This window comes from Thunnus thynnus, chromosome 3 (assembly GCF_963924715.1).
Source record: "Thunnus thynnus chromosome 3, fThuThy2.1, whole genome shotgun sequence".
Classification (NCBI taxonomy): domain Eukaryota; kingdom Metazoa; phylum Chordata; class Actinopteri; order Scombriformes; family Scombridae; genus Thunnus; species Thunnus thynnus.
This window is the reverse complement of record NC_089519.1, coordinates 11,541,013-11,612,901: the sequence shown is the minus strand read 5'-3', so window position 1 is coordinate 11,612,901 and position 71,889 is coordinate 11,541,013. Positions and strand designations below refer to the sequence as shown.

Below are 71,889 nucleotides of genomic sequence, written 5' to 3'. Positions count from 1 at the left end.
GAGACCTTCTGTGCAAATAGACATCACAGACTGTATCACAGACTGTTACTCTGAGTATGTGTGTGTGTGTGTGTGTGTAACAAAAAGACTGAAAAACGTGAAAAGTCACTGATCCAATATGGGGTGCAAAACAAAGTTCGCTGTTGACAGAAAGAGATGAAAATTTGTGTGAGAGAGAGGGAGACAGAAAGCTAGCAACAGAAGAGGTGTGACGTTTGAGTCATGTACTTGGATCTCTTCGCAGCCGAGAACATTTGGAAGGCTTAAGTGCGCACACACACACACACACACACACACACACACACGTGCGAACGCAATCTTATTGGCAGTGTTTGGCATCACTGGTACGCCTTGAGAAAGGCCCACTGGGAGACAGACGTTCCTCATCACATCACAAAAGCCAGATCCACGCACTTGCATGCCTACACATACACACACCTACAAATATGCATACAAAAGATACACTTTCTTACATGAACAAGCAGCACAGACTCCCTACATTTTCTCAACTAGGTGGCCCCAAAATGTCATGCTTGCTTTAAATGACACAAGCATTTGCAATTCAGTGTGTATTTTAGCGTTTCTGCGGAATGTGTTATATCATAAACTTTGCTGGGATCCTGCCCACCCAAAAATATATATATATTTTTACATAATTCTACCCTTTTACAGAAATATTGATGTACACAATAAAAACACTCAAAACAGAGTGCTGAGTGAATCAAACACACGCATATGCAAACATGTACCAGCACAAATACACATCAAACAGATGGACACACATGCTTACAGATGTCTCGGGTGAATTCTGACATCATCTGTCAGGTTAAAGTGAGATGATAGAGAGATCATGGGAGGAGAAGGAGGAGGGAGAGAGAAAACAACAGTGGAGTGAAGAGGAATTAAGAGGGACAGAGGACATAAGATGGGGAACATAGACAAACTGAAGGGTGGAAAGAGGAGTGTGAAGGCTAAGCTGCAAAAACAAAAGAGAGAAAACACTCAGCTGTAATTGTGGGTAGACGCAGCAGTTGCCATCAGTAATAGTTTGCACATTTTACTTTTCAATCGATCAACTACGGGAAAGGTAGTTATCACCTGTTAAATCTAACCTTTCCTTCTTTTCTTCATTTTGCACTTCCAAGCTCTCTTCACACCCCAACTTATTGTTTTCCCTCTCAGTATCACCGTAAACTCAATTAATGTAGTGAATGTAATATGGTTAGTATCTCTCCAAGGAAACAGCAGGCTGAAAAGTAAGAGAGTAACCAAGCACTTTGGTTGTAAAGATCAGAACAATCTTTCAGAACATGGTCAAATCAAAGTCATGTCACAGGACATTGGAAAGAAGCATAGGTGCCTACAGTGAAGAAGAAATGACCAGTATGGTACACTTGAAAAAAAAAAATCAGATATGCTTGGTAATTACTGTCTTCCAAAGAAACTCAACAGCATGTGTTTTTCAGAAAGTGCCCCTAAACATGTTTATGTTAAAGTGACAAAGACCGCTAGCAGCTGTAGAAGTTATGACTCTTGTCCATTGGGATCAAAGGAGGAAGTAGTGTAGGGAGTCAACTTTTCATTTGATGTAACCATGAACACACTCAGTTCCTGACTGTAACCACGTAATCATTAACCATCTTTTACTTCACTGTTCTAATTGTTCTGTATAATGGCTCTGGGGACGACAATGTTGGTATGTCTGTCGGTCCACTACATTGGATCAGACTGAAATATCTCAACTATTGGATGGATTGCCATGAAATTTTGTACAGACATTCATAATCCCCAGAGAATGAATCCTACTGACTTTGGTGATCCTCTCACTTTTCCTCTAGTGCCACCATAAGGTTGACATTTTTGGTATTTATTGACATGTCTGGACAACTATTGAATGGATTGCTAGGAGATAATTCTTGGTCATTCATTGTCCCCGGAGAATAAATTGTTAAAACTTTCATCCTCTGTCAAATTTCCATTTGTCCAGCACTTTGGTTAATGACCAAATACTTGCAAAACCAATGACATTCACCAGCTTCAGTTGTACTTTATGTTTAATGCAGACAGATCAGACAGGGAGAGTGCGGGCACAAGGGAAGATACGACCTGGCCCTGCGAGAGGGCTGAAGCAGTTGGCTGCATCGTGACATCATCGACGTGCAGCATACAGGTGGCGCTGGGTGGGGAACCCGGAAGTGAGCGGCCGTCCGGAGCGGTGGTGGAGGGGAGGCAGAGAGGAGTAGGAAGAACCTAGCTCTGTTGTCAGTTTGGCGAAATGGGATTTGTATCCGGAGTTCAGCCTGGCCTTCAGCTGGGGCTGAAGAAGTCTGGGCTCTGTTGTAGTAGGCGGCGTTGTGACGTCATCGGTGTGTGGTGTGTGTTGGCCTGGCGGCGGACAATGAACCCGGAAGAGCGGGAAGATTTGAGCTGCTGGCGAGAGGGTTGATGGAAGTAGAGTCTGCATAGAGTTGGAAAGTTTGTAAGTTTTATCATTGTTTCGTAGGAGTGGGACGACCGCCTCCTTGAGAGCTCACTGGAGGTGAGCAAACATCCGGTTGAAGATGTTAATCGCTTGGAAAAGAGCCGCGTCCGAGTGGGCCATTGCATGGATGTGTGTGGAGGAGAAGGGTTCCATGTGGATGTGGTGGTGAAGGAGATATCTCGTTGGTACTGCTGGATCTAGTCATGGGCGGTATGTTGCCGAGGAACGTGGATCACGCAGCACGGGCGAGAGGTAAGCGTTTGCGATGCAAGCGTGTTGTAGGTCGCATGAGAACTGAGACGAACGGGAGAGAAAGGGGTTAGACACACTTATATAGGTATGCACGGATGATTGAATTAGTGAGGCACAGGTGATTGAATTTAGTGAGAGAGAGGGGCGTGGTCTTGTTCCTGAACCTTTGTTATAATAATAACTCCATTATAATGAAAAACAGACAACATCTGTCCCACTGTCACCTTTTTAATAACATATGTCCCATGTGGTGTCGTCTTTTCAATGACGTACATCTGATTCTTCGTTGTAAAGCAAGGCAGAACTAACCACCTTTGCTCTACAAGATCTCAGTGGTTTAGAGTTATGGGTTGTTTAGTTCCCTTGTGTTAACACCTTGGAGAAATTAGAGATGACCTTGTGGTCAGTGGACACACTTAAGGGGATATATACCTCCCAGCTGGCCTGGGAACACTTAGGAATTCACCTTGATGAACTACAGGAAGAAAAAGGACATCAAGGTTGTCACATGGGGCATGACATGGATAGACAAATTCACTTTATAAAGTGATAAAGAACATTTCCTTGCAAGGTTTACATGTAGTGTTTTGGATTTGAACTCTGTATGACTATTTTATGATCTTGAGGAAGCAGTGGTTTGTCCCACTGTAAAATTTTTTGGCTAATGCTAATAACTGCCAGAGACTAAAAACCTCAGAAAAAATATTTCTAGAAATTCAGGGGGTAGGCATGTCTGATCTCTCTAACTCATCAAATCATGATACAGCAGCAATAAATCAGTCCTCCTACCCACAGTACCCACTCCTCTGTGTCCTACTTTCCCTCTGTGCTTGCCTAATTAAAACTGTAACAGACCAACTATATCACAAGCTTTAACCAAAACAAAATCACGGCCCTGTGCGGATCACTGCCCCCTTCTTTCTTTGTGTCTTCTAGTCCACGTTTTTCAGACTCACATGGAGCCTCTCCACATGTTTTCTCCTAGTCACAGCTCTTTCTCCTGACCAAATCCTGCAGCACTAAATTCAATTTTGTGTACATCTTCTTACTTCTTAATCTCTCTCTACAACTCCATCCTTCTTTTCTTCTTCTCTTTCTTTGCCTGCTCTGTCATCCTCAGAGATGCTCTGTTCTATTCTACTGGTAATGTCACTGTCACCTCAGTCAACAGTCATTCATACTCATCTTTCTATTGCACTGTTGTTTCTTCACATCTTGATTCTGCTGAATTAAAGTGGATCGTACGTGTGAATAAGAAAACGCAAAGTGGCTGGAAACTAAACTATTTAGGTTCATTGAATGATGAAACCATTAAAAAAATTGTGGAGTTGATACAGTTATTTGCAGGCTAAGCCTTTTATCCCAAAATAACAACCTAGGACTACCTAGTAACTATGATGCACCACTTTACTGGAGGGCCCACAAAAATAGTGACTACTGTTTAAGTAATTTTTTGTGCTGCTCAACATCTGGTTCAATGAGTCTGGAACAACTGGTTAGCACCAAACTGGTTGGTTAGTCCTCATCCTCAAAACTTTATCTCTTGTAATGTTAAAAGTGAAACATACTATTTGAAAATACAAACAATAAAGGATAAATCTGACCTCTGTCTAGCTGGTTCACATAAGCTTAACAGCCAAACAGGGTTATGTTAGAGCGAAATCTTAGTCTCATCTTACATTTTTCATATCTTATAATACTCGGCTAACTAGCTTTACACTGCAATACAATGCTGTATTTCCATGTCCTCTACATGGTTCATCAGCTGATGAGGCTGTTAAGTTTTATCCTCACTTATTTAGAATGATATAATGTATGTAGCCGTCCAGTGCATATTTATGACCGCTTTGGAGCTAACATTAGCTTAATTAGCTCGCTAGCAACAACTGTTAAAAGAGACAGTTGTCATTTCAGCTGCCAAAGTCAATGTTCAATGTTATAGTAAACTGCACATTTGAATGTTGGGTCCTCAATTATTCTGTGAGGTTCTCAGTATGGGGTTAATCATTCATACAGTACCTGTCACCATGCTCTAACTGCTCTGTATTTTTTTTTAAATCTTTCTGTTTTTCCTGTTTAGCTTATTTTTACCTTCAATTTTATTCAGTTAATTAAAAATCCTAAGAGTAACTGAAAATCTTGTTTTTGCTGACCTCCAGTGGTTTTTCCTTCTCATCTTGGGCGGCTTGTGGCATAGGCCACATAGGCAGTTGCCTGGGTCACCACATGAGTGTGCACACTTCTCACCATACCCAAACACAACAGTTAAGATTTTACATAGAAAACATAATTCAACACAATGTTAAAGATTAAACCAGATCCAGACCATTCTGCCTGTGACCCCTTAAAAAAAGCAGTGTCTAGTTGAGGCCCCATATCATGTTTTAAATGTCTAAGTTGTCCACCAAATTTGTCCACCCTTCTAAACTTTTCAGATGGTTTCATTTATATAATTGTTAGAGGCCCAAATAAAAAAAGAATTAAGATTAAAAAGATTTAAGTCCAAAAAATGAATACAATTTTGTGTCGCAGTAGTTTTTTTCTCTTCTTCCCCACCTCATTAATCATCTCACAATCCCTCATATTTACTGGGAACCACTGTACTAACTACAAAACTATATAAAGTAGCATGTACTTTTGATACTTAAAGTATGTTTTGCTTATAATACTTGTGTACCTTTACTTGATTAGGTTAGTATTTTAACAAGATCGGGTGATTTATTGGCCAGTCAAGATTATTCCACTGTTAGTGAAAAAATCTGCCCTGTCTGTAGGTTCAGGATCTTCCTTACTGCATTGGTCCTAAACTGGGAGACAATGTGTGAAAGAGCTAGGACTCCTACGCTGTTCATGTATGCTTCAATGTTAAAGTAAGCTCCTTGACCTTATAGTCATTATTCAATTTCTATTCCAATGCACTGGGGTTAAAACAATAAAAAACAAAAAAACAAGCAAACCATCAAAAAACATCACTGTGTATTACTTTCTGATTGCACTATAGATACTTTGATGGTGACTAATGCTCACCAGGAAAAAGGAGAAGCAGCAGAAAAACAACTTAACCAGAGGCATGGCGGGGGAACAGGGAACTGACGGACCAGGACAGAGGCCTCCACACTGTAGCCCACTCAGCACAAACTGAACAGCCTGAGCCCCCTAGGGTCTTGACTCAGTGCAGCACTCACTAACAAACAAAACAAGGACAGTTGTTTCCCTGCAGTGGAAGTGAGAGTACTGCTGCTACTCCTGTTCCTGGCTCTGATCCAGTTCTCTCTTCTTCTTTCCAGTCAGAAATTAGCAAAAAATAACTAAAGCCTTAAACAGCTGCCAAGTTCACTACTTCCTGAATCGCCTGGGGATACAGCTTTTTGTCTGAGTTTCAGAAAGACACTTGAACAATAGTATTTTTTTCTGCATTTCTTTTTTGCTTCAGTAGTATGGCTCCTGCTAAGCATCATTCAGCCCTCTTTACATGGTTATATTCAAAGTGCTTTACAATGTTTCTGCTGCTCACTCACCCGTTCGCACACACACACACACACACACACACACACACATACAGATAACGGCAAGCCACCAACCATCAGGAGTAATTTGGGGTTCAGTATCTTGCTCAAGGACACTTTGACATACGGACAGGATGAGTTGAAGATTGAACCACCAACCCTCCTGATTAGTGGATGACCTGCTCTACCTTCTGAGCCACAGCCACCCATAACAGTCACATACATGAAAATAGCACAGACCAGCAGGATACCGACACTATTTTTCCGTTTTGACAAACTGTTTTCAAACTCTTTAACGTTCTCTTATATAGATGTGGGTTGCTCAGTCAGATTTTGTTCATATAAATTATTGTGTATTTACATCTTATGTGGGAAGGTTTTATGGATGGCAGTGCACAGTTTGCATGGAATCAAATTTTACTGCATGAAGAATATGTGTCTTCTATAATGGCTTTAGCTGTGGGGGCCTTTTGAGTTTACTGAGTCACCACCTAAATTAGGTTAAAAATGAGCTATCACTCATACCACTGCAACACTAGGATAAACAAATATGGGAAAAATAAACATCTAAATGTGACTAGGGGATCACTATGGATGATCAAAGTGAGGCAAATCAGGCAGAGGCTTAAATGACATCACAGACTGACAGAAACTCTCCTGACAGAAATCTTTAGTCAGTTTGACCTTGGATTAAATAGACATAGAGGATGAAAAGCAGCATATATTTTCTCTGGCAAAGACCAACAGATAATGCAACAATGAAGTGACAGGAAACTCTCTGTATGCCATGTGGTACCACTCATGTCACTTTAGACTAAGCTGCATCATGAAACAGCCAATTAGTAGAGAGGCTTGAATGTCTGCATCGATCGAAATTTACTATATACCAAGGTATACTAACATTAGTTTTAGGGGAAAACTCACCTGCTTTCGCCTCAAGTAGTTGTAGGGTGATATTTGTTTTGTCAGTAGATGGCAGGAGTAGTTTTGGTATGTTATTGACTGGTGCAGTAATCCTTTATGGTAGAAGCAAGTTAGCCCAGTCATACCGCAGGACAATCAGGATAGCAGCAAAGGAAGCAATATTCATAAAAGACTGTCTTTTTGTTGTATTTACAGGTGAGAGAATTGCATAAGTGCTATGTACACATAATAAACTCATCTAGCACGTGGATGGAAATTGTCATCATTAAGTGTGTAACGTGTAATGTTTTTATAAATATGCTTATTTGCCATCTTGCTGATAGATTCTTTATGGTATCAATCTTCTCATCTAACTCTCAGTGAGAAAGAAAATAATTGCATTTCCCAAACTGTCAAACTATTCCATTCACAAGACTCACCTGAGGCCAATTAATTACTGCTCAAAACTCTGCAGTTCTGGGATCAATAGATATACAGTGAATGATAAATACCAGCAGAAAATATTTTAAACCTGCTGTGTGGAACTTTTACATATAAATGAACGTCTGTTACATTCAAGCCCTTGCCAAAAAAGTTCACACAATGCTGATTAAGCCTATCACCGCCAGATAAATCTTTGTATTTCACATTATACAGAGTTTTTAAATTTCATGTTGGGTGTTGTGTGACGCTCAAAACAATCTATCCATCCTTTTACAACTGCAACAGTTATGGCCAGTGGTGTACTGGCCATCAAGCATACTGGGACAAACCCTGGTGGGCCAGTGGACTGTCAAAAAATATGTTTTTGGGACGGTGGACCATCAAAATATATCTGTCTCTGAGTGCCTGTCATTCAGGGTGCACATGAGAGCATGCTGCTTGCCTGTGTCAGGCAATCAGGGCCGAGCACCCCCCTTTACTCTCAATGCCAGAAGGGAGAGACAAAAGTCCCGAACTCAAGCTTTAAGAAGCTGCACTGATTCATAGCAGATATAGTTAGCGACTGATAGATTTATAGCTAATTTACAAGATAATTTATGATGTTTTCATGATAAAGTGACTATCAGTATAATATACCGTATATCAGTTCCTGAACAACCTGATCTCACAGAAATATGTGAGATGGCCGCAACCTTTTTACACCACATTACATAGTGGTGGCACGTAAAGTGTTAAAATTATGTGCATTAAGAGGTTGTGATCGTTTCATGTATTTCTGTGAGATCAGGCTGCATTTGTCTGTGCTTTTCAAAACTGTCACAAATCACTGTTAAAAAATAATTATGTTTTATGGTGTGACAATGCTGTGGTTAAGGTCTAGTTTGGTTTGGGTACAAAAAATACTTGGTTAGGGTTAGGGAAAGATCATGGTTTGGATTAAAAATATCACTACTGATGATGATGATTAATAATAATGCAGCTCAAAATGCTTTACAACAAAAGAAATGACATGCACCAAGTGCTTCACATCAAAAAAGACATAAAATGAACATATAAACATGTAAATGTACAGATGATGGAAAATAACTCATTTGATAATGTTAATAAACATAAGATATAAAAAATTAAGTGAAAATACAATATATAGAATGCATATTTCAGTGGTGGTAATTTGAGACTTACAAAGTGAAAACAATAATGAAAAAAAGTATTTCGTTATGTGTACACAATCTGTAAATCGGTGCCTAGGTCTCTGAAGCCATAAGCATAACAAGACCTCCCTTTCCCCAATGGACACAGACTCACCACTGGACTTGATTAACTGAAATAAGCCTCTTTCAGCTTACCCCAGAATGTCTTCCCACGGGTTTAACCTCACTGTAGGTCTTATCCGTGTCAAGCAAAACCCAAAGCTTCCCTGGAAAAAAACATCCTTAGTGGTGCTATGAGGTTAAAAAACACACACACCAGTCTTTTTTCTCAAATCTACCAACCACTGACCTCAGCACCCATGTAACATAAGATGGAAAATAAACCCGCTTGATAATATTAAAAACAATATGAAATAAAATAAAGTGAAACTAGAATTACTACACTGTAATTACTTTCTGTAAAAATTTTGATGCTTTTTGGAGCCAAAACCAAGAACAGATATTAAGAGTAGGCTACTGTAAGATTTGACAGTAAAATACAGTATTTTCATTTTTGTTGCTGCATTAATGGAGGGACAGAAGCCACATGCAACCATCCACATCATATAATCATCGTTCATCCTCCTCTGTGGAGTCAAACCAAAAGGTCAGTAACATCTTAATGAGAAAATAGAAATACATTTGTGCATCTGGTTACCCAATTAGTGACTACCATATGTTTATTTTTTGCTTACATTCAATTGGTATAATCCTAGCAAGCACCTGACAGGCACAAGAGAGCATTTTTTCAGATAATGTTCTTCAGTTGAAAGTTTACCGATATTTAAACATTATTCTCCCTGCTGTTTGCAAGTCTAGTTTAAAAATTACTTTTGGATTACTGTTTTCTCTTGAACTACACATCAGTGAATACTAACGTTAGTCTGACCTAGTCTATACCTACACCTTGTTTATCCTACTTGCATTTCATAATTAATAATAGCCTTCTATCTAAAGCACGTGACAATTGACGTTTATTTAAATATGTACTCAAGTTGATTAAGATATGTTTGCTCCTGAGCCCCAAAAGACAGAATGGTTATATTGGTTATCTTAGCTCAACGCACGAGTGTTTCTGAGCTGCAGTTTGCTGCAAAGATACTGTAGTTTGTGGCCAAGCTGGGACATATTAGACGATTTGTTACATGTTGTTTTCAGGTACTTCATTGTGATTAACAAGAGGCCAGCCAGGGAAAGTCCACCAAATACACCATTCCATTTATTTTGTTTAGCTAGCTTGCCGAGCATACATTGAAAACATTGCATGACTCAACTCGACTTAATTTCTTTTGAGCAACACTTATCAAAAGTGTTGAGTGACTTACCATAAATCAGCCTTTAGGAGGTCGTGGTCATTCCATGTATTTCTGTGAGATCATGCTGTCTTATTTGATTCCATAGTGTTTGACAAAATCAGGCGGCATCATTCATGGGTAAAATATGTTTACTGATGTTTTGTTATTTCATTACCCAGTCATATTTATTTGCATAAATGAAAAGGTGTGTGCAGTATAGATCAAGAGGAATTAAATAAATCAGAATATCTTTGATAGAGTTGATGCTAATCATATCGTAGGACAAGGGAATGATTGGTAGGCAGATTGTGCTCTTAGTATGTTCAGTGTATTTAAAAAAGGAAATGAGAGATGACGATAGAGAGTGTGTGGGTGTATTTGTGTTTGTGATTCTGTGATATTGGGGGAAAATTTTGTAAAACTGTTCAAGGTGTGCCTTGTTAGTGAGTTCTAGTTTGAAATTTCTGAGAGATGTTGCTTCATGTTTATTATTGTTTGCCTGTGTTATTATTAAATTATGTTTCTGCTTCACCTGTGTAGGAGAGGGTTCATTAAGATGCACTGACAAAGTGTTTCTAAGCAGACAGTGCTGTTACTCATTTGCATGTAAATGAGAGAGAAAAACATTTTGGTCAAGTGCTTGTCAGACTGAAGGAGTGAGCTGAGATAGTTGAAGGTAACGATCCTGAAGTTCTCCTATTATCGAAGGTTTGTTGGTCCTTCCAGTTTTTGTCTCTTGCTCTTGTTTTAGCTTTTTTCATTCCTGTTTCCCCCCACTCCAACATTTGTGTCATTATCATATAACATGCATCACAACCAAAATGCGTCATTGCAGTTAAATATAGAATCCAACTGATCCCACCCTCATGTCACATTTGGCATGCTTGGTCTTGTCTGATGTACACCGATTCTTTTTGATCTCAACAGACCTTTTGAGAGTTCTCGGACTAGAAGTGAGTCATTCTCTGCCAGTTTCCCTGCCTCCTCCCAGCCTCTCGCCTTCTGCCGTCATCACTATGGTCACTTTTCATTGTGTGGAAATTATGATAAAATGACTGCATTACATTAGATACATCCCTTTGTAGTGCAGATGGATAAACTGTAGCTTTTGTGGCTCATTTTGCAGAGATCCATCTTAAGCCTCAAGCCAACATAGAAACAGGTGGTGTTTGCGTATATTCTTAATTGCGTTCATTCAAAGCCTTCTTATATTGTTTGCGTGTGTAACTCTTGAGCAAATTTTTGTTTAGTGGTGGATTAAGAACTTTCCTGAACCATAGTTCAGGTGAAAGGTTGAAAAGTTATCAATTATGAAGCACATATTGCATATAAGTGATTACTTATTACTCCAAAGCAAAACTAATTAGTTACGTTATGTTCTCTTACGCTGTCCAGCTATGTCAAGGTGCCTTTAAACAACTCCACAGTCTCCACACTGACATGTCTCCTCTTCTCGAGGTCTGTCCGTGATGTAGACTTACCAGTGGCTAATGTTAACAAGCTAACTAAGGACACATTGCATGTAAATAAGACAACTTTGGAGTTGCAGGTAGTCACATTTATCCTCATTTGGTAACCGCCTCCCCACACCTCCAGCTCCTTTGTAAAGCTAACAGTTTGTCAACTGAACGCAGAGAGACCAAACTGATATCTACCCTCCATCAAACACATGGTAAGACTGCTTTCCACACACCAACACCTAATTACAATTATTAATTAATTCTTACTAAGCCACTTCAAAGTAGCTTAATAAGATGTCAGAAAAACGTAGTAGTAAGTAAGTATAACTTAACCTGAAGACTATCGCCTGGCACTAGCTTTGTCTGCCTTTCATTGAAACCTATTGGCTGTTGCTAATAGGTGAGTATTACTGTAAGACTGACAGAGGCCAGTGAGTGGTCAGGGAGGAGTCTTTTCATTTCACTGGAAGCAACATCTCTTGAAACATTCATGTGGGAACTGATAAGAGGGTGTGACTGGCCTCCAAACAAACGTTGTGCTGTATGTTGGGGATCTTATCTGTAAGAAACCTTACTGTCAAACGCTCAAAAAGCAGAAAAGCCTCGGGGGTACATAACAAAAGGGAGCATTATTGCAGAGAGAAGTAGTCAGTGGTTGCACCTCAGCTACTAGTTATACCTGCTTATCTGCTAGCTGCATCACATATTTTTGAAAAGTTTGATATGGAGGAAAAAACACAGAAAGGGGATGACAGCAGACCAAAAGCTCAAAATGGATTTCAAACTATAGTTGTGCGTGAGTTTGAGCCTGCGGATAAACTGCAGGTACAGCGGATCTTTTCTGAAGGGCTGATGGAGATGATACCAGATACTGCCTTCAGAGGCTTGACCCATCACCCCGAGAGTCTGCTGCTCTATTCTGCTATGACAGGTAAGATAACCACATAAGTTACTTATTTCTGTGATTGTTTCTGCAGTTTATAAAAATGTGTTTGGTGGTATATACAAAAACCTTTCTTTGAAAGTTTCATGACTGCTGCAAAAAGGCATTTTTACTTTTCTGTTTATTATAATCCTTGTGCTTTCTCTCCTTATGTTGCCAAATTTTATAATATAGTCTTTTTCAATTTTCTTTCTTATTCAGTTTTACATGGTAGTTTTCTGTATTCAATTATATTTTCTCTTGTGAAAGCTATCTGCAGACCTTAATTGTCTTCTATACTGCAGTTATGAAGAAAGTTAAAAGTAGTTCAACTGCATATTTTGTTCATATTCACATATCCATCCATATCTTTCCTCTGGCAGCTGTATGTTTTGTCATCACCATGTGTTGGTGGGTGATAGGACTCCTCCCTGCCATGGTGCTGTGTGGGCGCTACTTCTATAGCAGACGTGTGATCCATGGTTACCTAGAGCAAGCCATGAGCAGAGACATGGGTGACATTGAAGAGTTTTACATGAAATCCCCAGGTATTTACTGGAATTTAATTTAATTTCCATATGCAGTATGTACAGAAAAATGATCTGCTTCCACTATTTTCAACTGACGTAGATTAATTCTGTGATTAAGCATGCCAATGGATAAGAATGGCTCTCCGAACATAAAGTTGGGGCGACCTTGCACAAGTAGAACTGCAAAAACCCAAAATGTAGACTGAGTCAGTTTGAGCAGGAGCAATACAGTATATGTTCATGGCCACTATTCCAGTTTTTTACATATCAAATGAAGATCACAAACTTATTGTAACAATAAGATTTTCTATTTTGTTAAATAACAATAGAATTACCTGGATTTAGAAGTTCGGGTTCACAGAGTAATCTTTCTGCACAATTTCTGAGTACAGATATAATCAGTTTTAGGCCTTAAATTACATGCAAGAGGGAAAATAATATTTTTTTTCTGATTAATATGAAAATTGTTGACCTAACATGTAAATAAAAACAAGCCTTTCATCTGCAGGCCTTGTTGGCCAAAAAAAGCGCTGGCAGATAAGTAGACCAAAACATAATTAAAGATTCCCTACAGACATATTTTAGGACATATAAAAATCATCTGCTTAGAATAATAAATTGTGTCTGACATGTTTTTCCACAAAAATCATTCAGTTACTGTGTTAAAAATCTTTAAAATGGCCTCTTTCCTTCTTCCTCATTAAAACTCCAAAATCTATAAATATCCAAATATGTTTAATTTCAAAAGTTTAACTGCTAGACATGAGATGTCTCCTTCCTCACTGTAAAATCCATTCTCAGTATTTGTGCACTGGAGGCTTCAAGTTTCTACATCAAACTTGTGTAAGTTGTAAATTCTGACTACATTTTCCCTCAAACTATGATGTTCATAGGTAGATGCCTTAGGAGCTCAGATTTTCGGTGAGCACAGAGAAGAGATTTCTCCCTTCAGCAGATGAATGTGAAAACAGCCTTCTAGTGTCAAACTCTGCACAAATATCATTCTGCACAATGAACGTCAAACATCCAACTGAATGAACAAGAAAAAATAATAAGAACTACTTTTGAGTGGAAGGGGAATTTAAAGATGTAAAATAAGATACAGTTTAGCTCTACTTTGTCCACAATTGTTGCACCCTTGGACAAAGAACCTTTTGAGTGATTGTCCATTGCATGATAAATACTTGGAAGATTAAGTCACACAAAGTCAGCACATTTACTGCTGAAACTCAAAAATTTATTGGGAAGACTCTCCAGAGGCATAATGTCTGAAAACTGCAGTACTGATCACTGTATGAAAGATACTAAAGTGCAGCAGGCGCTGTGATATATTTTTTTTCTTTCCTTAACACAATTTTCATGCAACATTGATCTGGAGGTTATTCTTATCACTAGGAAAAATGTAACAACTTCATGACAGAGGAAATACTATCCCCGCTGAAACAGGATGTTGTCCATGTTCCAAGATTGTTTGTTGTAATAATAAGAATGGGTTGGCTGGGGAGGCCAATTATCTTTTGTTACTTTGACTGTGTGAAAAAAAGAGAAATGAATTGTGTTTTAAAATGAATGATTTGCTTTTATTCACTGCATTTTCTCATCCTTTATTCGTCATGTTTGTGTTGTGTCCTTGCCCTCCACCTCAGACTCCCGTCTGTGGGTAGCAGTGCTGGAAGGCAAAGTGGTGGGTGTTGTAGCAGCAGTCAGTCAGCAGAAGCCAAGAGGTTCTGTCGAGCTACAGCGGATGTCAGTTGACCGCAGTTGTCGGCGGTGCGGAGTTGGCGTGGCGCTGGGACGTAAAGTTCTGGAGTTTGCTGTCACTCACAGATACTCCACTGTCATCCTGGGAACTACAGCATATACGCCCGCTGCTCACCAGCTCTACCAGCGTCTGGGCTTCCGCTGTGTGGGGGTCACAAATGGGTACGTCACACCTGGTGCAAGATGGTCCTTACTGGAACGAGTTTTCTACAGGGTCTGCCATCATCACTACAGCCTGGATGTGCAAAATATCACTTCAAATTGACAACACTGACCTTATAGTGGGAGTGCAGACAGCTGAACTGAAATGAATCTTTGAGACTGTCCTCACCAGAATCATCTGTCATTTGTTAATGTACTTAAAATGACATGCTTACATTTTCCATTCAAGCAACTTTTTGTTACCATGCAAATGATGACCATCCTCTCTCAGTAGCATGATGTCATAGCACTACTAAACCTGTTAGAAGGGAGGTGAAGGTGGCTGACTTTGAAGACCGGGATTCACCTCCATTTCCTGCCTAACAGTCTTTCTTTTTCAATATTTTTTTTATTCCACTGAGTATTGTCAACACAATCACGAGACATTAATGGCACAGACAGTTTCTTGGTGAGAAAATGCAGCATTCTTCAATAAAACAATAATACAATATGAAGGAAGAATCTGATGGCAGGTGGGACCAAAACAAGCACATGAAGAAGGAGAGGTAGGAAAAGGAGGGAAGAACAACAACAAAAAACAACAGATTATCCCAAAGAATGAATGAATTCTTCAATACTCCATGACATCTTAATTGAACACACAAGTAAAGAAGTACGCAGTACAAATAAATGAAATGAAAATGAATTCCTTCATCTTACCAAGATATCAATAATTTACTGTCAGTGTTTTACACTCAGGCGTTTTACAATGAATGAAATGGAAACAACAAAGGTGATGTTTAAGTCGAAAACAGTTTCTTTTAACTGTGACTATTAAAAGGCTCAAATTAATGCTTTTATGGGTTGTTTTGAAAGGACATTGACAAATTATCTTTCCCTGCTGATACTTGTTCTACATGACAATGTGCTTCATAAAGGTCACTTTGCAATGACAACAATATTTTGTTGTTTAAGGCTGATGACTTGTTGGAATTTTTCATTTGATATTCTATGTGCGGACAGAATGTGTGACTTTTTAAAGAGACAATACTTAATTTCAATGTCTTTTGAATTGTACAGTCTCAGTTATTATCCAGCTGACTATAGGTCAGTACTGACTATCCCATTTGAAATGCCTTGATATAAACTTAATATGAACATGTAATATACAAATATATATATGGTATTGTCTGTGGTTGTACTAGCAGGTATTTAAGTAATGAATCATTTAAAAATGGATCAATCTCATTTGCATGGCTTAGCCCTGTGGGTCTTTATATTTTTAGCCTTTTCTCTGGAGTCTGTCAGTGTAACATTCAAATGAACCAAATATATATATTTTTTAAAATCTCTGGGCGAACAACAATGCAGCTTTCTGCACACACCTTGGAGCGGTCATTTCTGTGCGTTCATGATTCTCTGGCTCTTTTTGAGATCTTAACTGATCGTGACAACCCAGCTGCTCAGACAAGATAATAGAAGGGTGCTGCAGTTGATCCCCGCTCTGTCAGCACTCCTCACTTCCTCTTATTTTCTTTTCAGTTGACTTACTAAATGGTAAGACATGTTGGCTCAGTGCTGTTGGAAGCTGCCATCAAAGATTTTTGTCAAATATTGTTAGGTTGATTTTATTTATCTGTCATAAAATAAATGAGCATTAATGAACATAAAATGAAATTAAACCGTTTACTTGTTATGTGTGCTAACTATTAGCACCCTAACAGCCATGGTTTAGTGCAGCATTTCTCAACCTTTTTTCAGTCATGGCACCCTTTAAAAATATGTAAAATCTCAAAACAGAGAGAGAGAGAGGGAGACAGAGATAAATGTGACTTACTATCAATGGGAAACCTGAGCCTGGGATGATACACACAACCGCCCTGTTCTGGCAGGAATGGATAAGAGGCAGACAGAGCTCCTGCTCCACAGCCCTCAGTTGCTCCCTGTACTTGTTCTTGATGTAAGTTCGGCTTGAAAAGCTCAGTTCGCACAAATATGTCGTGGAGAAGGGTAGCAGAATTGCAATGGCTCTACTTGAAACTACTGGGTACTCCCTCTCCAGTGATATCCAAAACATGTCCAAAGCCGTGTCTTGAAAATTCATGTTTAATGTGCGATCTTCCCTGATCTCTGCCAGTTGCTCCCGTGCCATCAGTGGCAAGTCTTTTGAGCTTTCCAGTGCACATAAATTCCAAGGGTCATGGAACCAGTCAAACTTCGCAAAAGGCTCAGATGGAAAATAATGGTTAAATCTCTACGCAAGAAGAGATAACGACAGAAAATGTGGTGCTGTTTGAATGTTCACTGCACAAGAGAAACATTTCAAGCCTACACTGTTCTACAAAGGTACACCAGAGTGTGAGAAGATTTTCTTTGCCTTGCATTTTAATGTTGAGTTCAGTTTGAGTTATGCGCCCATCATGTATCTGCAATCAATTCCACATATGCAGAATTCTTTTCTATCAGGATCATTCTGAGTTCTTCTTTCAACTCGTACAGTTAATTAACAGAAATTAACAATATTCACCGCTCTGTCCAGTACATCTGATTTTGGCAGCGTCTTTGCAACCAGTGCCTCTCCGTGAAGGAAGCAGTGAGTGCTTCACACGTTCGGGTTTTGCGCTCTGACCCTGCTGATGAAACCCTTGGCACTGCCCATCACATCATACGGTTCTTCCAGCTCAGTCCCCCCTCTTCAAGATACACAGTTGTCACATGATAAATCTCCTCTGCGGTTGTTTTGTTAGGCATTGCTTTGCAAAATAAAAAATCCTCTCTGATATGGTCCCCATCTACAAGGAAAACATTTGCCAATAGCCAATGATCATGCCCATTGACCTCTGTTGATTCATTGCATAATTTCGCAATGGATGTGATTTTTTCAAAAACCATGTCCTCAATGCCTGCAGACATGTCATTGATTTGCCTTCCAATGGTACAGTCCAACAGCGGAACCGTTGCAATTTCTTTTGCTGCTTGTGGGCCTAGCATTTTGTTAACAGCTGCTGTGCACGCTGGCAATATGGCCGTCTCAGCAGTCCTGTGTGGCTTCTTAACCTTCATCATCACTTGCTCTTGTAAGTTGTGTTGACTTTTCAAACAAATAAAATACTCTGCATCCTTGTTGGCTAGGGACAGATGAGTTGTTGTCAGGGGAAGTTTGCCTGGAACCATTGCTTGATTTGACAATTTCATACCACATACCAGGCACAGAGGAAGAGGGCATGATGGATCCCCAGTAAATTATTTCACATTGCTACAAACAAGTCCGAGGTCTGTGCACATCTAATGGATTAAATATAGGCATTTCTTATTTTGCTCTAGTAAATTCTGTTAAATTTAAGAACAAAAGTACAAAAGTGAAAATGAGTAGAGGGTCACAGCCTGCATGTGTGTTTCCTGACAATGTTCAGCTCGGTTGTGTCATATAACTGATTTGCTGTATCAACTACAGCATGTGACATTTACACAGGAACTCGACTAAGCATGAGTTGCTGAAATTTTGATAGGTTGCTGATCAAAGTTTTTCCCACATCCACACACTTGTGACAAGTAATGTGATTCTGATTTGTTCCTGCAGCGACCTAAATGTTTAAATTCAGAGCTAAAACGTAACCTTCAGCTGCACCTACACAAATGTTAAAGAAGGGTTCACAATTTTTCAAGTCTGTCTTAAAATAACAGTCAGGTGCCAAAATGAACACTGAAACAGATTTTTCTTGTCATAATCATTCCTCCTGTTCAACCAGACCATTAGAAGATGTAAGTGATGGGGGACAAAATCCGCAATCCTCCTTCTGTGCCAAAAAAAAAAAGAAAGTTTATCTGAAACTAATATGAAGCTTAATTCATCCTAATGTGTCAGCATGTGTCCTAATCTTTCAACGTTACAGTCTTTTTAGTGCCAGAGTTCCTCTTTTTGTTAGTATACTTCCACTGCAGCTCAACAGGGAAACACTCCCCGAGGAAACACAAAGAAGAAGAATTTGATGCTAAAAAGACTGTAAATGTGGCAGATATCCACTTGATATGATTAACTCAGACTGATGAAGCCTCATATAAGCTTCACATCAACTTTTAAATACAATTTTGCACAAAACAACTGTGTTGACACACTGTGGATTTTGGCCCCATTGCTTACATTGTAAGTGCATTATGAAGGGAATCTTTTAGTAGCCAGTATGAACAGGAGGAATAATTATAGTGTTCATATGGACACCTAACTGTTGTTTTAAGACACACTCGAAAAATTGTGAACCTGTCCTTTAAGAGCCATTAGTCAACATGGGAATAGAATAGGTCCAGAAAAGTGAGCTCAATAGAAATATGAGCACTGAGAGTACTGTATATGCAATGTGTAACAATAAGAGTGATGGGGGAGGACACTGCGTCATGCATAAAGTTGTATGAAGATATTCATTAAGTTCAGACGAATGTGAAAAAAACCCAAACAAATCTCCATACCAAATTAACACTCTACAGTCTCATATAATCTCTGTCTGGTGTTAAAAGTACACACAGTGTATTAATGATGATCACAGTATGAAGAAACAGAGTCTACACAAAGTGGATTTACTGGCATTCTGACTAATATTTAAGTAGAATCTAACATAGCTAGAAGAAAACTTGAGTAAACAACTTTCACAGTATGATGACATGAAAACTGCATGTTCAGCGTTTCTGTGTTTTGTGAAATCTGTTCATGTCAGCATATGGTTTGTGTTGTGAAATGGACACATACACAAGTTCCGCTGATCTATGCAGAATTCAGTTAGCACCAAACGAAAGCTTTATTTCCTATGATCTCAAACACAGCACCACAGATGGTTGTCATGCTCTTATGGCCTGAGAGGAGGTGTTTATTCAGATCAGACACAGAAATTTATTTCACAGATAAGTTTATCTTGTCTGGTTCAAAATATTGTTATGATGATTATAAAACTAATAAAAAAGAAAGCAATTTCGTAGTTGTTGTTTTAATGTGATTTAATGTGTGTAGTTGATTTTTCAGGTAGTTAATTCACAGGATTAGCCAAAACATTAATTTTTGTCTGGTTATTTTATTCATAGATGTTTTCTCAAATTAACTTCAAATTTACTACATCAAAAGTTAAAAAAATGTGATTTTTTCAATATTACCCAACCCAAGATAAAAATGATACAGCAACCATCAAAATATTGTTATGACGATTATAAAACTAATAAAAAAGAAAGCAATTTCGTAGCTTATAATAGCACCACAAACTGCACCACTAGTGTTGAGATCAATCTTGGAGGGCAAAGAGTGTCCTGAGTAACACTGAGAAACCTAATACTCCTTTTTCTGACTAACTCAGGATCAGTGAGGAAGATGGGAGGCTCTCACTCCGCCTACTGACCAACCCTCGATTTCTGTTCAGTTTTAAGAAAACCATACAGGTATTTATTGTAAACGTGGCATTTCATGACACATAACTACGATGGCCCTTGCACGGTGAAGTTACTGGAAGGCAATTTATAAATTAGACTTTACTTTCAAACTAAGTTCCTTGATATTTTCTGATATTTTCAGGCTGTATTTGTCATCATCTCTTCAAGGAGAGGTAAGATTTACTTTTTTTATATCTTACATTACTAATACACTTCTTGGACTGCAAAAAGCTTAACTAATTCCTGGCACATGAATTAAATTATTATAAGCTATTAGCAACAAAGAAGCACCATTTCAGCACCTTGAGGATGTATATAGATAATTTTAATCTTGGTTATATAAAAGCATTGTGATACATTTTGCATCTTCTTTATGCAAAGATATGAACTTACTGGAAAGCATGTAAAAGAGGAACATAAATGAGAGGGAAAGGATTGAAAGGGGAGAGATTTTGTAGTAACATTATTGAAAACTAAACCTGGTGCTAGTTCTTCTTTTTTGTTTTACCATTAAGACTCTCAGGAGCAGATGCAAAGATGACTGTCGAGTACAAATCCTTTACAGTGACAAACATGGATGTCAGTGACAGTAAAACCAGCTACAAGCAACTTTTAGAGGATGGCATGCCCAACCTTCGGTTGTCAGGTAACAAACCTTAATTTCAAATAATGTTGGGTGATATTTATACAATTTATACCATGAGACAGTCAACCCAAACTGTCAACAGTCAGTTCGCTTTCCCTTCACAGAACATTTTAGCCTCAGGTGTTCATGGTTTTGCCAACAACTTTTCTTTTTTAGTTCTGTCTCTTTGTTCAGTTTCTGATTTCTCAGAGATAAATGTAAATACATCACTGACATATTACCTCTTAAAGCTTATATGGCAAACATGTTAGCAAACAATTGCCTATTTACACAGCTAACACAGAGCAACATTTGGAGTCATGTGTCTGGAAACAGTTAAACCTTAAACCTTTGACCAGCACCAAACAGTAGACAACTGTTTGTTAAAACAGTGGAGGAATTGGTGGAGACGCAGACCTAAAAGAAGAGTAAATATTGGACTGCATTGAAATTGCACCAAAAACATGCTAATGTTGCTCCATGTCTGCTAGATATGTGCCTGCCACAACAACTACAGTATAAGGTGATAAGGTGTTGTGTTTATAGCTTGTTCTTGTTGCCCCCACGGTGGTTAAAAGCATCTACTATTATTGCTGTAACTCAGTTTTCTTACCATTAAAACAGTGAGAAATTTCAAGAAGCTACTCTAAAATGTGGTTAACAAAGCTTCCAAGCAGTGTACTGGAAAAAGTGAAAAATCACTGGGACTTAAGAAGCTAAGCCGAGGTATAGCTACTTCTAAATGACACAATATATTATGAGACCATAGGAATTTGACAGTTGATTGAGATTTTGCCATAGAATTTATATTTAGGCATTTATCTTATCAGTACCGTTGGACAATGTTGCAAATCACAAGCAAGACTGACTGATTGCTGTATTGGATAAACAAAGTTGTTGTTTTAATGTGATTTAATGTGTGTAGTTGATTTTTCAGGTAGTTAATTCACAGGATAAGCCAAAACATTAATTTCTGTCTGGTTATTTTATTCATAGATGTTTTCTCAAATTAACTTCAAATTTACTACATCAAAAGTTAAAAAAATGTGATTTTTTCAATATTACCCGACCCAAGATAAAAATGATACAGCAACCATCTTAATAGGTTTGACAGGTCCTCTGACTTGTTATATGTTTTACAAATTATATATGTGATTTCTGCTGGTATATGTAATATGTTGTGTATGTATATATATATATATATAGAATCATATGCATTTCTAAATAACAATTAGTCAGCACTTTCTCTTTTAATAGATGTCCTGTTTAGCATTTTGCAATACCATTTAATGTCAAAATACAGATGAAGCATAAAACCACAAGTTCCTGAGAACTCTTAATCAATTTCAAGTCTCTGTTTCTATTCTCGCTGTCATTCAGCTTACGCGTTGAGGAACAACCCTCTCAAGGTTGCAACAGTTTGCCTCGGACTGCTGTGTGTTGTCCTTCTGGTTGGGATCATAGGTCAGAGTGTCCACTGTGAGTCTACCTTTTTGTTTTCCCTGTCAAATATTCATGTTTCATAAAGTTTCCTGATGATGGTAAAATCATTGATTCATAATTTAATTTTCATCCTCTCTGGCAGACAAAAAAGTGGAACAAGACCATCAGAACAAAATAACAGACATGAATAAAGAGAAAGACAACGTACAGGAGAACCTGAGGACGGTGCAAAAAGAGAAAAGGAATCTTGAAGCCAACCGTAATCAGTTACAGCAAAGTTTAAACTTCTTAGCAAAAAGGAAAGATCAAATACAGACCAATAACAATTTACTGATCGAGGAAAAAAAGAAACTTAAACAAGATCAAAGCCAGTTACAGACCACTAATGCTGCTTTAAGCAAAGAGTTAGAGCAGCAAAAGGCAAGTAAAGTCCAGTTACAGACTAACAACGATGCCTTGACTAAAGCCAGAGACATGTTTAAACAACAACACGATACAGTGCTTAACAGCAAAAATGAGATACAGGGCCTTTATAACTCAGCGATCAAAGAAAGGGACAATTTACAGAACAAATTCAATAATGCAACCAGATCAAGAGAGCAGCTGCAATTGAGTTACAATGCTCTGATTAAGAATGTAGAGCATTTACAGGACAGATACAACTTCTCTTCCGGTGAGAAAGACAAGCTTGCAAGCAGACACCAAAACCTAACGATGGAAAAAGACACTCTCCAGGCTACTTACAACTTACTTGTAAATGCCACAGATGTGTTGCAGGCTTCTTACAATTCCTTGATACAAGAGAAAAAAGAGCTCGAAAGCAGCTGCAAAAATGTAACTGAGGAGCGAGACCTGCTGAAAATGAAAAACAACAATTTGACTGCTGAGAGAGACCAGCTGCAGAGGGAAGTTGAGAGACTGAACACAACGATTCAAGGTAAACTGATGGAAACAGACAAAAAAGAGCATATATTAAACTCATTTCATATTGGGAAAATGTCATCTCACCTGGAAAAATGCATGTGGCCTTTTTGTCAAAATGATCCTGGACACAGCTGAAAGCAATGCCTGAATTTTGTCTTGATTAGATTTGAGAGATTAACTCTCACTCATGGATGTATTCTCTCAGTACACTAGTAAAGACACAGTTTATTTGGCTTAAAATGCCATCTGATAAAAAACAAATCCAAACCTACAGAAAACTACCTAAAAATGTTCTCTCAGTGCTTGTGAGCATGTATGCTTGTCAGTGTTTGATTATTGATCGATAAATATCTTACAATTACAGATAAGAAGTGTCCCAGTGGCTGGAGGAAGTTTGAGTTAAGCTGCTACTACACTTCCATTGAAAAGAAAACCTGGAGCCAGAGCAGAGAGTACTGTAAAAGCAAAGGAGCAGATCTGGCAATCATAAAGAGCCAAGCAGAAATGGTATGTTTATCTGTGTGCATTTTTCTATAGGCATGTATGAGCAAGTTTCACTATATAAATTTTTATTGTAAAAATACAATGAATCAGCTTCTAGAGGGCTTTTTACTGAATATTTTATATCAAAAATGGACCAACTGACTATATGTAATGTGAGAGGGATCCCTCATAGTGACGAACCCACAAAGAATTAACAGCTCCCCTCAACTCCAACTCCACAAAGCATCTTACATTTTTCTGCTCATTGTTTTGGATTTACAACTCACAACTTCACTGTTTTGGTTCAGTTTTCCGCCCTCATCAAACCTGTTTGCTGCTGTAGCAGACAGCTGTTTTCCTGTTCCTGTCATTAAAACTGAAAATGTGAAAAACTGAAAAATCTCTGAAAATGTGGTCAACAAAGCTGACAAGCACTCTACTGGAAATAATTATAGGCTAATCAAAGTCAAAAGAAGCTGAGCTTTATCTACTTCTAAAAATGCATCGCACCAAAATGAAACTGTTCAATGAAAAAAAGGTGCTCAAATGGTCAATTTATAAGTAGCCTGTTTTGCAGATTTTACAAAATTAATCCTAAATACTACAAAACATACAATAGATTTTTGATGTAGTTGATGGTATTTTTCACCTATATATAAAAATAATTCATATATTGTCTTTTTATATTTTATACTTGAACTCTTAGTTTAAGCTACAGAGTGAAACCTTTATGTCATTTGAGCCATTTTTCATATCATATCATAAAATACTGATCAGTGCAGCTTTAAGTGTATCTCCTGCATTGAAAATAAATAATAAGATGACTGTTGCCAGCAGCGGGCAACGCTGAGCAAACAGTAAATTTGTGGGCTCTTCAGCCAAAACAATGACCTGAAATAGACTAAAATGCTGTGAAACTGCAGAGCAACACCTTTCATATTCCAGGTAGCAATTTCATCCATTGTTAATATAAAATATTGATTATTGCAGCTTTAAGCTATTTTCTCCACTATACTCCAACTGTATGTATGACGTGCTAATAAAGTAAAATGTTAAATTTGATTTTTATTTTTATGCTATTTTATGCGTGAGAAACCACTACAATAGCTTCAAGTTTGTGTCTCTTCCCTCATAGACCTTCATCAATAGCTTGTATGGAAGTGAGAAAGAAGTTTGGATTGGACTGACTGATGAAGGAGTAGAAGGGCAGTGGAAATGGGTGGACGGGACCCCACTGACCACAACGTAAGAGACAAGACTCATATTGCTTTATGACCAAAATAAAATCTCTTGACAATGTTGATTTAAACCACCCAAGGATAGAGCAATATTTTTTTAAAATTTGGATGTCTCTCTCTGGATTGCAGGTTTTGGGGTTCAGGCCAGCCCAACAGCTATAATGGAAGAGACCAGGACTGTGTGGAGTTCTGGCACAGGGCAACAAAACAGGGCGACTGGAATGATGAGAACTGTAACATCGCACAAAATTGGATCTGTGAGATATAGGTTTGATAACAGTTAAAAACATAGGTTTTTGTTACAAGGAATGTACTGACAAATTGAATTTAGCAGGCAGTCCAGCTTACGCTGGTGCAGATACAGGCTAATGTAGGTTGATAGCAGCAAACCATCCTGGTAAACAACCATGATTGTTTCAAAGGAAACTGAGATTTCCATTGATATGTGTACATACTGTTGAGACAATTATGCTAGTACTATGGCTGCTTTCTGCCTCAGATTATTAGATATCCACTAATTGGCATTTTTAAAGAATGACAACTGATTAATATACAGTGTACCTATACGTAAAAAGACATTCCCTGATTATATCAAACTAACTTGCTACTGTGATTGGTTGATTAACAAATGAATACATTTTCAAAGTTGTTAGTTGTGAGTTGTACTTGCTATAGGTTCCTGTTAAGTGATGGTGAGACTGGATGGAGCTTGATTTAAAATGTGTCCTCTAACCAGTAGGTCATTTTTTTCCTGCTTTTACAGTGGTAAAAATCACTCAACAACTTGAGAGAAGTTCACACAGTGAAAGAGAGAATTGTTAATTTACTGCTGATGGCTATTTTGTACTCAGTTATCGTTGCTTGTCATTTAACTAAGAGGGTAATACTGCACACCAATAGTGTCTCACACTGATTTATGTTGACACCAGCAATAAATATACTGCATTATTTTTGTAACATTAATAATCATTCAATTTATGCTTTTACTACTGAAATGTATGGGTCAAAATACTGTATATAAATATTGTGCTCTGCTTACAATTCGATGAAATGTATTATTTCTTATTTTATATTCTTATAAAGACGTTTTAGATATTCATTCATGTACATGCATATAATGAATTAATTACAAATTGTTCATCTTGTACAACTAATGTAATGACTCACATTCATAGATTTCATCTATATGTCTATATGTGTATATGTACCTTGAACACCTGCATGAAGCCATGAATATTAGAACAATTTCTGTTCCTATTTTTCTTTGAAAAGGGTTTAAACAATGAATGTGTGTTATGCTGCATCAATCAGGAGAATAGACAGATTAAGAGAGCATTATTATAGACATGGAGGCCAAAAGAAAGTTCTGACCAATTTTGAGTCAAATCTAACCAAAAGATTACACTCAGTATAATGAACACTACACTACACTGCAATCTTTTAACTAATACACCTACAACTCAAATATGATTCACCTGTGTTTTTGCGCTTGTGTTTAAGCTATTTCAGAGTTTGCTTAGTAGCAATATCTAGTAGAGAAATCTACTGTCTATATGACCCTTTTTAGACTTTTTGGAACTGACTAATGGCAAGGGAAAGCCAGATCTATTCCTAAGAAGACAGGGGTGTAATGTTTACACCTTACTAGTATGATGGCAATTGGCTTTGCTTATACATTTTGAGTTATAGTTGACATTAAGCAAATGCAGTATTATGTGTTTGCGCCACCAGAACTTCAAGTAGAACCAGATGACATTCAGCCAGCACCAGTCAACTTTGTTTCCTCTTGTCTATTGATGTCTCATCATTTCTTTCCATCTCTGAAACATTTTGGACACACTTGTCACAAAGGGGTTCAGTGACGACATTACTGCAGTTAGAACCATAGTTCATCTTTACTCTATGGAACTTTTATAGTTTCTTTCAGCTCATTGTTTTGGTTTTCCTGAACTCCACTCTCATCAAACTTGTATTCCAGATGCAACAGGCAGCTGTTTTAATCTAAAAACCTCTGATAAACACAGTATACTCTACCTACCCAGCACCAAACTGCAGACAGACAAAGTTAGTGACTGGCTGGTGAACATAGTGGAGCATTTAGCAACTAAAGAGTCATGTAGTTTTCTGGTTTGGTGTAGTGTAAAACAGAGCTACAAGGAGAGTAAATATTCATCAAGTTGCCTCAAATGAATGCTAGTGCTGCTCCATGTTTTCTGAATGAGTATAGCAACAATTTGCTTGCATGTTCACCATAACAGCTTGAGAAGATCATACTATGTCAAGTTGTTTTTTCATTTTGCTCTTCTCCCCCCAAATGAAAGAAAATAATTTATTAATCTTAACTCATAAACAATAGTGTATGGATATTAGCCATATCAGCAATGAAAGCAGTGACAGCAGTGATGGGTGTGTAACATACAGTATGTGCTGTGGAGGCAATGAATGATTCCAAAATGAAGATAGAACATTATACAGGGTGGATGCCGGCTGAAGGGAGAAGTAAACTTATGTATCAATTTCTATTGCCTAGAGGGCCCAGGTGAGCTGGCAGCTCTCCACAGTCGAACATTTGCCACCTGGATTAAACCTGGTAAGTCCACTACAGGGAGGGACATCACATAGTTCTTTCTACTGTTCTCAAAGTTCAAGAATGAACTTCCATGATCAAAGTTTCTTTGTGCTTTTTATGTCTGACCTTTTTTCTCAGACATTGTTTACTTAGCATTTCCTCTGTGTTACAACCCTCATTCCACTCATTGGACATAGTGCTGAGGAAGCTACATTGACCTGCATTTATCTCCATTGTGCCACAGAATCAAAGTTCTACATGTTTTAAGCCCATGAGAAGTACAATCATCTAAAACATTAAATAATACAACAATACAGTGTAACAATGAGGATGAGTCTGTCATATTGTTGCTTGAATCTTCTCCATCATTTGGCACAACAGTCTCATCGCCAGAGATCCTACTCATTCCTCTCCAATCCGCCTTCACATTTGCTGAAGAGTGTGTTCTCATTACTCTCTCTGTACTGTGAGTGTTCCCTTGATTTTCTTCCTTCTTAGATCATTTTGGAAAGACAAACAGTAACTAAATATTTCACCTAATGTGCAGCATGATTCATCAGAACAGTTGATTGTTTTAGCATATTTACAACAAACCTTACCTATTAACTGCAGTGTAATAAATTGGATTATCAACACATTTAGGTTAAGATGTTAAACAAGCAACTTGTAACAGGTTTCTACCCCTGATGTTTCGAAGAGATCTGAGCTGTTGTTTGCAGTTACTGTCCTCCCAACCAGCATGATCTACCCTGCACTCAGTATGTTGCCAATATACTTTTTACCAACCATAGTTTACCAAACCAAAGAGACTGTCATCATCAGTTTACATAGACAAGTCTGCAGTTTGCTGTGAGGAGCCTGCTGTAGACTGAAGAAAAGTCAAATCCACTGACTCTGGAAATGTTTGAGGAACAAATTGCAAGTTGCCGCGCAGTGTTTTGGCAATTTTTTATCTTGTTAGTTTTTTGTTCACAAATGCATTCATTTTGTCTGATAAAAAAAGTCCTCCTCTCTGCCCCATATTAACATACTGTATTTATAATTATATCATCTCCTGAGCTTTTTCAGCTTCAAGGCCCATAAAGGCATGCAAAATGCACACAGTGAAAATACCAAATATCTTTAGGAAAATGATTTTTCATACAGTTGATTAAATCAACTATTTTATCTGACAAACTTAACTATATAATTCCTTCACTTTGCTCCACAAAACTTGAAGCCCGTCTGCTCTGTGACTCTATTTCTGCCAATTTCTCTGGGACTGAGAGGCACACAGCAGATGCTAGTGTTAGACGGGGAAATTATTCCATTTATAACCTGCATGTCAGTGTCAATTTAATGAAACAGACTTGTAGAAATACAGTCAAATTACCCTGGAAAAAAGCATGATTATCATAAACCTTTATTTTAGAGAAAAAGAATGTGCAAACTTCATATTATATCGCACATTTTACCACTTTCCATATTGACATTGTAAACTTATATTAGATAGAGGCATATAGTAACTGTTCACAGCCGCATCAGTGCTCAAGTGCTGTGATGTCCAACATATACACTTACAGTGTAGCATCAGGTCATAGTTGTGGGTGTCGGCTGATTACTATCAGCTGGCTTTTAGGTCAGTGCTGATTCATCCCACGCTCAATACATATTTTGTCAAGGTCAGTTGGTTAAAAAATGAGTATAAAACATAATGGGCAGCATTTGGAAAAAAAGACTAAGACTAAGAGATTTAACGTCTTAAACTCCACCGGGTCGTCGGCAACCCGTTTAAGCCAGTTGTAAGCGGTAGCATCACGCAGTAATGAGTAAAAGTAATTGGCACAATTTGGCCAGTTGGAGATGATTGGAGAGGTTCGGGGACACCAGTGACACCACAAACTAAAAACTCCCTTGCTCCCATAAGGTTAGGCTTGGAGGTCTGGAATTTTATACAGGTTGACAAAATGTAGAAAGTATATGGTGTTCTGTATAGTACTGGCATAAAACCTGTCTTAATTATTGTTAGTAAAATATGACTCATAATAGACACAGACCAAAAACACTTTTTTGAGCCTTATTTGAACTGATGTAGTTTTGTTTATGTTTTAGCCACATGCTAAACAAACACATTTCCAGAAACTAGAAGATGTCACATGTCAAATGAAGCCTAATACATGCATCATGGCCTTACAGTTCTTCTGTTATAAGCTTTCCATTTGGGTGTGCCAAATAGGCAAAAATTCTATAAAAAGGGTGGATGTTAAGGGGTTAAAGAATTTTGGTGGCATTTTACTTTTTCAAAAAGTGATCTCTGGAGATAACCTATACCAGATTTGATGCTTGTGTCATCATTCGAAAGATTTTTCACTTATTGGCTTTGCTAGTACTTGGCCTAAGTACAGTACACATATGGATGCAGTCAAACAGACAACTGACGAACATCCACAGCTGGATTGGGAACATGTAATCTTCATCCCACAAACATACACACTTCCTTCTCTCTATGTGTCTCTGTATTCATCTTTCTGTCTATCTAGATAATCCACTACCCCACCCACTCAAACAGGTAGGTGGTGAGTTCTCAGTTTTGCTGCACTGCTGTGTGGGAGCAACTCCATGTGTACTGTACACCACTCTTCAGAAAGGTAAAAAGTCTCAGCGTCACATACTTTAATATACTTTAACTCACAAACACATATTGCTTGCATTACTGAGATCCTACAGTATATGATCCCAGTTTTACTAACATCAAGTGAGAAACATGTCTCATTTACTTGGAAATATAAGGATCCACTTGTGTTGTGCATTTAACCGCCTGTGTTAAAGTGCTACAGTGTGTTATACCCTAGTGTAATATGCCCTTGTAATCGAAAGGGAAAAGGGTATTTGCACCCACTTGTACATTTAAAACATGTGGACGTCATATAAACAGGTGAATTAGACTTCATTTTGACCTAAATATCAGATGGAGGCTCTTAATTATTTTGTGTATGATTAATTATTTTGTGTATTATGTTATGATAACTTGCATTCATCTTGCTGTATCTGCACGTGTCTATTTATGTTTAGCATGTCAAGAAATAGGCACTCTGGCCTGATTAGTATGCTGAGAGAAAACACCAGTGAGGCTGTTGTAAAGTGGGAAAAAATGATAAGAGGAGGTAATAACAGTGTTTTAGAGTAAAACTTCCATTTTTGCCATTGTCAACTTTTATGGTCAGAACTGTCTAATTGGACCTTGACTCTATGTGTGTGCTGTATACCACATCAGCGTACTGATTAGTAGGCAGGCAGCCTGACATTCAGTATTGTTAGTGACTGTCAGATAACCTCCTAGACTGTTTATACAGTTACCTTTGAGTCCCCTTAATTTTTAATATAATGATGAAATTACATTAATTTTGTATGTTACTTCCTATTTATCTTTAGTTTTAATTATTTAGTTGTATTTAAAATGTGCTATGAATACATTTGACTTGACTAAACTTTCAAGAAACTTTCCTTTTTAATAAAGCTTATAGTTAGGGCTGACCAGGTTTGCCTTGGACCAGCCCCTAGTTATGCTGCCATAGGCCTAGACTGTCGGGGGACTTCCAATGATGTACTGAGCTCCTCTTTCCTCCTCTCCTTCTCCATCTGTACACATTTATGTACCATTAATGCATGTTACTAACTTTGCTTCTTCCCTGGAGTTTTTATGCTGTGGTCCTGCTTGATGCCCACACCTAATAATATTATTATTAGTCATATTTTTATTATTATTATATTTGTTATTGTTATTACTGTTGTTGCTGTGCTTCTCTGTGTCTCTCTGTCACCTGTCCCCCTCCCTCTCTCTCTCTACCCAATCGGTCAAGGCATATTGCCGCCCACCTAGAGCCGGGTTCTGCTCGAGGTTTCTTCCCATGAAGGGGAGTTTTTTCTTGCTGCTGTCGCCGAGTGCTTGCCCATGGGAGAATTTGGTTCTCTGTAAATTAAAGAGTACGGTCTAGACTTGCTCTATGTGAAAGGTACCCTGAGATAACTTCTCTTGTGATTTGGTGCTATATAAATAAATTGAAATTAATTGAAAAAAAAACTAAGCAAATGTGCATAATATGTCCCCTTTAGTCCTTTAGTCCTTAAAGTACTATAAGCAAACACAGAAAAACTGTCTTTGTAGTCAGTCTAAGAAAAACACCATTTGTGAGTGGACAAACCTACAAATGAAATATGTGTGGATGGTTTATGAATGTAATGATTTTGAGATAGAATCAAAATTCATGTATTTTTGTTCTACAGCAGATGTTCATGTGATATTATTCAGTTAGCCACAAGTTATGCCACAAGAAGGTTTTATAACACATCATAAAGAGACTTTTTACAGTTCCCATATCTGTGTGACATACTATCATTTATGGAACTTGAACTTTAACCTGAACCTGAACTTGAACACACACACACACACACACACACACACACACACACACTAGTTACATATTATACATATGAGGGAGAGGTCAGTAACTTTGCAGTTAAGATTATAAATGATATTATGCAGCCGAAACCCTTCCTTTGCTTTCTCCGATCTCCCGCCACCAACATGTTCAACTACATGAGTTCCAGGAGACACTCTCTCAGGTATGATATTTAAACAATTTCTATTTCACTGTAGATATTAGATTTTCTGAAATATCCAATTCTCTATAAGCCATTACTGTAAACATTTACAATACAGATGATATTGTCTTTCTGTCTTCATATACAGTACCAGTCAAAAGTTTGGACACAAAGTGTCAAGTCAATTTTATTTATATAGCGCCAAATCACAAGTTATCTCAGGGGACCTTTCAGATAGAGCAAGTCTAGACCGTACTAGGCATTACACCATGAGAAAGAAATTGGCAACAGCAGCAAGGAAAAACTCCCCTTTAAAGGGCAAGAAACCTCAAACAGCGGGCTCTAGGCCATCTGTCTTAACTGGTGGGGTTTAGAGAGAAAGAGATAGGGGAGAGAGACATACAGAGGAGCAAAGCAACAACAATAATAACAATAACAACAATAATAATAATTGAAATATATTTAATAATAATAGTGGGTGTCAAGCTGGAACAAGGGGGCAGAAGGCGGCCCACAACCAAAGGTCACCTGCAAGACAAGGGGAAGATGCCAAGTTAGTAACATGCATTAATGGTACATGAATCCATACAGATGGAGAGGGGGAGGAGGAGAGACGAGCTCAGTGCATTATAGAAAGTCCTGTGGCAGTCTAGGCCTATAGCAGCATAACTAGGGGCTGGTCCAAGGCGAGCCTGGCAGGCCCTAACCATAAGCTTTATCAAAAAGGAAAAATTTTGAGCCTACTCTTAAATGTAGAGAGGGTGTTTGCCTCTTGGACCCAAACTGGAGGATGGTTCCACAGGAGAGGAGCCTGATAGTTGAAGGCTCTGCCCTCCCATTCTACTTTAAGAGACTGTAGGAACCACTAGTAATTCAATTCAATTTTTTAATTCAGTTTTATTTATACTGCACAAAGCCAGTTATCTCAGGGTTCTTTTCACATAGAGCAGATCTAGATTGTATTCTTTAATTTACAGAGACCCAACATTCCCCCATGAGCAAGCACTTGGCGACAGCGGCAAGGAAAAGCTCCCCGTTAAGCCTGCATTCTGGGAGCACAGAGTTCTAGTGGGGTAATAGGTTATTATGAGCTCTTTGATGGTGCCTGACCATTAAGGACTTTGTAGGTGAGGAGAAGGATTTTAAATTCTATTCTAGATTTCACAGGGAGCCAGTGCAGAGGAGCTGAAATGAGAGAAATATGATCTCTTTTTCTAGTTTTTGTCAGTGCACATGCAGCTGCGTTGTGGACCAGCTGGAGAGTCTCTGGAAACTCGTTAGGGGAGCCTGATTATAAGGAACTGAAATAATCCAGCTTAGAAGTAACAAATGCATGGACTAGTTTTTCTGCATCTCTTTGAGACAGGGTGTGCCTAATTTTTGCAATGTTATATAGGTGAAAAAAGGCAGTCCTTGAAATTTGTTTTATGTGGGACTTAAAGGACATATTCTAATCAAAGATAACTCCCAGGTGCCTTACGGTGGTGCTTGAGGCCAGGGTAATGCCATCTAGATTAGCTATATCATTAGATAATGTGTTTCTAAGGTGTTTAGGGCCAAGCACGATAACTTCAGTTTTGTCTGAGTTTAGTAGTAACTGATTGGTTTCATCTGGCTTCCTTAATAAATGTAATTGAGTATCGTCTGCATAACAATGAACATTTATTGAGTGTTTCCTAATAATATTACCTAAAGGAAGCTTATATAAGGTGAATAGTATTGGTCCAAGCACAGAACCTTGTGGAACTCCATGTCTAACTTTTTTGTATGGAGGATTCATCGTTAACATGTACAAACTGAAATTGATCTGATAAATGGGACTCAAACCAGCTTAATGAAGTTCCTTTAATGCCAATTAAATGTTCCAGTTTCTGTAAATAGGATATGATGGTCAGTGGTGTCAAATGAAGCACTAAGATCTAACAAGACAAGTACAGAGAGAAGTAATTTGTCCGATGCAGTTAGGAAGTAATTTGTAACTTTCATCAGTGCCGTCTCTGTGCTATGATGTGCTCTAAATCCTGACTGAAAATCCTCAAATAAACTATTGTTATGTAGAAAGTGACACAACTGATTGGCAACTGCTTTCTCAAGCATCATCCAGTTAAAAATGAAACAGTTAAACAATAAAATGCCAAGATCAAGAATAGGCTTTTAAAGAAGAGGTTTAATTACAGCCACTTTAAAGGACTGTGGTACATAGCTTGTTAATAAAGACAGGTTGATCATATCTAGTAAAGAAGTGCTAAATAAGGGTAAAACTTCCTTAAGCAGCCTAGTTGGGATGGGGCTAAGAGACAGGTTGATGGTTTAGATGAAGAAATCATTGAAGTTAGTTAGGGAAGGTCAATTTTGGAGAGAAACTGTCTAAATATATGTCAGGTTTTACAGCTGCTTCTAAGGATCCTGTTTTTGGGGATAAATCGGTGCCTGTTGAGGGCAGGAGGTGATGAATTTTGTCTCTCATAGTTAGAATTTTATCATTAAAGAAGCTCATGAAGTTGTTAATACTGAGAGCTATAGGAATACATGGATCAGTAGATTTATGACTCTTTGTCAGCCTGGCCAAAGTACTGAAAAGGAACCTAGGGCTGTTTTTATTCTCCTCTATTAATAATGAGTAATGGGCGGCTCTGGCATTACAGAGGGCCTTCCTATATATTTTAAGACTATCTTGCCACACTAAGCGAGATTATTCCAGTTTGGAGGAATGTCATTTGCTTTCAAATTTTCACAATGTTTGTTTTAATTTGTGGGTTTGGGAGTTATACCATGGAGGTAACCTCTTATGTTTTAATGTCTTCTTTTTTAAAGGGGTGATGGAGTCGAGTGTCATTTGCAGTGAGCTTGCGGCATTATCAACAAGATGATCAATGCAGAAGGGACTAAAGTTAACGTAAGAGTCCTCTGTTGTATTGAGACATGGCATTGAATTCAATGCTGATGGAATCGCCTCCTTAAATTTCAGATTGAATCAGGATAGACATTAGTGAAGACATTTTTGTCTAATGGTGTGTAATCCAGTAATAGGAATTCAAAAGTTATTAAGTAATGGTGTGATAAAATAGGATTCTTGGAGAAACTATTAAATGTTCAATTTCGATGCCATATGTCAGACTGAGGTTGAGGGTGTGGTTAAAACAGTGAGTGGGTTTATTTTTTAAGTTTGTAACCATGCTTTATTGAATCTGCCCACCCATGTCTCCTAAAAATTATGTTTATACTGTTAAATACTGCCAAAGAATTATGTTGGAAGGAGCATTATTGTTGCATAGATTAAAATCACTGACAACTTTTTTCCTGTCCGAACAGTCCTTTGTTCTTCCCTAGGAGTCAGGAGGTGGTTAGTGTGGATGGTGGTTGTACAATGTGCAGGACATTGACACCAGAGACCAGGTTTCTTGTCCTGAATCTCTGTGGATAGGTTTAGGCTACAGAAACACTTTGGTCACAGTTAGGGAAAGATTGTGGTTTAATTGTCACTGTTGACTTTTTCCATATTTAACCAAGACAACAATCTTTCCCTGACCTTCACTGAGTACTTTGAGTTGCCTAAACAAAACTGTAAATTTTCAATCATGTTTAAGTTGCCATGAGCAGATGAAATATGCTGTCTTTTTATTTGCAGATATTTTCATAAAACATTTTCATATAACGTTGATATTCTGCTGATTATACCTATGTACTTTTACTTCAGTAAAATTCTGAATGCAAGACTTTGTCTTTTAGTTGAGTATTTTTACAGTGTGCTACTTTACTTAAGTAAAAACAATTTAATACTTCTTCCACCTCTGTGTCTCCCAGCTATCTGTTCAAATACAGTAGCTTTGAACCAGTCCCCATGCCATAAACTAGCCAGGCTTAAAATGAATCATACACCCTTCAAGCCTAGCACATTCTGTACTTTTATACCGGTATAGTGGCACAGGCCAGTTTACAACAGGAATGTTCAGTCTGCTGTTGTACATGTGTTTCATTCTGTGTTCATCTCAGCCTTCACAGTGTGGAGCTGCCATACAAAGCCTACCGCTACACTGTGTTAACCTGGGAAAAATATTCAGTCATTTTCAGTCAGTCATTGTTCATTGTTATGAATCTTGAGGTGGTGGCTCATTTCCCAGCAAAGTCGTGATTCAATAACATTATTTAATAATTAATTACTGACCCAATTTTCATACTTAAATTGCACTGATGTCTGGCAATAATTGACCAATCTTCAATTTCGAGTGCTGACATTTCACCATACTGAAGCCAATTTTAGGTTTCCATACTTGATAACTGGCTTGTGAACACATCTGCAGGTTGATACTTATCTCTAATGGTTCATTGGCTGTATGGTGCAAAGGTGGATAAAGATGTAACATGTGACTGATTCCTTAATCAAAAGGGTGATGGATTCTATGGAGGAAGACAATGCAAGGTAAGAATCCATAATGTCACTTTTGAGCTTTAAGCATCTCAATTCATATCAATACTATTGTTAATTCATATACTTTCATTTATTTTTTCAACTGGTTGTGCAGATATTATTTAGATCACCTTAAAGTCAACTGAGATTTACACTTCAACTCTACTCTGTACAGACAATCATGCATTCACTCTGACTGAAGTGTATTTATAAGATATATTCAATGGCAGCTCTGATGAATATGGTTTTATCACACAATAGATCCATTTTCAGATCAGCAGAAGAATTTGACTGTTTTAATACTTTTCAGGGTGAATGTGAAAAATCTTGTGTGCGCATTTCATGAAAAAGAATTGTCTGGAATGTCTGCTGGCTCAAAGGACAAGGGCAAAAGGTAAGATCGGGGAATTTCAAATGATATCTAATAAAACAATCAAACAACACTTGCGTTGTGTTGTGGGAATTATTGCTTTTAACAATAGATAAATTCACAGAGAGCATCTGTTTTTTCAGAGTTTTATTGCAATAAACGGAGTTCACATTTGCAAATGCAAATCTTTCAGTTTGTCAGGCTGAGAGAGATGCCTGAATGAGTATCATGAGTACAATGATTATTTGTACATGAAGTTACATGCATCATAACACATCTCACATCCCGCATCGGTCACCCTTATCAGTTGTTTTGTGAATTAATACACAGACGCCCTTTGTCTATTCATAACTCTATCTGCACCTGCATCTGCTGAGTTTTAAAGCTGAAGGCTGAATCACAACTTTGCCTTTGTTAAGATCACTGAGAACTGGCAGTTCATCATGCTCACACAAGAGGAACAACGTCTCACTCTCTGCACTCTGCCATAAGACAGCATAGGCCTAATATAAGACAGTACATATAATCTTAAAACAATAAAAAAAGAGTAAAAATTCCCATAACACAAAGAAATCAATTGGAGAAGTGTATTTTAAAATGTATTAGTTACAATTAAATGTTTTTTTTGCTGAGCATCACTATTAACCAAAAGGAGATATTGAGGTATATATTGGTGTGGCTCCAGATATATGATTTCTACCTGCAATAAATTTGCTAGTGGACAGGGATCAAGTTGTATTTATGTGCCAAAAGGAGGGTTCAAATGTTCAAATTATGTAAATAAATGTTCATGTCAAATAGAAAGTGTTATTATGAAAACATTCCTTGAAATTACGAGTTGCCTTACAGACCGAAGCCACCGCAGTCAACGACCAGTGGACCTGTGAGTGTGAGGTCTGAGCAGTCCATTGAAGTCCCTCTTGTTTTCAAAGGCAAACAGTAAGATGATCTTAATCTACATACTATGACCTTACCGCTCACAAATTCATAATAAGATATTGAATATGGAGATTAGCTCTCTAAGCACACTGTGATCTGTAAACTGTCTTTCAAAGTTACTTAAGCCTAAACTTATGTACTTTTGCTCAAGGATAAATTTTGATGCAATACTTTTACTAACCACTGGTTTAAAGCAATAGTTCAGTATTTGGGGAAATATGGTTATTTGCTTTCTTGGCAAGAGCTAGATGAGAAGATTGATACCAATGTCTCCTGGCTGTGGCTCCATATACTGTGCAGACATGAGAATGATATCAATCTTCTTATTTAACTCTATTATTAGCTACCATACAAGTGGAAAAACTCCACAGGGCACCTTTAAAGTCCCAGTGAAATGGACGTAAGGGTAGCTTTGGATTAAAAAGGCGGATTTCTACCTTTAATCTGCTAGTGGATAGGGGCCAAATTGTATGTAAGTGCCAAAAGGAAGGTTTAAATGTTTAAATTATGTAAGTAAATGTTCATGTCAAATAGAAAGTGTTATTATGAAAACATTTCCTGAAATTGCAAGTTGCCTTCCAGATTGAAGCCACCAGAGTCAACCACCAGTGGATTTGAGAGCTTGAGGTCTGAGCAGTCCATTGAAGTCCCTCTTGTTTTCAAAGGCAAACAGTAAGATGACATTAATCTATATACTGTAACCTTACTTACAAAATGAGCTGTCTAAACACTCTGTAAACTATCTTTCCAAGTTATTTAAGTTATGTACTTTTGTTAAAGTAAAAGGTTTGATGCAATATTTACCACTGGTTTAAAGCGAGATTTCAGTATTTTGAGAAATACACTTATTTGCTTTCTTGAGGGCTTGAGAGCTAGATGAGAAGATCGATACCACTGGTATAGATCTCCTCATTCAACTCTATTATTAGCTACAGTACAAATAGGAAGAGTCCACAGGGTACCTTTAAAGTCCCAGTGAAATGGGCATTATGTCTTTGGATTAGGGAGACTGGTTTCTACCTGTAATAATCTCTTAATGGATTGGGGTCATATTTAAGTGAAGGAGGGTTTAACTGTTGAAATGACTGACTACATGTTCATGTCAGAAAGAAAGAAAATGTTCAAGTCAAATAAGATGTTATTATGAAAACTTCCCCTGAAATTATAAATTGCCTTCCAGATTGAAGCCACCAGAGTCAACCACCAGTGGATTTGAGAGCTTGAGGTCTGAGCGGTCCTATGGAGCCCCTCTTAATTTCAAAGATAAACAGTAAGATGACATTAATCTATATACTGTAACCTTACTTACAAAATGAACTGTCTAAACACTCTGTAAACTATCTTTCCAAGTTATTTAAGTTATGTACTTTTGTTAAAGTAAAAGGTTTGATGCAATATTTACCACTGGTTTAAAGCGAGATTTCAGTATTTTGAGAAATACACTTATTTGCTTTCTTGAGGGCTTGAGAGCTAGATGAGAAGATCGATACCACTGGTATAGATCTCCTCATTCAACTCTATTATTAGCTACAGTACAAATAGGAAGAGTCCACAGGGTACCTTTAAAGTCCCAGTGAAATGGGCATTATGTCTTTGGATTAGGGAGACTGGTTTCTACCTGTAATAATCTCTTAATGGATTGGGGTCATATTTAAGTGAAGGAGGGTTTAACTGTTGAAATGACTGACTACATGTTCATTTCAGAAAGAAAGAAAATGTTCAAGTCAAATAAGGTGTTATTATGAAAACTTCCCCTGAAATTATAAATTGCCTTCCAGATTGAAGCCACCAGAGTCAACCACCAGTGGATTTGAGAGCTTGAGGTCTGAGCAGTCCATTGAAGTCCCTCTTGTTTTCAAAGGCAAACAGTAAGATGACATTAATCTATATACTGTAACCTTACTTACAAAATGAGCTGTCTAAACACTCTGTAAACTATCTTTCCAAGTTATTTAAGTTATGTACTTTTGTTAAAGTAAAAGGTTTGATGCAATATTTACCACTGGTTTAAAGCGAGATTTCAGTATTTTGAGAAATACACTTATTTGCTTTCTTGAGGGCTTGAGAGCTAGATGAGAAGATCGATACCACTGGTATAGATCTCCTCATTCAACTCTATTATTAGCTACAGTACAAATAGGAAGAGTCCACAGGGTACCTTTAAAGTCCCAGTGAAATGGGCATTATGTCTTTGGATTAGGGAGACTGGTTTCTACCTGTAATAATCTCTTAATGGATTGGGGTCATATTTAAGTGAAGGAGGGTTTAACTGTTGAAATGACTGACTACATGTTCATGTCAGAAAGAAAGAAAATGTTCAAGTCAAATAAGATGTTATTATGAAAACTTCCCCTGAAATTATAAATTGCCTTCCAGATTGAAGCCACCAGAGTCAACCACCAGTGGATTTGAGAGCTTGAGGTCTGAGCGGTCCTATGGAGCCCCTCTTAATTTCAAAGATAAACAGTAAGATGACATTAATCTATATACTGTAACCTTACTTACAAAATGAACTGTCTAAACACTCTGTAAACTATCTTTCCAAGTTATTTAAGTTATGTACTTTTGTTAAAGTAAAAGGTTTGATGCAATATTTACCACTGGTTTAAAGCGAGATTTCAGTATTTTGAGAAATACACTTATTTGCTTTCTTGAGGGCTTGAGAGCTAGATGAGAAGATCGATACCACTGGTATAGATCTCCTCATTCAACTCTATTATTAGCTACAGTACAAATAGGAAGAGTCCACAGGGTACCTTTAAAGTCCCAGTGAAATGGGCATTATGTCTTTGGATTAGGGAGACTGGTTTCTACCTGTAATAATCTCTTAATGGATTGGGGTCATATTTAAGTGAAGGAGGGTTTAACTGTTGAAATGACTGACTACATGTTCATGTCAGAAAGAAAGAAAATGTTCAAGTCAAATAAGATGTTATTATGAAAACTTCCCCTGAAATTATAAATTGCCTTCCAGATTGAAGCCACCAGAGTCAACCACCAGTGGATTTGAGAGCTTGAGGTCTGAGCGGTCCTATGGAGCCCCTCTTAATTTCAAAGATAAACAGTAAGATGACATTAATGTATCTACTATTACCTTACTTCCAATCAATAATGAGGTTTTTAATATTGAGGTTGACTTTGTGATCTGTAAACTATCTTTCAAAGTTAATTGAGCCTAAACATATGTACTTTTGCTCACATGTAAGTTGTGATGCAATAGTTTTACTAACCAAGAGTTCAATGGGAAGTAGGCTTACTTGCTTTCTTGCTGAGAGTTAGATGAGAAGATCAATACCACTGTCATTTGTATGATACACATGTAGCTGGAGCTAGCAGGTGATTAGCTTTGCTTAGCACAAAGACTGGAAACCGGTTAGACACAGCTTGACTGGCTTTGTACAAAATCCACCTACCAGCATTTTCTGAAGCTCGGGCACAGTGATGTCTCTGACTGCACCCAACCAAGAAATAATGTGACACTTAAATCCCTGTAAAACTTTAATTTTGTTAAATAGACAGGCTAGCTGTTTCTTGCTGTTTGGCTTCTGTAATGTGATGGATTTCCGAGTGCAAATGAATGTAGAATATCAGATCCTTCAGATTTTATTAGATTGCTCAAAACTTTAGAGGAAAAGGAAAGAGAGGGATTCTGATATTAAAATACTCAAACACACAGGATACACACACACACACACACACACACACACACATATATATATATATATATATATGTGTGTGTGTGTGTGTGTATATTAATTTGATATCTGATTTGCAATAAAATACATTGTTCTTGTATAATTTTCAGGATCAAGATCTATCAATCTATCTATCAAATCTGAATATTAACACAACTCTAGTGTAGAAGCATTTTGCCAGAGCATAGATGTGGATGTCTTTTGTTTTTATTTATATATATATATGCAGTGAAATTATTTGCAGTAACGCTTTTTAAACAATTCACTGATTCTTTTCATTTCTTTCAGATCGAAGACATCAGATATATTGATCAGATATATTTTGATTATGAGACAGACTCTGCAAACGATATAAACCCTGATTCTAGAAACAAAATGCAAGAAAAATATTGGACTTTAATACAGTATGTTTAGTAGTAGCTTCATTTTTATCCCTACAGTTTTAATTTGACCCACTGACTTTCAATTGCATTAATATTTTACTCCTCAACTGATATTTTAACTGCTTTCATCTCTTATTCTTCAAATGATGTTTCTCCTTTTTTAAACCTTTGACTGACACTTCAAACTCTTTCAAGTCTCAGGTCTTTGTGTTTGAAGAACAACAACAACAAAGCTTCTTCCCCTAATTCCTGCAACCTCCACTGTTCATACAAAATATACTCCAACTGCTTTCAGTGCTTACACTTAAAGTGCTTTCAGCACATCCATTTTACAGTAACTACTTGAACTTATTTCAGTATTTGTATTCCTGTTTTTACTTCAGCTGCACTTTGAGCTCTTTTCACCGTTTCCTTTGTTTCAAATACTTCAATGGCAACATTTTGGCAGTGAACACATGTAAGGTTTGTTAGAAGCCTGTTTGTAGCCTCTTCTAGTTTGTATTCAGATATATGTATGAAAAATATTATATGCTACATTTTTGCCTCTAAGGTCTGAAAACCTTGTAATACTTTTGGAAAGTGAATCGAGATTTAGTGAATAGAAGCTGATGATTCCATTTTTTTTTTCAATTGACTTCCTTTCAGAAAAGGCAGCCCATATGGGATGCCCCAACCTTGGGGTGGACATGTGATTTGTCCTATTGACCCACCCAGGTAGTGTATGTTTCCAGCATATAAATATGTCTGATACCACACTATACATCTGTCTGTCTAATTAACTGGAGCATCTGAAAAAGCTGATACATACAGTATGTACTGTGTTATGTCTGTAATGATTTTCAGGTTTAAAGCTCAATGTCCTCCATCTGCTGTGTATCCAGTACTAAGAACTGATCATAGAGGCCCTGATGACGTTATCCATAGCAGGTAAAAATCACATCTTCAAATATTGCACTTACTTATGTCATAACATGATCACATTACTGTTGAATTCGTGTGCTGTAACAGAAAGCACAGTAGATTAATTAATTAAATAATTTTTTTTTTTCTTTGATACATTTAAGCAACTTTGGTGACATTTCCAAGTGCTGAGAGATAATGCGATACCAGACATTGTCAGTAGTGTTTTCATATAAACAATTTGTTGCCACACTTTGACAAAATCTGTCACATGCTGTCTGTCCTCCTCCTAGAGTTCAAAGAAACTATGACATTGAAGTAGAGTAATACAGAAAAGCTCACAGGGACTGCAAAAGCGACTTAAATGATAATATTAAGAGACACAAGTTATTTATTTGTTTGGCTTATAGTAAGGAAGGATTCAAAGCTGCATTAGTTGCATGAAATATTTGTAAATTGTAATCAGTACATTGTACTTGTATAATTTTTCAGGATGAAGGATAAACCTCATACATCTTCTGGATATGTGTCAGACATGTCTGACGTTTCACAGGATAAGTCGTATGATTTCAAAGGCAAACAGTAAGAAGCAAGACTCAGTTACGTTTTTAAAAACAGGCCAATTGTTTGTTCTACACTGTAAGAAATCTCAATCTGTGCTTCAGAATTTAAGTTTTAGATCATTTCTCTTCAGTGATCTGAAAGATGATTAATCCTCAACTCCCAGTTGCAACAGCTATTGTGATCTTCAACATGTATTTTTTCCTGCTATACTTTTACTGCTATACAGTCCAATATCCAGTCTGGAGTCACAGTGGTTTAAAGAGTGGAAGGATTTAAGACACAAACATGTTGAATTTGAAAATTTCACAACACAATCCTTGTAGTTACCATAAGGTGACATTACAGTAGCCTGTTGTTGCTTCTTAATACAGTTAGCCTTGGCTGGAGTAAATGATATCAAGTCCTTTTCGTTCTCAGTCGGGACTATCCAGGGACAGCAGAATCCCACATCTCGTCTGACACATCCAACTACTCTGGATCAAGGGATTCCCAATATGATGAGGAGATGGTTCTGCCTGATGACATGTGAGCCACTTTTTTAATTGCTACATTGTTATTGAGCTAAGAAAGGTGATGAAGAACATGATTGCCATGACATGGCACAAAAATAGAAATGACTTACTAATTACTTAAACATTTGTTACTATTCTTTGTGCACCCTCAAGTAAAGACCATGATTATCTTTCAGATATGATTTTCCACAACTATCCAAAATACATAGAAAACAATAAATTTAAAGACAAACACATTTGCCAACTGCTGCACTTTACTTTTCTGACCGAAAACAGAGAAGAAGAGGTGATTTGTGACATTTGCTGCCAAGCTCCAGCTATGAAGATCTGTCTGACCTGTAACATTTCCTACTGCGAGTATGATGTCCGGCAGCACTACACAGTGAGTGCTCTGCAGAGACACACACTCAGAGATGTGAGTGCTGAAGTCGAGGGTAAACGATGTCAGCACTACCAAGAGCCTCTAGATGTCTTCTGCAGGACTGATCTGATGCCGATCTGCAGCACATGTGCACAGGGAAGTCACAGAGGACACGACATCATCTTGCAGAAGATGCCACATGCAGCAAGACAGGTGCGAACCCCCCACAAAGAAATCTGAAAATTTGTAAATATTGGGAAAATATCTTGTAGTAGTGAAGTGCAGAATTTTTTTTCATACAATTCTATTACAGATGTCTAGAGCTGACGAAAACCAGGTCCCTGGACTACTTGATACAGGTGAGTAAATACTTCAGAGGCACAACAAGTGGTCCCTTATCATTATTATAATTATTATTACAGGCACACTGATGTATTTGAAGTTACAAAGGATGCACAACAGACATTATTAAAGGATCTTTGAAATAAATGTGCCATAGTGAAGCAGACCAATAAGGAAACAAATCTGTTTTTGGTGTGACACATTTATGACCAGCTGTAGTAGAGAAGACACATGTTCAAGCCCAGTAACTAAAATACAGCTGGGTAGTTGTAACCCCGAAAGCTGCTTCTCTGTAAACAAAGAATAAATCATTTTGTTCAGAAAATGTATTTCTACAAATGTGAGTGAGTTGGAAGAAGGTTTATCTAACAGAAAACCTGTGTGATTTATACATCTATTACACAGTGATAAATGGTAGACTTGGTCAAGCCCAGTAACTAAAATGTAGATGTGTAAGTGTATTATGGATTTATCATATTGAATGGATTTTTATGATATAACTGATCCAAATTAAATTAAGTGTCCTTATCAGTGTAATTATAAAGTTCAGTGGCTCCACTATCAGTTACATTCATTTACATTCATTCAGTCACAGAAAGCCACTGACTCAGATTTTAGTGCCACATCATCCCTGACCATAGCACAGAAATGAATGCGATGAGTTCCCCAAACAGGTATCCAAATGTTACATTTGGGAAAAAGAGAACACTGGTATCGGATCAGTTGTCAGTATTAGCAGATAAGTGAGTTGATCTGAGTTGATCAGAATCTGTATTTTGAGATAAGAATTCAGATCAATGCATACTGTATCCCTGAAAGCACAAATTCAATCCGTGCTTGTCCATTTACTATTATTGGTTTTCATTTGTTTGTTTTGTGTTCAGAGAATTTATTTCTTTAATATTTATTATTTCTTTTAATAAGTATTGTAAGAAGGCAAAACAGGCTTTCTTAACAGGAAGCCTTAAGACACAATGTGCCTCTCACACATCCATTCTATGAGCAGAAATTAATGTTATGTGCAGAACTTAATATTTAGCACCTAAGACATACAGTGTCTACATGTGCTCAACCTCTCACAACTAAATAGCCCTCTCCTGATTTAAAATCTGGTAAAGAAATGTGTGATGCTGTATTTGTGCGGTTTATAAATTTTTTCAAAGTGATTTAATTTTAATGACACCGAAACAGACACAAGGGCACAAAAGATTAAATCTAGGAAATGAACTGAATCCTTTTTCAACAGGTTGATTGAAAAAGATTTACAGTATTGTTTCTAAAATTCCCGACAAAGGAAGAGCATGCACTGTTGCCATGGAGAATTGATTAAGAAGCAATAAAGTCAGATATGAAAAAAAGCATTTTTCAATATGATCATGCCATGTTGTAGGATTTAAAATCACTGTACAAGTGGGCCAAATGATTTCTTGTAATGTCTTATGTTTGCCAGTGGTGCCCCCTCCTGGTAAGATCAAGTTCCTGTCAGTAAAGCCAAACTCTGTGATGCTGAGCTGGGGATGCCCAGCAGGACTAGAGGGACCTAAGAGCTTCAGAGTAGAGTGGAGATCTTCTAAGAGGGAGGAAGATTATATAATCATCAAAGATTTTCTTAGAATTGAAATAAACAACCTTCAACCAGGACAACAATATTTGTTCAGAGTGGCCACAGAGGACGAGGATGGCAAATTGAGTGAATGGGTCAAAGAATCTGTTTTCACAGGTAAGACATTTCATATTCCTCTCACTGCAGTGTGTTCACAGTTTACTTAATGAACAGAGCATTTTTATTTGAAAGAACTGCTTTTTTGCAGCGGTACCAGCTCCTCGACACTTAACAAAAGAGCATACAGAGGCCAGGGCTGTGTCCTTGAAATGGACCATGGGAGACAAAATGGAGCAAATTCCACATCGATTCCTTATAACTGTCACAAGTCCGGGGAAAGAGCCGCAGGGAATACACTCCGTAGACTGCTACAAGATGTTCTCTGACTTAGAGCCAGACACAGAGTATACCATCTCTGTCTCAACAGTGCTCAACAACCAGTACAGTAAGCCAGTCTCCACAACTATACAAACAGGTGAGAAGTTACATTGCCTGCTTAAAAAAAAAATCAATCAAACATATCAACCATACTATTTACTGTAGTTACAGCCAAAAGGAAATATTGGCACAAACACAACTGGTAGCCTTCTCTCTCTCTCTCTCTTTCCCTATATATATATATACATACAAATACTGTATATTTTATATGAAAAAATACTTGCTATATTAAAAGCAACTTTTCTATGATAAGTAAGGGTGGGATTTATTCAAGTAACTATGATAAGTGTATGATAAACGAACTGAGTAGAGATAAAACAAAGGGGTAAGCAAGTGATTTAGTGTTGAACTTCCATTAAGTCTGCTGTTAAACGCAGGTGGTGGGTTGGGTGGATGGTTAGATAAATAGATGGCAAAAAGTTAGACCTTGCTGCAGGAGACCACTGTTTGCTTCCTGCCTCCAACCACGTTTCAAGTAATCATTTTAACCCAAACCATGATCTTTCTCTAACCCTAACCAAGTGGTTTTTGTGCCTAAACCTAACCAGACCTTAAAAACAGCGTTGTCACGTCATTAAACATAATTATTTTTTAACAGTGATTTATAATGTTTGGTGCAGGCAAAAAAGATACTTTCAATTTAAATTTCACGAACTGCCGTGACACTGAACATTAAAAAATGTGTCTAATAATGACACAGATGGGTTTACATTGGACTTAGTTGAAAGCCTGGTGCGTCTCATACTGACGCTAAAGGATGCCTTGTGTGTCAGTATCAAACACTGAGGGGCGTGACATAGTGGTGTTATTTGACGACCTGGGAATGAGAACGAGTTGGAGTGGGCCATTTACACTCCTCTACTTCCTCCTCGTGATGACATTAGATTGTCATCAGACTTCAGATTGTCCGTTCTGTAGCCTTTGTTGCTAAGGTTGTTCCATGGATTGTTCACTCATGTAAGAAGTGATATGTATGGATATATCTGAGAAGTTTCCATTTTGAGAAAAGAATGAAGTGAAATCCTACTGCTACTGTCTGTTGGTGGAAGCTGGTGGAAGTCTGCCGAGGGGCATCTTCCCGAAGCTGTCCAATCAAAACAGAGGGGGCTCATTGGGAGGGGGTCCTTAAAGACACAGGATCTAAAACAGCCTGTTTCAGACAGAGGCTGAACTGAGAGCTGTATAAAGGTTCAGTATAAGAAAAATAAGGAGTTTTTTAAAACTGTAAATCATGCAAAGATATTCCAATAGCACCCCAGAATACAGATATAGACCTTGAAATGTGCACAATACTCTCCCTTTAAAAGTTTTTCTCCAAGCTCAAGCAAATATAACCCCTAATCATCAGGGGTTATCACAGGCTAGTGATCGCAGGCTGAGTAGAATCTCCGTATGATGAATGAATTGATCTTCATGTCTAAAACTGTGTGGTCTCTTCATGTTGATTCACAGATCCATGTCTCATGGAGGTGCTTTCAAAAATCGGACTTGAAGATCAGTATGACAACAAGCTCACACTAAGCACGGTCCTGGAGATGAATCAAAATGATACATCAGAGAACGATCTTGAAACTGCAAAGTCACTTCCCGAGGCCTTTTTGAAAAAACTTATGATGCTGAATGCAAATGCTAGAAGTGTCAAATGTGTGTCCCATGATGTGGACTCAGATAAGAGCAATGCCATCAATCCATTGGACCTGATAACAGCACTGTTTCTCTGTTCAGATAGCTTTCTGCACCAGAACATAGTTCTGAAAATGTCACTCTGCCAGTTTGCTGTACCGCTCTTGCTGCCCAACAATGAAACAGGAGAAATCACAATGATGCTGTGGGCTATGCGTGAAATTGTCCAAACCTTCAGACCCTCCAAAGAGGCATTCAGAAAGTTGAGTTGTGAAGAAAGACTTGTGCTCTCTGATATTCCTTTGGTGTCATTTGTCAGGCTGGGGAAGATGGTCTCATCCAAGTCTCAGATACTGAATGGACTGCTTAGCGACAATCAGCAGCAACATGACAGATTTTTTCATCGTCACATGGCATTTGGTGATGTCCCCAGGAGAATTTCAGACGGGCTGGTTGAAATCAGCTGGTATCTCCCATGCGGGAACAGGAACATAGACAAATTCACTGAGCCAGTGGCCATCACCAACCTCAGGGGAGACATCAGGGCTTTTGACAAGCAGTTCTCATTCCTCTGTCAGACATCTGCAGCTGTTTACATCTTCTGTGATGAATCAGAAGCGGATTCCTTCAACAGTTTGGAAGGAAGAGATGTGAAAGGAAAAGTCTTTTTGATTAGCAGCAAAAAGGGGAAAAACTTTACACTCAAAATAATGACTTTGAAACCAAGCTTAAAGACAACTAATCTGAGTCAGAAGAAAAAGACGGACACAGAGCTGATAAAAGCCATCCAGGAATCTATCTCTAAGATTCTAGAAAAATGTCCAGACAAAGTGCAGCTGGCAAATCTGGCCGACAGAGCTCACTGCAGTGGGATCCTGGTTGATGAGGATACTGATGAATGTCAGAGTGCCAGGAAGAATGCAAATAAAATCACCACGCATATCGCTAACATCCCCAAATTCAAAGACAAACAACTGCCTAGCCAGGGACACATCTGGAAAGCTCTTTCGTGGCTGGAAAATGAGTGGTGGAGACTGCGAAAAGTTGGCAATCAGAACATTGAGGACTACCGCAAATCACTGAAAACAAAAGAAAAAGACCTTAGAAGGAAACAACAAAGATTTGAGATGACAGCTGCAATGTCAGACTTCTTTCACGGGGTGGTCACCTCAGAAGTGCAACGTTACTATTTCCTCAAATGGCTTGAAATAGATTTGGACAATCTGTTCCGGCACCAGCTGTCAGCTCTGCGGGAGCGTTACAAAGAGCAATGCCAGAAATTTCCCCAAGAAAAAGAACAAATTGCAGAGATCGACAAGCAAATGTCTGCTTGTTCTTTACACCTGGAACACTTTTTCCGAGAGTGTGGGCAGCTATATGAATGTGCCAGTTACCTGCCAGAATACAGTCGTCAAAGAAAAACCATGGATCAACTACCTGCACTGTGTGCTCAGATGCTGCTGGATGGTTTCCCTGTGGAGCTTGTTGATGGAGATGCAGCAAACATCCCGATGAAGTGGATCAAGGAGGTCCTAACTGAACTTCACTACATTATGAATTCCAACAGTAAACTCAAGGTCATTACAGTCATCGGAGCTGAAAACTCAGGAAAATCAACTCTGCTCAACACCATGTTTGGGGTCAGGTTTTCCACTAGCAGAGGTTGCACCAGAGGAGCTTTCATCCAGCTGATCAATGTCAGTAAAGACGTCAGGAAGGAACTGGGGTGTGACTGCATCCTGATCATCGACACCGAGGGACTGAAACCACATCAGATGGCTCAAGATGATCATAGCCATGAGCGTGACAGGGAAGTGGCAAGCCTCGCTGTGGCGCTTAGTGACGCCACTATTGTCAGTGTTTGCATGGACAACTCCAGAGAGAAAGAGGTCTTGGAGATTGTGCAGCACGCTTTCACAAGGCTGAAGGATGTGGACAAGAAGCCACTGTGTCATTTTGTGCATATTAACATGTCTGACATGCCTCCTGCAGAGAGGAAGAAGAGAGATAAGGAGTTAGTGGAACAGCTCAATGAAATGATCCGGAGGGACACTAATTTGATGAAGGCCAACATCATGAAGATCTCAGATGTGATGGAGTTCAATCCAGACTTTTGCAGCTGGTATGTTCCTCCCCTTTGGGATGGGATACTGCCAATGGCTCCTTTCAGTGTTGACTACAGTGAGACTGTGCATGCTTTCAAAAAACAGCTGATAGGGGACCTCAAAAAGTGTCAAGAAAGAGGTGATCTGACAGATTTTGTCGGGAGGTTAGAAAGCTTCTGGAAAGCTCTATGAGAAATGTAGATTCATCTGAGGAAAAAGGCAGGAGAGTGATGTGAACACAGAAAGGGGGAAGCAGAATAATTTCATAACAGAAGTAAGTTTTGGTTTCATATAAATCAATAAATAATTCAGTAAAATGAAATCCAGGTCATTTGAAAATAGAAATAAGGGAAATGTGTCTGTTTTTTCAACTTCATATGAATGAACTGGACGGTAAAAAACTTTGTTATACTTCATTTCTTTTATTTACAGTGCAATTTTTTAAACATCTGGCCCATTGAACACTGTACAAATAAAACATTAAACATGTATATATGCTTGCAAAAAATATACTTTGAGACAGTCTGTCAGTCAGTTTCCACCTGAACAGGGAAAGAAGTATGGACATTCATTTGAAGTGTATAGATGTGTAGTAGACACCAAAAAACATCCTATTAGTGTTATCAAATCTGTATCAAAAAGATATTTGACATCTAAATCTTACAGCATCTGTAAAAATTTTAATTGCCTATGTAGAATTATATCAAAAGTGCACATCTGACAGGCCGCCTGAAGAAAAAGCTAAAATAATTGATATGTTGTGAATTCATGTGGTAGTTTGTACAATAAAGATGTATATAATATAATCTCAATTATTATTAAGAAAGCACTCACTTTTGCTATTTATACTACAACAATATCACAGTCACAATCATAATAGTTAAATCCAAATTTGGATTGAAGATTTTAGATGTGGCATTATTGATATTCTTATAATAAGTCCTCACATTTATATTAATGTTACATCTGACTTTAGATCCAAGTCCAAGTAATTTGGTAAACTAGATATTTAAAGGGTCAGTTCAATCAAACTATGTAAAAACATATTTGCTCACTTACCTCTAGTGGTATATAGCCATGTAGATGGATTTGTTTTCATTTGTCTGTGTTTTGAGCTATCAATCTCTGATTTGCTGTTCACTTTTAATTAAAAATGTAATTCTTCAATGCTATGAGCAGAACAAAACAAAGTCAATTTATCACCATTGTATTGGGTTGGGACAACTAAACCCAAACCTAGCATTAGGGTTAGGGTCAGGGTTATGGTGAATCCTAACCCCAACTACTTCAGGTGACTAGATACTGCTATGGGTATGAAAGAAACCCTTCAAGTTAATAATGTACTACAAACTTGCATATTGTTTCAGTTCATATGTAGTGTTGCTAGTGATTCTCAGCTTAAATTAATCAAATTTAATTTAATCTCTAAACTAACCACAGCTTTGATTTAAACCATCTCCTTGCTGAGCTGTCACTCTCTTCATAATCTCTCATCACATGTTACAGTAAATACACATTACATTTATTCAACGGTAACACATTGAAGGGATTGTCTTATACTCGAGAGATGATGGAAGTGACAGAAAATAAAATACAGAACAGACACCAAGAAGTCTTTGTACATGAAGAAGAATTACAAGAACATTAACAGTGTGCAGTCTGGTCCATGTTGTGTTCAGTGCAGCAGAAAACAGTTTGGTGAAGAGTCAGCGAGACATCATTCGCACAAACTCTGAGGGAAAAAAAAGTTATTGTCATTGGTTAAGAAAAAGGATAGCATCTCCTTTAAATGTATGTCTTCTGCCCTTAGCCAGACAATCCATCTAATATCCTTGTTTTCTTGGATGCTGAATGAATTCTTAAGAGCTCTCTGTCATGCCTGAAATAACCATTTGCATTATTTTTCAAGAATTGTACCCTAAAATGACCTAAAAGTAATTTCAGGTGCCTGTCTTTTCAGTTTAATTTTTGGAAAAACAAGGTAATCCTCTTTTCCATGTTCCTTGCTTCATTTACTCTTCTTTTTATTGCTCAGCTTCCTTAACTGAAGTTACAATCCCCTCTTCACTCACCTTCAAAGTCCACCTGTCCATCCCCGTTGAGGTCTACATCTCGCAGGATCTCATCGATCTCGCGGTGGTTGAGCTGTTCTCCCATCAGCTTCTTCATGGCTTCTCTCAGCTCCCCAAGGCTGATCTGACCATCGCCATCTGAGTCGAACTGGAAATAATGGATGGGGTAGAGAGAAAAGAAAGAAAAATACATAGAAAATAAGATGTGTAAGAAGTAAAAGTGAGGGAAAGGCATTTTCAGGGGGTCCCACATGCAATGTAGATGGGCTTTTTGGCTATAAATTCATATATGTTATTGGCTACATTCAAGTAGGGGGCTTGTAATTGATAGCAATGACCATAATGCAGACCTCTTTGAAGGCATCCCTCAGCTCTTTGACTCCAATCATGTCTGCAGTCTCAGCGAGCATCTTAGGACCCATCAACTCCACAAAGTCCTCAAAGTCCACTCTGCCGCCACCTAGAGGGCAAGGGCATTTGATTTGATACAAAATAAATTGTTACTTGATCTCTGTTTGGTGCTAAACAGGCAAGTTATTACAGTAAGAACCTTATTTTTGTGACCAATATATGTAATAACATCAAATGTAACACTTTTTTGCAATTCATAGTTCTATGGGAAGTTTAAGTTTTAATGTTATACTGAACCCCAAGAGTCATAAGTAATGGAAATATTGTACAGTGAGCACTCATACCATCAGCACCAGGTAAATACCACCAGGTTATATGATAGACCAAAACATGTCCTCTCCACAGCTTGTAGACATTCGCTTTACATGGTGACGGTAGGTCAATTCTGTAACTAAACATTATGTGTACTAAATTATTCAACATTATTTATATTCACCTTTGTCAGCGTACATATATCTATCTATCTATATATATATATATATATATATAGATAGATATAGATATATATATATATACATACACACACACACACACACACACACACACACACACACACACACACACACACACACATAGCAGGACTTACAGATCTGCTGGCTGAGTTCTATCAGCTCCATCTCTGTTGGCATGTATCCCATAGTCCTCATGCACTCGCCCAAGTCCTTACAGCTGATGAAGCCATCCTTGTCTTTGTCAAACTCCCTGAATGCCTCACGTAGTTCTGCAGGGAATACATGTGTGTGTGAGAGAGACAGATTGCCATCCGAATGTTTTTGAATTGATTATAGCATCTTTCAAACAGTAACCAGTAAAAACATACAATCATGGTGGGGGTGATGAGTTTGATACTGATGTGTCTATCACAACATTATGTCACATTGTAATTGGAACTTTACAATAACAATGTAAAAAAAATGTTGACTTTGCAATGCTAACTTGGTTAAAGACCAGTACCTGGATTTTCCAGTTAAATTGAGGAATTCTAATTTGTGAATTCTGTTCAATTAAATTGTCTCCAAAACTTTTAAAGCAATTCAACAATTATGTTTTTACTTATTTATTTATTTTATAGTAATAAAACAATACATTATCAAATTAAGAATTATTTTTGGAGGTGTGACCTAGACTTAAATTGACTATTAAATTAAATTCATTTAAATTCACTTTGGTTTTACACAGTTCTTCGATATAAAGCACACATCTCAGATTTCACAGTTAAACACAGGGATTGAAAAGAAGGCGGGTCAGTCAAGAGATGAATTTGGATTAGATATTTGATATTTCTGTACCTTCCATTTCCTCTGGTCGCAGATCTCTGTCCTGCAGTTGTATGGATAGAAGAGAGAACACACATAGAGAAATAGACAGCTAGTTAGTTTACACACACACGTTCAGTCTCACTCTGTGCATCTTGTTCTGTCTCACACATACAGTACAACAGTCACAATGACGAAACAAACATTTTAGTGCTTCAGCTTTTTGCAGTTCTGCTCACTCACTCCTCTCGCTTCTATGAAGCTTTTTTTGTTTCATGTTCATCTGCCTGAGCAGAGATTCTATTACAGGATTATTTGGTTTTTGATCGGACTGACCTTAATAACCCTTTTAGTCGGCCTGCTACACAAGCTCATGTCCAATCTCATCCTGCGCTTGCTGGTGCAGAAGCTTTAAAAATCTGCTGTGCATATGCTGCATAACAAGCATTGAAAGTGTACAGTATGATGTAAAAACACAATGTATAAGTATGCAGACTTCCTTTAGCCCTTCCCTCACTTTCCAAACACGCAGAAGTGGAGCACACACACCTGTACGCACACAACAAAGCTGATGAAAATGTTTATGTGTTGATAAAATTCTGAGAAACCAAAGAATCCCACCCATGTTTAAGTAAGTTTAAGTAAATTGGTGAAAAATATAATTAAACGAAACTTTGAGAAATTATAAAATAAATTATTATCTTCAAAAATCAATAAACCTATAGTAAAAGGTAGTTAGTGTTTGCTCTGATTTCAGCAGCAATTTTCGCTAAAAACACGCACAAAAAACAATTTTAAGTTTGATGGTGAATTGGCTCCCCAGTGTGATGGCATAGACGGAGGTGATGCTTGGGATAAGTCTGTTCACGACGTGTTCTGCAAGGCTGTGACATCAGCAGCAGGAATAATACAGGGCTGGATTAAAGGATGCAGGGGAGAGAACAGTGGCAGAGAGATTACAGAGCTAAATTGTATTACAAATCACAAAGGCTTATCGGTTTTTCATTTCCCTATCTGCCGCTGATTTATTTTCATCAGCATCTGCACTGTGGTCCAGCCAGCACTTGATTGAACGAACATTAACACACCTGCACATGCTCCACACATGAATATGTGGCAAACAGACACATATCATTTTGCTTGTTGTCACTTTTGCTAAAATTTGTGACTGTCAGGTTGAGCTAAGTTGAACCACAGAAGCAAATATTTTAGTTGCTGTTCCCAATTTGTTTGGTTTTGCTGCTTTCATTCGCAAACCACTACAATCACTGATCACCTCAGAAAATGTCTAAGAAAACAGTGACAGAGATTTAAAGTTTAAAGAAAAACATCAGAGAAGATTCCAGTAATTCATGATGTAGTAAAACTTAAATGCCACCCAAGAGGAAAGGGTGCAAAGGCAAACTAGGACCTTTATACATACAATTATGATGAGCTTTATTACTATCCCAGAGGAAATTTGGTTTGCAGTGTGTACACAAAATTCTCAATAGCAGTCCAAGACATAGTCATACTCTGCTGCTCAGCATCGATTCAATGTCTTATTTTTAGTTTGCCATTTTAGAGAACAAACGGGATTATGAGGGATTAATAACCAGTAAAGGCTATCAGTCTCACCCTATCCATCTCATAGACTAATCTATGGACTCCGTCGAGGAATCTCATCTCTTTCCTCAATCCGTGACTTTAAGTAAGATCAGGAAATTGTCCTACAAGTTCATGACGTCAGCATGTTAACATGCTCACAATGATGATGCTGACATGCTGATGTTTCGCTGGGATAATGTTTATGATGTTCACCATCTTAGTTGTGTGTGTTAGCATGCTAACATTTGCTAATTAGCACCAAACAGCTGAGCTTGATGGGGATAGATGACAATAGTTTTGTAGGTATTTGGTCATAAAACAAAGTAGTGGACAAATTAAAAATTTTGACCTGATGATGGCACTAGATGAAGTCAGTAGATCACCATAGTGACTACAATTCTCTCTCTGCAGGCCTTCAATGACTGTAGTAAATCTATCCAAAAGTTGCCAAGACTGACAGACTGACATTGTTCTCCCTTCAGCCATGCTGCTAGACTGTTATTTGTGACTCTGATCAAGGTAAAGTAACTAATGTTTGCCCCCAAAAGTCTAGACCCGTCATTGCAGGTCACTCTTGAAGGGAAAGAAGCTAACTGTGCGCTCACACATATGAATACAAAGAGGTATAGTGTTTCTTGCTGGTCTTTCACAGTAGCATTCGGGAATATTTGTGCATGTAATTCACATATTCAAGTTCTGACCTGTTGTAGTGTACAGTGGGTTTATCAGTTGATGAGAGCAACGAGACTGAACCAAAACAGTGAAGCTGCGAGCCAAGAAACAATAACAATGACTCTGTAGAGCTGAGGGAAACTGTAGAGTGGGGTGATAATTCCCTGTGGGTTTGTGCACTACGAGCGACATATTTCACATTACATGTAGTCATTTGATACCTTGTTAATATAAAACTATTAAAACAGCTTTAAAAGAGTCATTTTGAAATAAAGTTGGTCACCTTGAAACTGTTACACATGTGGAGTTAAACAAAGTGTCAGACTGTCAGTAAGAGACATTAACACTCCTGTTTAGCCATATGAAAAAATAGTGTCAGAACTTAACATTGCACACGGCCCCATAGCTTTCATCTTTTTGCAATGGAATTACATTTATTCATTCACCGAAAACACACCATTACAGTGGAAGAATATATAAATGACATCACATCATGCATGAATGATATTCAGAATAAAACAGTATATTGTTTTATTCAATTTGTCCTCTAGTCTCAACCCAAGGTCAGCCAATATCTCAGGAGCCTCCAGCACAGTAAAGCAACTGTGATCAGTGATTACACCTCTTTCCTAATGGCTCTTTTCAATTAGTGCTGCTGGCTGCAAACTCAGGAAATTACTCTTTTATTGATCTCTGCCACATCTCCTTTCTCTACATAAGACATTAATCTGAACTTGGAAGTGTGCCTGATATCTCCAGTGCTGTTAGAAAGAGAATTTATGATCTAAATTACAATCTGGACAAATTGTGAGGCCAGTTACTCTGCCGTTATAGTATAATCAGTTATACTATCAATTATTCTCTTTTTACAGCTCAGCACTCTTATAGGAAATACAATATGTGTAAGTGACCCTTTAAATGTTCTTTCTTTCTTTCTTTCTTTCTTTCTTTCTTTCTTTCTTTCTTTCTTTCTCATTGGTGGAGACGGGATGAGGAGGCTGTGATGATGTCACTGAACTAACAGATGACCTTAACGTCACCTCTCTTTGGACAGTGAGGGCACTATGAAAATGGATGGAGATGGATGAAGAGGTTTATGGAAGAGATTTTAGCTATGATAATTCCAACTGAACTGTGTGTGTGTGGTCAAACGAGTGTGTGCGTGAGAGTCATACATACAAGCTGGCTCTGTGCGAAGCCCTGTCTGAGGAAGATACAAGCAGGCCCCACTATGTTGTGCAGCATGTTGCAGTTCTTAACCAGAGCGCACAGCGGCTCTTCAAAATCCCGCTCGCTCCCTCCTTCCTCCTCCTCGTCTGTGTCCACCTCACCTGCACCAGCCAGACCCCCCAGCATGGCTGCAGCCAATGGGGTGCTGCTTCGTTCGACAGGTGACACCCCCTTAGAGGAGGGGAATGAGCCAGATCAGGAAACAGAGAACATTACTGCTTAAATTCCACTGACTGCAATGAAACTGGCTAATTCACGCTACCTACTGTTACGACAGTTATACATTAAGATTTACAATATGATACATTTATTTATGTATCATTATTGAACTGCAAATTGTTGCATCTGATAATTAGTTATGGAATTTTGTTCTGCTGAAATGCAACTGAGAAATTAAAACTTCCGCAGACTTCTAAGTTTAGATATTGATATCTAAATGTAACATGTTAAGAATGATCTTACATATTCAGTTTAATACACTGATAAATCTATTTTTCTTAGTTAAAAACAATTGAATTCTTCCTTACCGTATTCCTCTTACTGTTCTTTTTAGATGCCTTGTTGATGTTTCCCATCACCCTGCCCTCTTGTTACTTCTTCCTGTCTTCCCCCCTCCCTTTCCTCCTCGTTTGTCCCCTCACTTCTCCCCTGTTTCTCTTCTTCTTTTCCACTTTCTCTCCCTCTCTGCTCAATAGTCACATAAAATTCCAAAATTCAACAACATACTACATCCAGTGCATCCCACAGGGCATCGCCTTTCAACACCCAGTGAGGCGAAAGCAAACGTTTCCACTTGCACCACTACTACTGAAAGCAAATGAGGACTCCTCTCAGTGCACGTGCCACAATCCAAGATCCTATTGGTCCGGTGAGAGGCAAGGTAGGCTTCTGATGTTGCATTAAATCCTAAACTCCTATAGGTTGTTGGAGGCTGTCATGTTGAGCTTTGAGACGTGTAGTGTGATATGGAATAGTAGCAGGGTGCTGGAGATTGACGGGGTGGGGTTGGAGAGCTGGTTGATATCTGGGCTGAAACAACCTGCTGCCAGACTCTGGCTCTGATTACATGACTCGACCATTTTCTCTCTCTCTGCCTCTCTATCAAACAAACACACATACATTTTTTTTTTATTTATGTCACCCCCTCTCACCACGAGTGATCCCTTGAATTTGGACCAACTTAATCTAATCCATCCAACCCACTTTTGCCTCTCTCAAACATTGTGCTTATGGTCTCAAAATGACTAGTCTGGTACAACTCTGTGTGTGTGTGTGTGTGTGTGTGTGTGTGTGTGAGACAGAGAGAGAGAAAGGGGGAGGGGATGGGTAGAATTATGGATGGGGAGTTGGCTGTCTGTTTAATCCCTGGCATTTCAGATTAGAGGAAAAGAGTGATGTTGGCCTGGGGAGTAGGGGCTTGAAGTGGGAGACATAGAGGAGGAATATTTATCTTACTCAGTCCCTTTTGAAGTTCAAGAGAGGCAGATGTAGTGAAATGGTGAGACTGATGAAATAGAAGATACAACAGAGAGTGTAAACTCTCTACTCTTACAGTGAAAGTGAGGAAAAGGTCAAATTCCCAAAGCAGATCTCATCCACCTAAGAAATTTTTGAAAAGCCCTCAACCAAACACGGTAGAGAATTTTGAGTATTTAAAAAAGAAAAACACGTTTCATTTATTCATTAAACAGTTCAGTTATATTTTCTGTAAACTTTCCCTCCACAGTAGGTATTACAGTCTGGTAGCAGGTTATTCTGGTTAAGAATACAAAAGGTAATCTAAGTTTTTAATCTAAGTGGCATCAGATGCCACCAAAGAAAGGAAATTACAAATTGTACACCTAGTGGCTTCAATGTGACATAATTATTTGTATATCAACACATATATTTTTTAAAATCTTTGACACAAATCATTTAGGCAGAATTTTCTCAATTTGTACAAGACTTTCCTTTGTTGTTCATTAATTTTTCATTCTACTTTTCTTCTTTCTTTCCTGCTCTGCATCCTTTCCTTTCCCTTTCTTTTTTCCCTTCCTTCTATTCATCATTCCTTCTTTCCTATATTTCATTATAAAACTGCATGAAAATCCCAAAACTGGAGATGTGAGGTTCGTTACCCGACAGCAAAACTGAACACTATATATTATACACTCTATATATTACATAAATGTTGTGCTGATACTTCTTTCACTTCAGTAAAGAAATGCAATATCTTTTCATTATGTAGATACTGCAGAGCTGCAGTGCAATTGCTGCTACGAGGACTGTATAATCCTTTTCACACTTTCAAATAGATTAAAATTGCAGTTGTGATCAGGCTTTATTTCATGTGATTTCATGAACTGCAACTCCATACTTCCCTCTTATACATTGTCTGATGCTAAATTTAGTCCAGCAACTACAATATGGATGTTAAGACTGGGTATTTGTACATGCATTACTCATGTTGTGGGGACATAAATATGTTATCACAGTAACAATGTGTATTTCCCTCCATTTTGAGGACAAAAAGTCAAGTCATCATTACGTAAGCCATTACAGTTTTTCTTGATTGCTAAGACACATTTCTTGAAATTATGCTCCATTCCTCAGAACTCTAGACACAAATGCAAAACTGCACGCTCATCTTCACAAACTTCAAACTTCCATGTCAAAACCAAACTCTCCACTCAAAACCATTTAATCTTACATCTAAACCAATCTTTGCCTTAAGACATCACACAAAAACCATCAAATACACACACACAAAACAGCCATTACACACTGAAAAGATCCATTCAAAACACCACTGTAAGAAGCTGATAGTGCAATGAATAATGGTGCTTATAGTTTTCCCCCAGAACGTCTTTCCATGATGAACACAATATAGAGATACAACACATGAATACATTTTCAAAATGTTTAATTCCTCAATGTACTGTAGTAAATTAAACTGAAATTGAGTGAGAAAGTAAATGTACTGTAAAAATAGGTAACTGATAAAGACGAAAGAATACAATAAACATAAAAACATAGAGCACAGTAAAATCATTTCCATGTGTTTACCAATATAAACCAATGAAAAAAACAGTTTGTACATAAATAAAGAAATCACATCTACTCTGCGTCAAGTCTTTGTGGCCCATGGCCCTGTTATCTATCTATTCTGAGGTCCTGATTGGTGTGTGAACAATTTTGACTCGTAGTGTTTCTACCTGGAGAACTGTGTGTTAATTATTCAATGATATTGAATGCCAGCGCTTTCTAAATGAGCACATGAGTGAAAACAGGGCAATAGTGTTTAGAGTTTTGGGAAATGGGTCTGTCTTTTGGCAGATGATGTCATGGTTTGGGATATTTAGTAAGCAATTTAATAAGCAGTTATGGTGTGTAAGTGATTGAGAAAAACTGTAAAAGATGATGAAGACTTGGTTTAAGGTTAAGGTAAGGTTAGGGTTATATGTATAGGGTAATGGTTAGATTAGGATTTAGGGTAAGTCTCCAGGAAATGAGTGTAAATCAATATAATGTCCACTGAAGTGATGGAAACGCGACTGTATGCTTGTATGTACTGTGTGCATGTGCATGTGCGTGTGTGCGTGTGTGTGGAGGGGGTATATACAGCATGTGTGTGTGTTGTTCCCTGTTGTATGCTAGTCATGTGGTGCTGTATGTGTGCCAGAGATTAGCGCAGTACGTGTAAGGCCCAAGCTGAGTGCCTGCAGCTCTAATCCTCTGTGGTCAGTTTAGGAGAACTAACACATTTTTGGTGTTTTTCTACATTTCCCCATATCTTCCTATGAAGACCATTCACTTCACTGGATCTGTTTCCTCTGTTTAATCCCTTTATATTCTACTCTTGAAATTGTGTTTCTTTTTATTCTTTTTTTATTTCTTCTTCTTTTCATACCACAGCATCCTTTTCCGTGCAAATCTTTCTATATTTCTTCTCTGATCATTGAAGTTTTTTTTTTTTTTCTGGCTTCAGCATGCTAAGCTTGTGAGAAGAGAAAACACCTACACATTTTAATTCATCTGGTACATTAACAGGATTAAATATTCATCTATGAGCAGCTGTCCTACACTTTACACTGTCAATATATGACCAGAAGAGTGCAGCAAAGCTCAGCTTGTTGCTGATGCAAAGATGAACCTGTGCTTAGCCGTAACACTGAATGGCCAACACTAGATGTCAGCCTAATGCTTTGCTATTGAAGACATCAGTTCATTTTAGTTTTAGGAAATGTTTGAAATGATCAAGACAGCACACAAAGCAGAAAGTGCGAGGAGAACAGAGTGGAATTGTGAGAAGGGAGATGTTGAAAGGGAAAATCTTTCAAGCACCAATCACTGAATCTCCACCAGCTCCACATACTTGACCCTGTGGTCTGACCTTGCTATGGACTTTGGGGAATTAAAAAAAATTGAATTTCCACAGAGAATCTATTAAGTAGAGAGGACAGAGAGTGATGAGATGACTTGCGACAAAGGATTTGAATCTACAATGTCTCAGTTATATAATTGTATGTGCCTTAGCCCACTGATCCAGCTGGACGCCCACCAGATTAGCAAATGGAAGCTTCAGTCCTGTAATGGGCTTTTTCCTGCATTGTTTCCTATCTTACATTTCACAAACATGCATAAAATGCTTCAGATCAAGCGCAACAATGGCTTCAGTCTATGGTGGTTTTAAGTGGGAGATGTCTTGCACAAATGTAAAGAGTTACATACAAATAAAGTAGACACAGACACTTGCAGAAAAGCACATGGGCACAGAACAAGATAGTGGAATTGGTTTTGTCTTGCTCAGTGAAGAAGAGGGAAAAAAAGCACAAATACTCATCTCGACAAAAAAACTTGGCGTGAACAGAAAGCTTTTCAGTGATAAAATCCAAAACAGAGCAGTTGGGTGAAAATTCATGCCCCATCCCTCGACAACAGCAAGCAGACCAGATGCCTGAAAGACAAGGTTTGAAGATAGGCCAACAGAAAATCCAGTGCTGGTGCAGTAAACAACATGATGGACAGATTCCAAAAGTTGGGATTTTGCATGCAATGCTATGCTAACAGCTTTGGTGCGGGTCAAGTCAAACATTTTGGCTGAGATGGTATGTGTTCACATGTATTTGCATGCTTACATATGCACGCTGACATACGAACACACATTTATAACAGAGGCTTCAAATCAGCAAATATGACTCAACTATGATTACGTAGATGCATGTTGCAAACAACCAAAGTTTTACAAAAAATAGAGCAGTCTTGCAGTCATCAACATCATATTGTGATTAGCGGTATAGCAGTTTCAGCCTACATAGTATCAGTGTCATTAAACTGTGATTCTGAAATTTCTAGCCTGCATTTCCCACAAGGCTGGTACCATAATCCCAGTGCATTACAAGTGTAAAAGCACTCCTATGTGTATATTAAGCCTTTTCTAATGCCAGTGCTTTCATAGAAATATAAGAAGCTCATCCTCTCATTCAGTCTTTGTCTGTATACTCCACCGATTCACATCAAACAATGCCTTCTGAATGAACGTGAGCTAATCTCTTTAGCAAATGAGTTTATGTGGCATGTCTGCTAAGACAGATGTAAGATGAACCCAGTTGACTTAATATGACTTTGAGGTGTGCCACCAACATGGCCCACAGTCATCAACTGTATATAAATATGGATGTCATGACAGCTCCCCAAAAGTGAAGCCAAAACAACTTGATCACTCCCTGGTGGCTGGCTGCTGTACGCCCCCTCCATGTTACATGAGCCAAACTAAAAAAATCAAAATACACATCAAATAAATTTTTCCCAAAGATGTTTCTGTCAGTTTAGGTACACACTGATGTATGTCCAAGTGCTCATTTTTCTTATAAGTTTGTTTTTAATTAGTTATTTGATGATATAAAAAGGGGGTGTGATGACATGATTGACAGCTGTGACAGCTGCTCTTAAACCTCTGTCAGGGCGGCAGGACAGCTGATGCGGTGAACCCTGCAGGCTGTCATCCTGCCACCCGACCCTGCTGTGCAGATTCTGGCTCCAAATGACATAACACAAGCAAGATGGCAGCTCTCAGAAAGGAGATATTTTGGTTTCACTTTTGCATAGCGGTAGGAAGTGGAAATGCATTGTCCATATTTATACACAGTCAATGTCCACAGCAAACAGATGAAGGCTGAAATCATCCAACACATGCAAAACCCACACATTTATGAGGGACAACACAATGGCGCTGTCAACAGAATGATAGAAGAAAATAATAATATAATTGATGAGTCCAGACCTGACTCTTATATGTAAGGCCCTCAAACAACAAGTCCTGAAAGTTGACAAAATGACAAAATACGTTGTTATCTATGCTCTCTAGAATGACATATATATGCATCGTCATGGTTACAATATAGAGATAGAGATAAAGATATTTATTCTTGGGGTGGAGACCAAAACAGTTCTAAAAAAAGAAAAAAAAAAAGAGTGAATTTTGGCTTCTTGTCCACCAAGTGGCCAGAGCCACAACTCCAAATGAATGCTAAGGTTGATCTCTATCTCCTGGGTATGTAAATATGCCGTTGTTAGCAAACATGTTCTACATAGGAATTTAAAAAAGGTAAGAATTTCTTCTGCTGCCCCCGAGTTGCAAAAGAAAGAAAAAAAAAATCAATGAATGCAGCTTTAAGTCCAACCACTTAACACGTGAAACCTGGTGAGATGCATTTAAAGCCAATCTATCCATTAACTGACTGAAGCTGGTCCTGACCAAGCGGGTAGCTTGGGGTCTGAAGAGTGAAGCCAATGCGGAAGTTATTTAAACCTGCATTCTCTCTAATGGCCAGTAGGGGATGACTCCACTGGCTCCAAAAAAGAGGTCCGATTGTATGGAAGTCTATGAGAAAATGATCCTACTTCTAACTTTATTTATTACCTCAGTAAAGACTTGAGTTTATGGTCTCAATTGCTAGTTTGAAGTCTTTTTCAATGCATCATGATGTTCATTTTGTAAATTTCGGCCCCATTTAGAGTACAATAGACAATAAAGCAAGGTACGCTTTAAGGCATGGCTAAGTTGTGATTGACAAGTTGCTACCACAGCGACAATGTTGGTTAGGTAATGTAATCATGGCATAACTCCACATTCACAGAGTATAGGCATAGCTGTAGCTGTAGCTATTTCAGTGTGTTTTCAGTTCATGAAAGTCAACTGTAACACTTGTTACAGTGTTTGGTTGAACTAAAAGACCCACTAGGGAATCAGATGTTAAGTTTTTCTGGTAAATTTTGTTTTAATGGTTTTAAGCCTGTTTTTTGCTAGCAAAAATTAGCATTAGCATTATCACAGTTAACCGTAGGCTGTAAATGCACCCTGCTAACCAAGCTAGCAACTAGCATTAGGGTCAGCTCCACCCTCTTGTCCAAATATGGTTACTTCTCATCACTTCTGGCACCAAAAATCCAAGATGGCGACAGTCAAAATGCTAAACTCGAGGCTTCAAAACAGGAGTCCACAAACCAGTGGTTGACATCACGGTGACTACGTCCATTATTTTTATACATTCTATGGTTCTGACTCAACATCAGAATTGCTCAGTTCTATTTCACAAGAGGACACACTATTTAACATCACTTCACCAAATAGTCTGTGTATGTTTGTATAAGACCCAGAAACATACTGAGATTGAGGAGGAGATCAAGAACAGAGATAGAAAGAAAGAAGCAAAAACAGATAAGGACTATACATCTGTTATATACATTATTAAGTATTACTTAATGAAACCTCAATCAGTCTTGAACTTTGATCAACATCCCAGAGTAAGTGTGCTGACAGCAATATTCATATAAGGTAAGGTAAAAGTGCTGGTACAGTCAGTGGAGGATTTCAGTTTAACCCGATTTTAACCTGATTTTACAGACTGCAGCCACATATGGCTGTCTGGACTGTTCCACAGTCCCTGCTCTCATTCTCGCCCACTTATCCATTCCCAAAAGGAAGATAATTCCTTTTGCACCTGTCCAGATTTAGTTCATGCATTGTCATTTGACCTAAAAGTTTGATTTGAGTTTTCTCTAAGGTCCTAGAGGTCCAGTGGATTATAAATTCTCTGCAAAGAAAATAATAATAGATAGAAAATTACAAAAAGGCTGGAACTACCTGTTCTTTATCTCTATCCATGAGTATATGACAAAACTGTCGCTGCTCAAAGGGGTAAAGGTCCATCAACTAATTCTGTCTAATAAAGCTGCTCTTGTTTTCATAACACTGTTCTCATTTTCTACAAATACTGAGGTTTGCGAGTAAAAATTCAGCTCACTGTCTAAATCTATAATTTGATTAACAACTGTTAAATGTTTCCTTAAAGTTATTTTGAAAATCTCTAAAAGGCAGAATACTGTATTATTTCTATGGTTCAGAGCATGACGCACAGTATTTCAGTGGACAACTGACATCCTTTCAAGGGTTTCCTTTCAATTTTGTGGATGAAATTCTCTGTGAAATGTTTTACACTCCATTAAAGTTTGGTAAAAGCAGTTGATGAATAAATGCAAAAATGAACCCATTTTAAAGAGCTACTTAAGCCAATTTAATGTTGCAGTTCCATAAAGTTATGGGAGTTGTGAGACAGGTTAAAAAAAGAGTGGTCAAAATCGATGCAGCAGAGGCTGAATCCTGTTTAACGTCAGACTGTCTTTGCCTTACATGTATTATTTATTTTCAGTAATCAATTACGTCATTGGATGATTTTTCAAATATATGAATATTTGGATATTCTTGTTTTCACAATTAGATTTTTATACAATATTGACCTAACCTTGCTGTGATTTGTGTCTGATATGTTTTTTTCAACAAAAAAGTTAAATTACCTAGTTTACCTACCTAATTACATCTATTGCTTATCCTTCATTGAAAAATCTGAATCTATGAATATGCAAATATTTTTTGTTGGACTCAAGATGTCTCCTACTTCACTGTAAAGTCCATCCTCAGTGTTTGTGCACTGGAGGCTTCAAGTTTCCACATCACACTTGTGCAAGTTGTATACTAGAGCACAGTTGGCTCCAAACTAGTTGTGATGCCATAAAATTATGATTGTACCTGCCAGGTACATGTCTTAAAGTGAGATTTATGATCAGCACGGAGAAACTTTCTCCCCTCAGCAGACGAATGTACAGCCTTCTAGTGTCAAACTCTACATATACGTACATCATTCTGTAAATTGAATCTCAAACATCCAACTGAAGGAACAAGAAGAAAAACAGACAAAACAGGCGAGGAGGACTTTAAATTTACCTACTTTGATCTTTAATTGGCACTGTTCATGTTATTTTCTATTGTAGGATATTTATTTTTGTTCGAGTATGTCCTGCATTAAACATTTTGTTAAAAAGTTTAAAAGTTTAGTAAAAGTACGGTAAAATTATTCATTATAAAGACTGGCCCCTCACAGACAATTTATGTAACTGCTACTACTTAAATCACAGACAACAGATTTTCTTACTTGCAGGTTTTTTCTGGACCAGACTATAAAACTGATAAAACTTCAGACAAAACATTAAAGTATAAAAGTTCAAAAGTTCAAATCCTTTTTCCCAACACATTGTTTAAAGTTACACCCTTTGGCATCCTGTTATTTACAATTTATCCTGCTGCTGACTAGACTGTTCCAGAACAGGGGATATATTTTTCAATGACAGATGCACCTGGTAAATACAACACACCACCCACGTTGTTGACCTATATTGACACACTGACGCATCTTTACAATTACTATAATGAACAAATGCAAAGCGGTGTGTATACGTTGACTGTTCACTGAACGTGTCAGAAGTTGGAAAACTTTATGAAAACATTAGTGGTCAGGTGTACATGTCAGGGTCTGAAATAGCAAAAACAAGGTGAGAACAACCACACTCGTCCTACAACCTATAGTGATCGCCATGTTTGTTTACGATAAAAAACTTTCTTTTTCTTTTCGTCACACTGTGTTACACTATGTTATAATGCACAGGGATGTTTAATTTGCCTACTCAGTAGTAACCAACACTTTTATCTGTGAGTAAACTGGCTTATAAGCCATGTTTTGCATTTGATAGTAAGAAATAGAAGTTAAGCAGAGTAATTAAACTTGTATAATGCACGGATTAGCATGCAGGTCACTGTGTGGTGTGACTCAACTTTAAAACTCAAAATCTCTCACTGACGCTAACTGACTCTTTACAGTTTGATGCGCTGCATCTGTCGAACAAATCCATGTTTGTTAGCGTTAAGATAAGACCAAATTGTATTTTGTGCCTCAAGTTAACTCTTTCTCCTGTTGTACAAGTGATGCGCGTCTGTCTGTCTTGTCCTCTCACTCTTTAAAGCTCTAAATCCTGTTTACATCACAATCAATCTCTTCTCTCTTTCTTTATGACATCCATCCCTCTTCAGCCCTCATCCCAGCCCTCCCTTCCTTCAGTTTCTCATCATTCATTCCATCTGTTGCTGAGTGTATGGATGACTCATCTGAACAATGAGAACTGGAGGATAAAAAAGAAAAATACATGAGAGAAGAAAAATACACCAAGACCTCCTTTTTCCTTTCAGTGAGTCTTCCATTGTCTTGTGAATGCAAAGAAATTTATTAGAAAGTGACATTTTGTAAACCATGTGATATGAACTCCTGCTTTTACTGCCAGTGATAGACAAATGAGCAGATATTTACTGTAATACAGCTGAAAAGAGGTACAAGAGCTCACTAAAACACACTTAGTAACAACTGCCTTAATATTACATTATTATTAAGTAATAATAATGGAATTGCAAGTAGACATTATAACTGGGAATAATTCAAACTACATAATATTTAAAGCATTTATACAGATTTCAAATCATAAGTTGAACCACAAGCATGAACCTGACCAGGAACTGAATAAAGCCACTGGCTTTGTGACATAGACACAAACTTTGGGTTGAGTAAGGTACTGTTGCTGTTGATGACAAAAGGAAGTGTGGCAATTCCAATCAACCACAATTAAAAAATCCACACCTACTCCCTTCAGCTGTGTACATGCATATGGGTACAAGTACAGCTGAACAAAGTGCAGCAGAGTCCATCTGAATACACACATTCAAACATGTTAAACACCTGCATGCTCATACACCTACACACATACTGTACACACAACCACCAGGTATTCAACAGAACAGAGCACTTTTTGAAGCATATGCAAAGCCTGAATGTACTGGACTGACTTTCACTGATCCATATGAGACACAGTCAGCATGTTCTCACATGTGCACAGTACAATGTTTACATGCCTCTGGAAGGTCATAGGTCAGGGTGTGAAATCAGTATGAGAGGCTGAAGCTCTGATTATCTACAGTACAGTACATGTAGAGTGATTATTCTGTCTTTGTGTCTCATTGTGACCACTTACTTCTCTGATGTCATTTGAAATTAACTTCCTCTTTCTGCTGTTCTTGTGTTTTTTTTTTTGTGCTTGCCTGTGGCCTGTCTCCATCGGGTCATTGGCTTTTTTCCATCAGTCTATGAGAAATCTAATTATGTGTCCTCTACTCACCAGCCATCTCCTCACTCTTAACATGATCTTGAGTTGATGTGGAAAAAATAATCCTTCTTAATATTATGATTTGGAAGGAGTCTTTTTGCAACGTGATTGTAGTAGGGTCACAGGATGATGTCTCGGCATTCCAGTACATACTTCTGCATTCCTCATTACTGGCTGCTTGTAATATCTGTGATCTACAAATTAGTGCGCTATGTTATTATATTTGAATCAGAATGAGAAACAGGCTTATTGCCAAGTAGGTTTGGGGTGTCATATTCTTACATTCTCATATTTATGGGTCTCAGATGATTTCTCATGAAGATAAAAGAAAACAGTTTAATAAGAGAAAATCTTAAATCCTTAAATTGCTGGTTTGTATTTTTTCTTTGACACGTGCAAAGTAAGATTCACTTCATGAAAGCCAACTCAATCAAACAATTTAAATGTACCCTCTGGAGTTTTCTTGTAAACCAAATTATACTTACAATCACTGTTTCTCATCTCAAATGAATCATGTGTCCTTGTTGCTTAACAAACATACAGAGTGCATTTCCTTCCCCATAAAACATTTGCAAAGCTTCTTCCATGAATGTTATGAAACCTGTATTATTTACACCAAACTTTGCTAGTTTGCGGTCTTCTTCTTCCCTGTTCCCTATAATCATCAGTGAAGCATGCTAACAATGTCACACAGACACAGGCATGTCATTTTCAGAAGTGCACTTACACACAGACCCTTATAAAGCCCAATCACTGTCCTACCTGTCCGAAGACAGAGTCAACAATGGGTCGCAGTTTCCTCTTGTCTCCCTCTTGCAGCCAGATGTCTTCTGGGTCTCCCACGGGGGAGGACAGACTCAAGGTCTTGGCCTTAGTCTTTGGAGGCCTCTTCATACTGGCTGAGCTCCATCGCCGAAGTGACTCGATCTTCTTTTTGATGGAACCCTGTAGAACGGTGTACAGACACAGATTTAACATGTAGGTGAGAGAAAGTTATTTTACAAGAAGCAAAGGATGCAACAAAACTTAAATAAATGGCAAGAGCAAGAGAACTGAGTGAGAGATGTATTTATGTAGCAGAGATTATGAATGAATAAATAACTGAATGGATGAATTGCACACTTCAAAATCAAATGAACCAACATTCCTTGAAATACTGTAAAAGAGAAAAAGGCTGAGGTAGAGAAGCTGCAGCAGCAGATTTAAGACTAAAAACACGCACACTCACATATACTGTTGGTCACACACTTAGTTTTAGCATTTAATATAACCTTTATAGGTGTACCAGCTCAGAGCATTTCCAGCATTTGCAGAATATGGACAGAAAAGATGACTCATACAAAAAAATGGAAATTGTTGGTTTTACTTTCTTAGTTTTGCTCTAAATGGCAATCCCCATTGATATGTATTGTTTTCAAGTAAGTAAAACACACCCGGTATTTCAGTTTGAAAGCAGTAAACAAATAAGTTAGTGTCCATGCCAGCCAGGCCTCAAATGACAGATGCTGTGACAACACCGTTGAGTTTATAAGAGGAAGAGTGGCAGGACATAGGACACTGCAAAGTCATACTGTATTCTGACATCACTGTGAACTAACCTTCTTCATTAACTTCCCCTCTGGCTCCTCCATAGATGATACGCTCTTCACGTCAGTCATCTTTGCAGCCTGGCTTGCATGCACAGAGACGTTCTTTTTCTCTGTCTCTCCTCTTGTCACGCTCTTGTCCACTCCTCCCCTTTATGTGTCTCTAGAGCATCTGACACTGGTTGATAATCTGTGGCATATCTCCTACTGTTGTTGCCCCTCCTTCTCTCATCTCTCTTTCATCCCTTCTCCTGTATCGACATTCATCACTCAATTTTTCATCCGTCGGCTTGTATCCAGCTCTTTTCTTGGTTTTCTCTCACTGTACATTTCTTCATTACACACAGTCTTTTTAAACTCTTGGTGTTGATTAATATTACTTTCATAATCAATATGAGTGTGTATATGTGTGTGTGTGTTTGTGTGTGTGTGTGTGTGTGTGTGTGTGTGTGTGTGTGTGTGTGTGTTTTCCTGGATTCTCTCGTGAAAGAAATTAACTTAAAAATGCAAATATTTTGAAAAAATGTCAGTGACACACACATTTTGTCTTTTTTGAGCCTGACACTATTTTCTGTTCATGTATATGACATTTCCAATAATCCTGTATTTCTCTCTCTCTCTCTCTCCCCCTCTCTCTTTCTCTCTCTATTTCTATGATCTCGTCTGTTCCAATGCTGATGTAGGCTTGTCCCCAATCCTCTGCACTTTGTAATACTTCCCATTGTTCATCACATTCACCATATGGGCCTGTGCACGAGCGAACACAATTCGTACATGTACAATGTGTTGGCCAACAATGTATGATATTCTCCTGCTTTGGGCCAAGGGCACCATTGTGATATGTTGTTTGTATAAAATTGTATCACTCTTTATAAAATAGGTGGGGCATGAATTAAACACCACCTGCAACTGAGTGGAGCTTAAATTTATGTTGATAAACAGGATTAAGTAGATTTTTGGAAATGACTGATCCCCAAAAGGGAACCAAAGAAGGGCTCAGCGGAGCAGGTAAGGATAAATAAAGGGGATGAGCCATTTCCAATGTAGTCTGAAGGAAAACTGAGAGCCAAACTGTTCCCATACCTGAGTAGACCTCATGGAGTTCCCACTGTGAGGACTGTCACTTTGACTTGACTCGACCCATCACTTTA

At 38.0% G+C, this 71,889-nt stretch overlaps 4 protein-coding genes across 9 annotated transcripts; 3 read left to right on the top strand and 1 right to left on the bottom strand.

Annotated features, from left to right (window-relative positions):
* The first annotated feature begins 12,028 nt into the window (after window positions 1–12,028).
* On the top strand, window positions 12,029–20,162 carry LOC137179486 (N-acetylaspartate synthetase-like). Its single transcript, XM_067584171.1, has 3 exons — window positions 12,029–12,463; window positions 12,838–13,002; window positions 14,631–20,162. Exons 1-3 carry the CDS (start codon window positions 12,256–12,258, stop codon window positions 15,008–15,010), a joined length of 753 nt encoding a protein of 250 aa, XP_067440272.1. The 5' UTR covers window positions 12,029–12,255; the 3' UTR covers window positions 15,011–20,162.
* Window positions 20,163–20,319: 157 nt separating this feature from the next.
* Window positions 20,320–26,478, top strand: LOC137179485 (CD209 antigen-like). 2 transcript variants are annotated; one of them, XM_067584169.1, is made up of 7 exons: window positions 20,320–20,468; window positions 20,811–20,941; window positions 22,301–22,399; window positions 22,506–23,300; window positions 23,652–23,794; window positions 24,906–25,015; window positions 25,138–26,478. In XM_067584169.1, exons 2-7 carry the CDS (start codon window positions 20,833–20,835, stop codon window positions 25,274–25,276), a joined length of 1,395 nt encoding a protein of 464 aa, XP_067440270.1. In that variant the 5' UTR covers window positions 20,320–20,468; window positions 20,811–20,832; the 3' UTR covers window positions 25,277–26,478. The 2 variants fall into 2 exon arrangements, with proteins under 2 accessions (XP_067440270.1, XP_067440271.1); XM_067584170.1 differs by having other exon boundaries at window positions 20,330–20,468; window positions 20,861–20,941.
* A 5,576-nt stretch (window positions 26,479–32,054) lies between these two features.
* LOC137179483 (up-regulator of cell proliferation-like) lies at window positions 32,055–50,595 on the top strand. Of its 4 annotated transcripts, XM_067584162.1 has the most exons (19): window positions 32,055–32,179; window positions 34,973–35,054; window positions 36,460–36,578; window positions 36,877–36,960; window positions 37,786–37,875; window positions 38,458–38,547; window positions 39,056–39,145; window positions 39,654–39,743; window positions 40,252–40,341; window positions 40,850–40,939; window positions 42,599–42,667; window positions 42,797–42,880; window positions 43,346–43,435; window positions 43,835–43,942; window positions 44,206–44,503; window positions 44,604–44,649; window positions 46,083–46,352; window positions 46,444–46,710; window positions 48,126–50,595. In XM_067584162.1, exons 3-19 carry the CDS (start codon window positions 36,550–36,552, stop codon window positions 50,591–50,593), a joined length of 4,353 nt encoding a protein of 1,450 aa, XP_067440263.1. In that variant the 5' UTR covers window positions 32,055–32,179; window positions 34,973–35,054; window positions 36,460–36,549; the 3' UTR covers window positions 50,594–50,595. The 4 variants fall into 4 exon arrangements, with proteins under 4 accessions (XP_067440263.1, XP_067440265.1, XP_067440266.1 ...); XM_067584164.1 differs by lacking the exon at window positions 38,458–38,547; XM_067584165.1 differs by lacking the exon at window positions 40,252–40,341.
* A 372-nt stretch (window positions 50,596–50,967) lies between these two features.
* On the bottom strand, window positions 50,968–70,899 carry cabp2a (calcium binding protein 2a). 2 transcript variants are annotated; one of them, XM_067584168.1, is made up of 7 exons: window positions 70,751–70,899; window positions 69,915–70,097; window positions 54,174–54,204; window positions 53,471–53,605; window positions 52,824–52,933; window positions 52,474–52,621; window positions 50,968–52,133 (listed from the first exon to the last, which is right to left on the bottom strand). In XM_067584168.1, exons 1-7 carry the CDS (start codon window positions 70,808–70,810, stop codon window positions 52,108–52,110), a joined length of 693 nt encoding a protein of 230 aa, XP_067440269.1. In that variant the 5' UTR covers window positions 70,811–70,899; the 3' UTR covers window positions 50,968–52,107. The 2 variants fall into 2 exon arrangements, with proteins under 2 accessions (XP_067440269.1, XP_067440268.1); XM_067584167.1 differs by lacking the exons at window positions 69,915–70,097; window positions 70,751–70,899 and adding exons at window positions 57,579–57,800; window positions 58,157–58,748.
* Window positions 70,900–71,889: the final 990 nt, after the last annotated feature.

Excerpts from the sequence above, each read along its gene's own strand:
- LOC137179483 (XM_067584162.1), top strand. The coding sequence starts at position 36,550 with ATGGATTCTATGGAGGAAGACAATGCAAG. Across the intron at positions 44,650-46,082 it reads CCCTGGACTACTTGATACAG|TGGTGCCCCCTCCTGGTAAG; the intron begins GTGAGTAAATAC and ends TATGTTTGCCAG. Across the intron at positions 46,711-48,125 it reads CTCCACAACTATACAAACAG|ATCCATGTCTCATGGAGGTG; the intron begins GTGAGAAGTTAC and ends GTTGATTCACAG.
- LOC137179485 (XM_067584169.1), top strand. The coding sequence starts at position 20,833 with ATGACTGTCGAGTACAAATCCTTTACAGTGACAAACATGGATGTCAGT. Across the intron at positions 20,942-22,300 it reads GCCCAACCTTCGGTTGTCAG|CTTACGCGTTGAGGAACAAC; the intron begins GTAACAAACCTT and ends GCTGTCATTCAG. Across the intron at positions 25,016-25,137 it reads GGGACCCCACTGACCACAAC|GTTTTGGGGTTCAGGCCAGC; the intron begins GTAAGAGACAAG and ends TCTGGATTGCAG.
- LOC137179486 (XM_067584171.1), top strand. The coding sequence starts at position 12,256 with ATGGAGGAAAAAACACAGAAAGGGGATGACAGCAGACCAAAAGCTCAA. Across the intron at positions 12,464-12,837 it reads GCTCTATTCTGCTATGACAG|CTGTATGTTTTGTCATCACC; the intron begins GTAAGATAACCA and ends TTCCTCTGGCAG. Across the intron at positions 13,003-14,630 it reads GTTTTACATGAAATCCCCAG|ACTCCCGTCTGTGGGTAGCA; the intron begins GTATTTACTGGA and ends CCTCCACCTCAG.
- cabp2a (XM_067584167.1), bottom strand. The coding sequence starts at position 58,204 with ATGGGAAACATCAACAAGGCATCTAAAAAGAACAGTAAGAGGAATACG. Across the intron at positions 53,606-54,173 it reads GCGACCAGAGGAAATGGAAG|AACTACGTGAGGCATTCAGG; the intron begins GTACAGAAATAT and ends TATTCCCTGCAG. Across the intron at positions 52,134-52,473 it reads TGGACAGGTGGACTTTGAAG|AGTTTGTGCGAATGATGTCT; the intron begins GTGAGTGAAGAG and ends TTTTTCCCTCAG.